This window comes from Schistocerca cancellata, chromosome 4 (genome assembly GCF_023864275.1).
Source record: "Schistocerca cancellata isolate TAMUIC-IGC-003103 chromosome 4, iqSchCanc2.1, whole genome shotgun sequence".
In the NCBI taxonomy this organism is placed as follows: domain Eukaryota; kingdom Metazoa; phylum Arthropoda; class Insecta; order Orthoptera; family Acrididae; genus Schistocerca; species Schistocerca cancellata.
In genome coordinates this window covers 558,213,709-558,281,120 of record NC_064629.1, presented here as the reverse complement: position 1 = coordinate 558,281,120, position 67,412 = coordinate 558,213,709, and the positions used below count along the sequence as shown (strand labels likewise).

Genomic DNA, 67,412 nt, shown 5'->3' with positions numbered 1-67,412 from the left:
GACTGAAAGTATTTGACAGAGTCGCCAAATACAACAGGTCGGATGCCATGATGTCCTTTTACTTGGGCAGCACAGCCTAGCAGTAGTTCAAGAACAATGAAGAGAAGTTCAGTAGCTGGGATTAATTCAAGACTATACTGAAGAAAACAAATGGTGTTTTAAGTGTACTTTTATGACTAGGACTAAAAAATAACGTGTTCATTAATGTTAACACTAATCATGTATACAAATCCTGTAAACTGATTCGTTCCACACTGTTTCGATAAAAAAAATTGTTCAAACTATCTATGGAACATGTAACTACCTAACTAACTAAATAACAATCAACAACAACTTCAACAATTACAACTTTATGACTCCCCCTTGTTTGCATACAGAATCACAGAAAATGGTAACAGAAAGAAACAAATGCCTCTATATTTCCTATTCCAATACTACGGAGCGAGCCAAAAACTATTCTAATGGCTGTTACTTTTGTAATGTCGATGTTGCTGGTTACAAGAACAAGAAGTGACAAAGAAAAAGATTCTCCCATCGTCCGCCTGCCATTCGACCAGTCGGCCGTGGATCAGATCTTCCCATTCCTAAACTGCCAAAAGATTTTGTAGAAGTTATCCTGGATATTTGTGGTGATACCCATTGTGAGTTATTTGTTTAGTTATTAGTCGCAGAAGACATGTACCGAGCTCTTCTGGTAAAGCACGTCACAAAACGGAGGGATTCATCAAGTGGTGCCAGCGTATTGAGGAAATATGACAGAAACCAGTCGGTCGAAGGAAGAATGATCGACTCCTGGATATGGTCCCTATGGCAATGGTAGAAGACCACGATGACTTGGCCCCTCTCATATGCCATGTAGTAAGAGAAGATGTTCAAATGTGTGTAAATTCCTAAGGGACCAAACTGCTGAGGTCATCGGTCCCTAGACTTACACACAACTTAATCTAACTTAAACTAACTTATGCTAAGAACAACACACACACCCATTCCCGAGGGAGGACTCGAACCTCCGGCGGGAAGGGCCGCGCAATCCGTGACATGGCGCCTCAAACCACGCGGCCACTTAGCGCAGCAGTAAGAGAAGAGATACAGCAGTTTATAGCGACCGAAAATGTCAGACCGAGCACACAAGAGATAGCAGCCACGAATGTCGAACCCATAAGTCAGGAGGTAATAGAGAATGTTGGATAAGACAACTCAGCATCCGACCAACGTAGGTACAACCAATTCCACCGCCAAATATAACGTCCTGCAGATATCCACAGATATATGCAGGACAACACACAGGTATGCGTCCACTATGAACAACCTGACGACGTTGCACGCTACAGCAGAAAAAGAAGAGTGTTCGGCGACTATTGCGCCACAATACGTTAACCATCACAACAGTCCTATTTACGGCAGCCCACTGCAAACGATCATACTCGACTTGTGAAATAAAGCCTTAACCTGGACGATGTCGCTCCCTAACACGACATAGCTGTTGCCCGTCGCCGTACAGAGGCACCGGCGGTTCGTCTAGCAACCGAATTCAGGAAAACTAAGCGAGGCAACCATTTATAGAGGTGAAACCTCGCCGGCCGAAGTGGCCGTGCGGTTCAAGGCGCTGCAGTCTGGAACCGCAAGACCGCTACGGTCGCAGGTTCGAATCCTGCCTCGGGCATGGATGTTTGTGATGTCCTTAGGTTAGTTAGGTTTAACTAGTTCTAAGTTCTAGGGGACTAATGACCTCAGCAGTTGAGTCCCATAGTGCTCAGAGCCATTTTGGTGAAACCTCAAAACATGAAAATCCTCCATGGACGACAGTTACCATTATGTCGGGAAATCTGGTCGACGTCATCATTGACGGCAAACCTGCCTGGGTCACAGTCAACTCCGGGCTTCCTTTTTTGTAATGTCGAATGCTTATCATCGCCAACTGAATAACACTGTGTTCCGTGATACAAAAGCGATTGTACTGAAGGTTAGCAGTGAGAAATATGTCCAGCTGACAGGGACGTGTGTTGCAAAACTAACTATCAAGGACAAAACACAGCCCTACGTATTCGTCGTTTTGTAGCATACCTACTCTCCTAGCCTCGATTGACGACTGTGTGAGTGTTGCAGTAATTATTAACCTTAAGTCACCTGCTCCTCTCTTATACTTTAAGATGATGGGGCAATCCTCTCAGTTACTATTTGAATTACTTGGTAACTGATGATAGCTAATTTTGGTAGGTGAAACATTTCTGGTATGCAACAGGCAATGCAGCTATTGAAATCATGCAACTACGGAAACGATAGAGAGGTAACCCTGTAATATAGGAGACTTGATTTCTTAATCTTTCACTCATGGATTTACTAGCACAACGTACGACAAGCTACTGTTAGTAGAAGGTATATACATATTGAACTTGATGGTACGCATTCGTGATGCAAATATATTGTTGGCCCACTAACACAAAGAAATTAACAGACTTTAAACTGTCTGGCAATGGAAAAAATCTTCACAAGCCAAGATCGCTAAAAAAGCATTTTATTCAACGACCGGTTTCGACAGAGCTATGCTATCATCATCTGATCTAATGCTTTAAAATTTTTACAACATATCGTCCATCAGCGTTGCAAAAAATGGTTCAAATGGCTCTAAGCACTATGGGACTTAACATCTGAAGTCAATCAGTCCCCTAGACTTAGAACTACTTATACCTAACTAACGTAAGGACATCACACACATCCATGCCCGAGGCAGGATCCGAACCTACAACCGTAGCAGCAGCGCGGTTTCGGACTGACGCGCCTAGAACCGCTCGGCCACAGCGGCCGGCCAGCGTTACAAGTGGCTTCGCATTGCATGTGCACTTCCCACTACCGTGAATATCACTACACATCGACATGTCAAATGTAAAAGTATTATGTACAAAAGTAAACATAACTATGTTGCACCGACCGCAGGGATTCGTGTTCACGACCAGCTGGCAACTGACAGACAGAGAGCGGGAAAGAGGTGGTGGACAGAGAGGGGTGGGAAGAGGAAATGGACTAATAGAAAACTGGAATAAATGAATACCCGAGCAACGCCAGGTACTCAGCTAGTTGTGAATAATTCTGCTGGCGATATGGGCCGTAATTGGGAATTACACTAACAATATGTCACATACATTCAACACATATTTGTACACACACTTCACCTGTATCTCTAGATTTCTCGTTGCAGTGTCATTTTCACGCAGCTCATTGTCTATGACGTCCTATCTCCTGAACTATGTACCGTAGAATGATATAATTCTGCAGATACACCCAGTGATATATGCGTTGCGAATAGAGTTAGTAGTAAAGAAGCGCTAAATTAAAATGTCACAGATGATGCGACAGTTTTTCACGCATCTCGGTGTTTATGACGTCGTATCTTCTGAAAATGTAGCGTACAATGATAAATGCTTGCAGGTACATTCAGTAGTATATGTGAATACTGCATGAAAAATCTATTGTGAATAGAGTTAGCTGAAAAGCAATAATAAACTAAAAGCTCATGCCTGGTGTGACGGTTTTACTGCTTTAACAGCGAAAATGTAGTAAGCGATAGATTTTCTTTTTCCTTTAGTAATCATGTAAGGCTGTGAACGAAAAAAAGTCTCGTAAAAGTTTGAAATTATGTGCAGAGTCTGTTGCAAGTCACTACGAGCTCTTATTCTCAAATCCTGCATGAATATAGTCTGGCTAATTGCGCATCCTGAGCTACGCCTTTTTTCATCCCCACCCCTCTGAAAGGATAGGTGGTTCTTACTCCCACAGTAGTTCTCTTCAGACAGCAAGTGATATGTGTGCCAAGTGTGGTTGAAATCGGTCCAGTGGTTTAGGAGGAGATGTGAAATATACATACATACAGATTACGGCTCGGGAACTTCCTAATATCAAACGCGCGGCACACAGTCGCCGTTAGTCATTCTTGGGCGGGATTGAGAAGATTAGAAATGGCAGGACCTAGAGAGGAGCGTGCGTTCGCCGTAGCAACTTACTTTTCCAATGGCCGTTCGGTCATCGCAAAACAGCATGTATTCAGGGAAAAATTTAATATCGCGCCTCAAGGTCGTGTTTCTGATAGGAACTCGAATGTTTATGTGGATGGACACGATTATGGTTACTGATAGCGTGCAAAAATAAAAGAAGCCAGGACATTCAAGAACCGCCAGGACACCAGAAAAGGTCAAGACAGTAAGACGCGATTTTTAATTCCCCCTTGCGATTTGCTCGCAATCACGCAGTTGCTCTTGAAATTACTGCTCTCACAGTGAGATGAATTCTTCATGAAGACTTCAAATTTCATCCATCCAAACTGGCAATGGTGCATACACTTAATCCACAGGACTGTTTCACAAAAAATTCATATGAAGCCATGATGGAAAACCTGCCTCATGTCGCCCATGTGTTCTTCAGCAGCGAGGCACATTTTGATTTGTCTGTATGCTTGAATAAAAAAGCATACGGTCAGTTCTGAGCGCTATATCCAAATGATGAGGAGTTTTTTCTTCCCGAACTAGAAGAAATCGATATGGGGGGATGCCTGGTTCCCACAAGACGGCGCCACGGCTCACACTGCATGAACGTCAATGATACTCTTGGGCGAACACTTCCCGACCGTCTCATCTATCAGCGGCCAACTTGCTTCCCAGATTTAGCCCCCTGCGACTTTTTCTTATGGGACTATCTTAAATTGTTGGTGTATACCAATCGTCCACGGACTCTGGGTGAGTTGCGGAACAATATTCGTGCTGCTGTTGCCATTACAGACAGACACGTGCTGGACGAATTGGACCGAAACTTCCGATTTCAACACTACAATAATTTAGGTTTTGTGAATTTTGTTAAATAAGGAAGTTCTCGCGCCACACCCTATCACACACTTTTAAAATATGTATGGATAATATGTTAAGTACGGCACATAGTGTTTTACACGTGTGGTTCATATGGCTCTGAGGACTATGGGACTTCTGTGGTCATCAGTCCCCTAGAACTTAGAACTACTTAAACCTAACTAACCTAAGGACATTACACACATCCATGCCCGAGGCAGGATTTGAACCTGCGACCGTAGCAGTCCCGCGGTTCCGGACTGCGCGCCTAGAACCGCTAGACCATCGCGGCCGGCTTACACGTGTGGTTATAGAAAACCATCGTAATGTGACATGTCTTGTATGTACCGCTATTTAGTGCATACCAAAGATGGTATTTCGTGATAATCTTATAATAATATGACTATGATTTATATATGCATATGACCCGTGGTCTAAGGAAGGGTCTACCTCAGGGAAGTCCCTTATCCGTATCACTCTTTATTTTGTTCTTCAAACCCTTGCTTCGTCGTATTGCCATGCAACTACGTGGGTGGACTATATTGGGAAAACGATTCTCGGTCTGCGCTTACGCCACTGACGTCATGGTTTTAGCACGAAATGTTGACGACATTTCAGGACCCAAGGAGATCTTGGATTCGTTTTGTCGTATTGCTGGTGCCCACATTAACGATCGCAAATGCACGTTCCTGCCATCGCGGGGCTTTAACCAAGTTATAAATCCTTGGTCGACGGTGGTCGATCGCCACAAGATTGTAGGTATCATAGTAGATCGCAACCCGACCAAAATGGCGGCACTTAACTGGCTAGAAGTTACGACTCGTGTTCAAGGTGCGATTCTTGAACACGCACGCCGTTCCCTCAGCCTCCTTCACCAAGGCCGGGTCTTAGACATCTATATTTTCAGTACAGTGTATCATATTGCACAGGTATTCCCGCTTCCCGTGATGATGGCCCGCAGACTCGAACAACTATCCGGTCGATTCTTGCGGCGACGACACATCCTTCGAGTTCAGTATGAAGTGGCGGCCAGGCCCTACAAGCTCGGAAAATTAGATCTTCCTGATATTAAAGTGAAGGAGTCCATCTTATTTGTACGACGCAGTGTCTTAACATGTACACGCCGGCTGGTGCGGCCGTGCGGTTCTAGGCGCTTCAATCTGGAACCGCATGATCGCTACGGTCGCAGGTTCAAATCCTGCCTCGGGCATGGATGTGTGTGATGTGCTTAGGTTAGTTAGGTTTAAGTAGTTCTAAGTTCTAGGGGACTGATGACCACAGATGTGGTCCCATAGTGCTCAGAGTCATTTGAACCATTTGAACATGTACACAGGAGCCGTATTAAATTACGAGGTGCATTCAAATTCTAAGGCCTCCGATTTTTTTTCTAATTAACTACTCACCCGAAATCGATGAAACTGGCGTTACTTCTCGACATAATCGCCCTGAAGACGTACACATTTTTCACAACGCTGACGCCATGATTCCATGGCAGCGGCGAAGGCTTCTTTAGGAGTCTGTTTTGACCACTGGAAAATTGCTGAGGCAATAGCAGCACGGCTGGTGAATGTGCGGCCACGGAGAGTGTCTTTCATTGTTGGAAAAAGCCAAAAGTCACTAGGAGCCAGGTCAGGTGAGTAGAGAGCATGAGGAATCATTTCAAAGTTGTTATCACGAAGAAACTGTTGCGTAACGTTAGCTCGATGTGCGGGTGCGTTGTCTTGGTGAAACAGCACATGCGCAGCCCTTCCCGGACGTTTTTGTTGCAGTGCAGCAAGGAATTTGTTCTTCAAAACATTTTCGTAGGATGCACCTGTTACCGTAGTGCCCTTTGGAACGCAATGGGTAAGGATTACGCCCTCGCTGTCCCAGAACATGGACACCATCATTTTTTCAGCACTGGCGGTTACCTGAAATTTTTTTGGTGGCGGTGAATCTGTGTGCTTCCATTGAGCTGACTGGCGCTTTGTTTCTGGATTGAAAAATGGCATCCACATCTCATCCCTTGTCACAACCGACGAAAAGAAAGTCCCATTCATGCTGTCGCTGTGTGTCAACATTGCTTGGCCACATGCCACACGGGCAGCCATGTGGTCGTCTGTCAGCATTTGTGGCACCCACCTGGATGACACTTTTCGCATTTTCAGGTCGTCATGCAGGATTGTGTGCACAGAACCCACAGAAATGCCAACTCTGGAGGCGATCTGTTCAACAGTCATTCGGCGATCCCCCAAAACAATTCTCTCCACTTTCTCGATCATGTCGTCAGACAGGCTTGTGCGAGCCCGAGGTTGTTTCGGTTTGTTGTCACACGATGTTCTGCCTTCATTAAACTGTCGCACCCACGAACGCACTTTCGACACATCCATAACTCCCATCAACACATGTCTCCTTTAACTGTCAATGAATTTCAATTGGTTTCACACCACGCAAATTCAGAAAATGAATGATTGCACGCTGTTCAAGTAAGGAAAACGTCGCCATTTTAAGTATTTAAAACAGTTCTCATTCTCGCCACTGGCGGTAAAATTCCATCTGCCGTACGGTGCTGCCATCTCTGGGATGTATTGACAATGAATGCGGCCTCATTTTAAAACAATGCGCATGTTTCTATCTCTTTCCAGTCCGGAGAAAAAAAATCGGAGGCCTTAGAACTTGAATGCACCTCGTACATCTCACTTATTTACCTGTCTCCAGCCGGTACTGACTCTTCCTGTTGGAATTGGACGGATTTACCCTAAATTGGGACATTTCCGCGAATACTTTATAATTGTCAGTTTCGTTGGTGCTGATACTCTTTCAAAGACGCACCTCACTACCGGAGACTCCTTATCCCCTGTCGAAATAACTTTGTCAACATCCTGGAAAACTGTCTGGTGCCATCTTAGTCTTTCTATATTGCCGATAGCGATTGTTTCGTCGTGGCATAGGGTCACTCATCATTTGATACCGAGTGGCGTCCGTCCTTTCCGCATAGGCCTTCACACGACTGATCAATGCGACGAATGTCGTCACACTGATACCTTACTTCACAGTCTGGTCTATTGTGGACGGTATCATTGGCTCTGGATTTTTCAAATTCTCGTTTTTCTATTCCGTGGGCTTGAATGCGGTTTTTCGGATGAATTTCTTATTCTTCTGGACGCATCCTTTTTTTCCTCTGTTGAAAACGAATACGATCGTCTGCCTCATGGATCACTACGATTACTATGTTGTTGGAGGAGGCCACGACCCTGATTCCCTGGTCTTTCACCAGTACCTGGAGACCGCGCATTGGAAGTGGCTGCGGCTCCAACGTTATCGAGCGTCTTTGGCAGATATGCTTTCTCTTGTTTTTAATCAACAAGGTGTTGGTTGAGTTCGCCTTTGGTCTTTGATTACTGCCTGTTTCTGATGGCCAATCATGCCAAGTCTTACTTTGTTCACTTTTCTTCCTTATACACATATAAAATAAAAAGACTAAAAATAAAAAAAATATTTAAAAGCAAAAAATAGTTTAAAAATAAAAAATAATTTAAAAAATTAAATAAATAAGAAAGACTATAGGTCTGGTTACTCAGCTTCTTTCTTTTGTTTTGTTACTAATAATTATTTAGTTTCTCAATTTTCAGCTAATATTACATGATGATTTTGACTATGGTTGTCTGAATGTTCATGAGCCGCGCGGGATTAGCCGAGCGGTCTAAGGCGCTGCAGTCATGGACTGTGCGGCTGGTCCCGGCAGAGGTTCGAGTCCTCCCTCGGGCATGGGTGTGTGTGTTTGTCCTTAGGATAATTTAGGTTAAGTAGTGTGTAAGCTTAGGGACTGATGACCTTAGCAGTTAAGTCCCATAAGATCTCACACACATTTGAATGTTCATGAAAGTACCAAGTCAACATGATGATAAAAAAGGGAGTAGCATCCTTGATTAATAATCAAAACGTCCTCGGTCCCGGGTTCGTACACCACTACTGCTTACACTTAGAATAAAAATCAACAGGAATGGCGGCCGAAGACTTCCAGCATAAGAGGTCACCCTCGTTCTGACAATGGCCATATGAAACTGGGCGGACGGAGGTTCGGGCACTCTCTTGCACTTGGGGCGGAAAAAAACTAAACTCTACCCAAACAGGACATGAAGGCTCAACGTTACCGACCGGCCGCCGTGTCGTCCTCAGCCCACAGGCATCACTGGATGTGAATATGGAGGGGCATGTGGTTGGCACACTGCTGACCCAGCCGTATGTCAGTTTACGAGACCAACTTGGGGTGGAAAACTGCCCATAAGAGATGGAATAATCAGGAATGATCAACAGCATGAGGAGGCAGACGAACATGGAAACTACTGCATTAGTGTGCGTGTGTGTGTGTGTGTGTGTGTGTGTGTGTGTGTGTGTGTGTGTGTGAGGAACAGGAGCTCATTCTTCTTCAAGAGACCGTTCGTCGAACTGGGGACCGCGGACCGCATGTGACCCTATTGAAGCATTCGTGCGGCCCGCAGTACTCAGCTGTATTTTATCCGTTATATACTTCTTGCTCAGAATCTATTGCCGCTCTTACAACGAGCTATCAGCTTGTAACGTATCTTTTCCGATTTTTCGTACAACAGGAGAGCTCTTAACCTCACAAGAGTGCTGTTACAGACAGGACCCGAGTTCGAATCGCCACCACGAAAATTCATTAACATTATGGGCACACATAGGGAGCAGTGCGCCAGGAAAACGCGAAGAACGGGTGCGTGTCGGCTTGCCCAGCGGCCCCGTCAACTTTGCCGTGGCAATCAGTGTCAGTCGCGCGCTAAGGCCGTGCCCTATGTGAGCGACAGAAGCGAGCGACAGCGCGCGACAGCTTCAGGCGACGAAACACAACCACAGGTGTAGTTATGGAAGTGTCCTGCGTGAGCGACATCTTTGTCGTTGCCTGTCTCCCGCTGCACCTGGCGACGTTTGTATTCAAACGTGTTTTGATCTTGTCGCTGCAGCACGCACGACACAAAGCGACAGCCACGTGTCCTCTTGGCAAAGTAGTGGAGCGGACGCGACGGCAGCTATGAATTACTTAACATCCGATTTTAAGAAAACTATTCTGTGAAAAAATTTGATTCTTACGCAACCTATAGCTTGATATCCCTAAATGATAAAGATCATAATTTATTTCGTTATTGGTCATAGTTACTGTGGTGCACGAAATTGAGTACATGGCTGCACGAATTTTTTAAAAATTTGCACAAAACCTAAATTATTGTAGAATCACATTGTGTAGACTTTCTGTATAGTTCATTTAAGGCCATACATTATTGCGTATGAAATGTAACCAATATATTTAAACTGTATTTAAAGTTGAGACCGGAATGGTATCTCTTTTCATTCTTGAGTATTGGTTGTTATATAAGCGGACGGGTCGCTCGCGTCGCGTCCGAACCTTTCCTGCTCTTCGGGAATCAAGTGGTCGTAAAAATCGTCGTCTCATAAAGGGTTCAAGATATCAAAACGATTTTTGGGAATGACAGCACGCAGAAAGGACTATTTTATCAAATGATTAACACTCCATACGTTTCTGTAAACGCATGAGCAGAGCGAAAACAAGACTCCCTATAACTTACACCATCAGGTTTTGTCCAAATTTTCATAGGCAAACAAAGGGAGAGAAACAGGTAAACGGGGTATCAAAGTGACCAGCATGAGGTCTAGTTTGGCATGAAAATATTTAACTGTTTGAAAGTAATCAGGGAAATGAACGGAAACTTAATTAATAAGCTGAGAAAAAATTGAAATATTTCACGAAAGCTGCTTTAAATGAACTGTCAAAAATGTCATCTGTTTAAGACCTAGCTATTTTTTCCAAATAAAAAGATACATTGGTGCGGTATCTAAATGTCAAAAGGGCTTTCTTCGAATCAAGTACGTCAGGAAGGCAAAGGAGGAGTCAGTAAGATCATGCTTTCTGAATGAAACTTGAAATTTAAAAAAATGGAAGAAATCACTCAAATACCTTATGAAATTATTTGTGTAAGAGAAATAAGTAGATCAGAGAAACGTTCTACGTGCCTCTGACTGATGCTCGAAATCATGAACAGAAAATGAGGTGCACCAAACGTTTCCCTTATATTTTTTATTTCATACTTTTAGACAAATCATTACACAAAACGTTTGACTTTCTTTTCAAAAATTTTGTAAGCTTTACTTTTACAGACTATTTAGAGTAAAAGTTTCGGTGTTGCTGCGTTCGTGGCGTGTAAGTGTACGTGTACTCGTTCCTGTTGCGATTATTAGAATTAACGTCACAAACAGTTACTAGGAGGAAGACAAGTGAGGAGAATAGAAGTTGCCAAGAAAAATGGGAAGAACAATTTTGTTTTGTAAGTGGACACAAGGAAGAAACTGCTATTTGCTTAGTACACTGGACAATGGTTGAACGAAGAGAGAGTTTATTTCGCCATTACATAAGGAATCATAGTTCATTTACTCTGGCTTTTCCTTTAGATTCGAGGGAAAGAAAAGATTGCGCATTTAAAACCAGTAATTTGTCGTCAATAAAACATTATGGCAGTAACAGTTAACAAAAATGAAGCTGTCACGAAAGTATCATACGACGTATGTAAAATGTAAAAATGTGCATATTATTTAGTTTTGCAAGTGATTCCAGTACAGACAGAGATTCGATGGTTCAGTTTTCATTGCCTACTTGTGCGTTACTGCACAAATGATGCGATAGTAGAAGACTTCTTAGTGGTATAACCATGACAGGTCATACGAAAGGTTGCGATTTTATGGATGCAATTATCGATTTTGTAGGAAAAAAAGGGCTTACCTGTGAGCAGCTTTAATATGAGTGTACACAGACGACTGTCTGTCAACTAAGAGCGAGACAATCATTTGGTAGCATTGATTAAAAGGGAATGGAATTTGACAAATTTATTATCCAATCACTACTTACTGCATCAAGAAAGCGTGACATGTGAAATTTAAAACAACAGATTGAACGACGCTACGGAAACCGACATAACCGTTATAAATTTTATTAGTGCACGAGTACTTAATCCCTGAAAATTTAAACAGCTGCTGTGCGAATTGCTGCCTTGTTATGGCGATGATGTCCTACATACTGCTGGGCAGATGGCTAAGCACAGGAAGAGTGTAGGAGCGGTTTGTCAATTTGAAATCTGAAATTATTTTATTCTGACAATGCAGAAGTAAAAATAATGCTGAATTTGGTAATAATGAATGATAGTCACTTACGGCTTTTTGTCCAGTATCATACAAAAATTCAATGAACGTAATTTGGAACTGCAAGAACCAAAAAAGATAATTGGGCACATGACTGACAAAATATCTGCATGTGAAGCCAACCAGCAATTTTATATAAATGAACTTAAAAAAAAGATTTGTCGGTTTTACTAACTGTTGTTACGGTCAAATCTGACTTAACTATCGCCCAAAGTATTCACCAAGACGTGGTGTCCAATTTGAAAGAATATTTGGAAGAAATAGGGGGTAAAAAAGCAAACCTGCAGACGTTACAAATATTCGGGGTTGTTTCATTCTTGCCTTTGACGTGCTGAAGATGACAATCTTAAATTATTCTATCAATTTGGTTTTCATAAAACTTATTTGACAAATGAAATAATCGAACTTCAAACCGACACACAGCTTAAAGCTCAATTTATAGAACATCGTAAAATGCAGTAGAAGGTTGAATTTTGGAGGTGAGTGCCTAACAATTATAAAAATTTATGAGACTGTGCACAGTTTATTTTAACACTATTTCCTTCAACCTGTCTTTTTGAAGCTTCGTTTTCGAAAATAAACTACTCGAAAAATAAATTTCGTACTCGGTTGTCCACTCTTTTAAAACACGCAATGAGGACTGCCTGCAGTCCAAACGATGCACATACAGACGAAATAGCCGCAATGTACAATAAGTCACAATAAATTTTTATTTTTGTACATAAGTTTATTTGGTAGTTAGGAATAAAAATCCAGTTTCAAGAACGGTAGGTTTTTTTAATAGCCTTTGGAATGTGACAGATATAGGAAGTAAAGATATTCATCGGCTTTTTGTTATTTTAAAACTTTGAGATTAATTGCAGTAGAATAAACTTTATGTGACTATTTGAATAATGTAACTTAATTTTTTAACGATACATCTGGCTGATCTTGCATAAAAATAGTTTGAACTCAACTTCACGGAAAAATACACTGATCCCAGACCCGTTTTTGACGGTGACTCAAAATAATCCAATTAATACTGAGTCCCTTCCTTTCCTGCGTCAAGCGACATGAACATATCGCGATTATGCAGGACTGGTGAAATTTATTGTCACAGGGATGAGGTAGACTGGACTCCGACAGACGCATTGAATTCTTTCTTTTAGTTCATTGAAAATTGGAAGCCAGCCGGTGTGGCCGAGCGGTTCTAGGCGCTTCAGTCTGGAACCACGCGACCGCTACGGTCGCAGGTTCGAATCCTGCCTCGGGCATGGATGTGTGTGATGTCCTTAGGTTAGTTAGGTTTAAGCAGTTCTAAGTTCTAGGGGACTAATGACCTCAGATGTTAAGTCCCATAGTGCTCAGAGCCACTTGAACCATTTTTTTTTATTTTTTTTTGAAAATTGGTCAGCAACACTTTGTCATTTTATACACTCGCATCATGGTGGCAGTCATCCTGTGAAAAAGTCAGTGTCGAATCCCCGTCGTTGTGCACGCTACCACAACGATTATTCTAGTCAGCGCCAAAGTTCAACTCCAGTGGATACGTCACTAAAAACTAATTTTTGTGAAAACGGGACGTGGCAATTTAAAATTCTTATTCCCTATATTGAACGATTTTAATATCACAAACATGGCTGATCACTGTCAGCAACAGCACAACAATTTTATTCGACGGAATGAGGCTCAGCCAATAGTTGCGAACTGTATGGTTTCTTTTTTTTTTTGTTTTTTTTTTTACCAGTTTCAAAAATATATTTCCATTTGTAACTCGTGTTAACGTTTAATTACTTCCGAATGATAACTTATATGTATACAGAACCGATAAACGATAAATACTTAGGATTTGCAATTGTTGACTGTACCTGACTCCTTCGCCGAATCAAAAATATCCTGGAGAAATCGTAGTTGGCGCGCGAGAAATGATCCGGTCACCTCAGAGGCAAAGCTGGGTGCAGGAGCGACGTAAGAGGACGTGGGGGGAATATGCTTCCTTTTTCACCTTCCAGTGCTGGTCGTGCATTCCTTGCATCCATCTGCTGCTATGGTATAAATTTCAAACGGAAATAACATGGATTCGTTAACGCGCATATAGAAACAGTCATCTTCAAATTCAGTAAATATTTCTAGCAAGAAATTGAAATTAAGGCTGTTGTAATACAACACAATTAATAGAAGAAAAATGAAAAAAAAACATTTGACAGTGATCGTGTCTCATACTGCCTAATTAATTTCAATGTAAGAGCAGTTATTGATATTAATCAACTAATTATTCGCTAATGCAGACAACACAACATTTTGTCAGGCAATAACAGTGTCACAACTTTGGAGTCGCTGAGGGTGGCAGTAATCCGAAACAGATAACAGTCGACCCGGAGTGTCCCGGATCGTGGCAACTTTTAACGATCAGTACTTGGGGGCCGGAGGTTGGGTTGTTTTGGGGGAAGAGACCAAACTGCGAGGTCATCAGTCTCATCGGTTTAGGGAAGGACGGGGAAGGAGGTCGGCCGTGCCCTTTCCAAGGAACCATCCCGGCATTTGCCTGGAGCGATTTAGAGAAATCACGGAAAACCTTTATCAGGTTGGCTGGACGCGGGATTGAACCGTCGTCCTCCCTTGGGGGCCGGAGGCCAGCTTACCGCGCACTTACTGTAGATAGTCTATTGGATACTCATAATGTACTAACTTACGTGGGTTACCAGTCAATAATCTAATAGGATCGGTACATATGCGACCCAAGGTGGCGCCTACAATGTCAATATCGGCTCTTGAGCAAAAAAGTTTCACAGCTACTGTTCTAACGCATCCCAAACCTGTTTCATTGGGTTCAGGATGGGATTCTGGACAGGGCAGTAAATCTCAAGAACATTGTCCACAAACCACTTCCCCCCCGTAAGCTCCTTTATGACAGGATACACTGTCATGCTGATAACAACCAATCATCTCCGAACTGTTCCTCGACTGTACACAGTAAACAGCGATGTAAAGTATGTTGATATACTACCGCATTTAGCGTTCCCTTAAGCGCAATAAGGGGACCACAACCTAATCACGAAGAACACCCCCAACACCCTGAAACCACCTCCTCCATACTTTCCTGTTGCCACAACACATGACGATGGATAATGTTCATCATTTGCACACCAAAACCCTACAACCCTACTGCCACAGGATATAGCGTGATTCGTCACTCCAAATCACTCGTTTCAAGTCACCTACTGTCACTTAGCACTAACGACACAAATATGCAGCTTGTGAGCAGCTGTTCGACCATTGTACCCCATTGCGTTGAATGCTTACGCATAGTCGTAATGCTAGCTGGACTACTGGCAGCACTTTAAAACTCAAGAGTGATCCCTTCTGCTGATTTCCTCCTATGTTCCCAACAATCCTCCACAATGCCTGACAGTCCCTGTCCGTCAGTTTATAAGGTCTACCTGGACTTGGTTTAGCCGTGCTTGCTTGTTTGTTTGTTTGTATTTCCACTTCACAACCCCATCACCGAAAGTCGAATAGGATGCTTTTAGAAGGATTTAAATGTCCCTGATGGATGAGTTGTTCAGGTGATGTCTAATGACCACTCCACGTTCGAAGCCACTGAACTCTTCTCCTGTTACTGCTTCTCTGCTGTCAACATAATACGCCTTGCCACCTTTTGTAGTGGCAGGTCTGCCTCTCTCGACTGCTGCTTGTCAGTTCTGCATTACATAGGGGTGTCCTGCCACTTTTGATCAGATGGTGTATGTGCAATCGGCATAAGAAATTTTTACGAGGAAATTTGTCAGTGGCATTTTCTGTACATGGAAAGTTTGTTATATACTGTAAACTATATATAATGTTACTTCTAATTTGTATTATCTCTTAACAGAACAAATAAATCAAGGATGTCAATAAATACTTGGGAAATTTTCGACGAAGTTTTTGCTCTACAGATCGGTCTATTCTATGTAAGTATGCTACGCATTACAGTAATTTTCTTTGTAGAAGCCTTATGTAATTACTTCCTTGTCTGCCTATCTTTTCTCGTACTTACATTAATGTTCAAATGTATTCATAACTGGGTATTTCGCCTTTCGTGTCTGACGAATCTTTGGGTGAACAATAACTTTCGTCTCAATTTATTGAGTCTGTAATGTTGATAAAGAATAAGACATTTTATCAAATAAAATACCCTTTAAGCAACCGTCAGTTGTAGGCGCATAACAAGTATTTGGACACACTGTGTTTAATTTTAATAGTTCCTGGTGGCCCAGTTATCGTGTTAACATTGATTGGATGTATCTGAAAATTTTGTTTGGTACGAATGAAATTTGTCGTTGAAAACTGTGTGGAGAAGAATTACTGTAACAGTATCTACACACACACACACACACACACACACACACACACACACACACACACACACAAGAATGCAAGTTATAAAGTGTGGCTTGTATTTAAGAGGATAGGCAAAGAAAAAGGCATTGCGTAGTCTTTCTTTTGAGTAAGCATTTATGGTTTTGAATACAAAGTTTAGAACAAAGCAAATCTATAGGCTTATTCAATGGAAGAGCAAATACAACTTTACGCAATGGAAAACAAAACTAGTTCCGTTAAGAATATAACTAAAAACTGGGTTTCATTCTATATAATCTCTTTTTATATGTAAACATATTTCCATATTAACTTTGAGCACATCTTCTGACTTCAACCGAAAATCTGCCCATTTAAAGCGCAATGTTACTGAGTTCAGTTGCAATGGAGCCTCTTCATTTTGCGCGTGTGGCAACAGCATTTAAGCTGCGGCTGGTCAACACACAGCTTCACTAAAGCTCTGTCTGTACAGACAGCTTTTAGCCTAACCCATAGCAACACTCTTAGGATGTAGTTATTAAACAAAATTATGTTTATTTGCATATGCTGACGGTACAGTTAGCACTTCTCGAGGTGCTTTACAAGATTCTCCAGAATCTCTAGACATTCTAGTGAGTCAAACTGCCATAGCTAGATGGAGCAGTATGGTTCAAGGAAGGGATTCGATTCCTCTTAAGATGACCGCACACGCAGACAGGTGGTATCCCACACTTCTGTTTTAAGTAATTTTCACTGCATTATATTCAATGTCGGAGTATCAAACTTTTTTTTTTTTTTTTTTTTAGAAAGAAAGCACTGAATATTATGTATTCTATTCTATCGCTTGTGTCTTATCCTGGGGTTGCACAGGGTCGGCCATGGTTATACGGATTTGGCATGTTAATTTTAAGGGGTGGCCGGATGCTCTTCCTGCCGCCACCCCATACCCCCACCCCCGGGACGGAAGTAGTATACCCCAACTGTCTGCGTCTAATGTAATCCATGGATTAGTACAAATGTTTTCAGATGTCTGCGAGCTGTGTAACAGACGGAACGTGGGGACCAGCCCAATATTCACCTAGCAGGATGTGGAAAACCGCCTAAAAACCATACACAGGCTGGCCGGCACACCGGCCCTCGTTAATCCGATGGGCGGATTTGATCTGGAGCCGGCACACCTACCCAAATCCAGGAAGCAGCATGTGAACGCTCTCGGCTATGCTGGTGGGTTAGAGAAATATGATGTATAAATGATACAAATTAAAGAAATGCTTAAGAGGCTTGTATAAGCTGGCACTCGCACGCCATGAATGGAGAAGGAAGCTGATGGTAGACGAGAAGAGATGCCCGCATTACGGATCTCACATTATTGTCCTTGCTTCTGGCCCTCCACCGTCAGGTGAGGCAAGAGCAGAACACAGCTGGAGCATGTCACAGTTGCTGACTGCACCACTGTTGAACATGTGTTACTTCCACATAGTATGTTCTTCAGTAGCTTCACTATCGAGTGGCTAATGCATATGACACTGAGTCGCACCTCAAAGTGGTTGTGTGCTGGCCATATGAAATTTTAAATACTAAACACATTATTTCTACTGTTTTTCGTTACGACACTGAGAACATCTGTCATTGAATGCCCACACAAATTTTCTTCAGTCTCCTATAAAAATCCTTATGTTTATAAAAAACTCCAGCCAATTTTACATTGATATTTTCTGTTTCCTTATCGAAGGTAGAATCATATAGGTTGGTTTGTGGGATTGAAGGGACCAGACTGCTATGGTCATCGGTATAGGGTAATAAGCAAAATTTGTGATCTAATTAAAGATTTCTTGGTAGGATGGATGAAGTATGTTATCTTGAATCAGTAGTCATCACCAGATGTAAAAGTAACTTCGAGTGTGTGCAAGGAATGTATGTAGGGACCGTTGCTTTTCATGTTTTATCTCAGTGATGTAATCGACAATATTAACAGGGCTGTCACACTTCTTGCACATGGTGGAATTACCTGTAAGGAAGAATTATGTGAACCAGCTGAATAAATACCTAATTAGATCTTGGCAAGATATCAAAGAGGTGCAAGGAATGGCAACTTGCTTTAAATGTTCAGAAATGTTAAATACTGCACTGCACTGCACAAAACTAAAAAAAAACAGTACACATATCCAACTAATACAAATACCTGGGTGTATCAGTTTGTAAGAGTATGAAATGGACTAATCCCATAGGCTCAGTCATAGGCAAAGCAAATAGACTTCAGTTCACTGCTCCCTGGGGCACTCCCGATGATACCCTTGTCTCAAACACTCATCATGGACAACATACTGGGTTCTATTATTTAAGAAATCTTTGAGCCACACACATAGCTGAACCTATTAAATATGCACAGACCTTTGTTAACAGCCTTCAATGAGGCACCATGTCAAATGCTTTCCAGAAATCTAGAAATATTGAAACTACCTGTTGCCCCTCTTCCATAGTTCTCAATGTATCAGGCGAGAAATGCGCAAACAGTTTCACACGGGCAGTGCTTTTTAAAACCAAACTGATTTGTGAACATAAGCTTCTCAGTCTCAAGAAAGTTTATTGTATTCAAACTGAGAATATGTTCTAGCATTCTGCAGCAGACAGAAGTTAGGGATATTGTCTGAGATTTTGCAGGTCCATTCTTTTACCCTTCGTATGTACTGGACTCAACTGCACTTTCTTCCAGTTGCTTGGGACTTTGTGCTGGGTGAGAGACTTGCAGTAAATAAAAGATAGCTAAGGGACCAAAGCTGCAGAGAACACTTTGTAAAATCAAATTGGGATTCCATCGAGACCTGGTGCTGTATCTGCTTTCAAATCTTTCAGTTGTTTCTCTACTCCAGGTATGCTTATTACTATATCGTCCGATGGTCAAATGACAGTATGATGTACAAGTCTCCTGTGTGAATGATTTCTTGATAGTGAAATTTAACACTTCAGCTTTTGTTTTGCTATCTTCCACCACCACACCAGACTGGTCATTGTTATGTTTCGCGCATAGATCTGGGCATGCGCACGCACACAAAAATGCTAACCTTCGCTTGTCATTTGTGCGTTCCCTTTTGAACTGAGAGTGCAGTTGAATTGTCTTTATTCTGAATGCTGTCCGACTTCCCTGGCTGCATATCGACTGGCGAGCGTTAATCAGGGCACCTCAAACTACTGCCTAGCCTAAAAACGCCACATGTGCAACCCAAAAGTACTGTGCTACCCAAGAAGCTGCTCTCTTTGTGTAGTGCGCGCCTGACCTATCAAGGGGAGCTCTACAGATCCCCACACGTTAACACAGCCAAGACCATCACAGCTTCTACGAAGCCTTTGGTTGAGACTCTCCTCTGAACTGCAAAGCAAAGGACCCCAATCAACTCTGGGAACAACGCTGCAAATTGCAAGCTCTGCTTGCAACCCACATGCAAGGCCAGCAGTCTCTACCACCTGTGCCAGTTGCCTGTAGGAACTGAGGATCCCTCAGAATCCATGAGACAGGTGTCATTCGGTGTCTACGTTAGCCACAATACGCAGATGACTGCACCCTGCACAATCAATAGCCACAGGCAAGGTCACGTCCACATCTCAAATGGGGCCCCCGGCAGACATACTGAATGCACTTTTTGAACACTATCTGCCTGACGGGCTCACATAATGCACCCCCCCCCCCCCCCCATGATGTTCCTGCTTGGACCCCACTAAAGAAATGGTCAGGTTTCCACTCACATGGTGAATGGATGAGGCCAGGCGGCCAGTCTCCATATGGCCGTCCACCTCAAGCAATGCAAACACATTACCACCAGCCACTCACACTGCTGTGTGGGCAGCGTCGAGTGCACTAGGTGGTGCCTCGGAAGCAGAGCCCATGGGCAAAACAAGCGACATCTGTGTTCCATGTGACGTGCCAGATTCTCCACCACAGCTGCAGCCTGAGGCAGCAGTGTGAAGGTGACTTGACCATAGCCCGAAGCACGTCAGCTGTTCACGAACTGCGGCCAGCTGCTCCTGTGTCTGCACACATCCTAGCCATCCTATCAAGACCTTACTTATGAATTTTTACTTTTATTTAAGTAATGAAAGTACAAACATAGTATAGCCTCATATGTACTGCTCTGGAACGCATGCATTAAATGCATCATGAGGTATAAAATATAAACAACACACTGTGATCTTAGCTGGTACGAGGATTTACACCTGGTTTGAGATTTTACACCACAACCGTTTGTACAGCCCTGGTTATTGACATGAGACGAGTTGCACCCTTTGCTCTGTCTCCACTGATACTGTCCTTCCTATAGGGTGGGTCGGTGACAAAACAGTAGCTATAGTTATTTGTAAATTGAAGAGGAGAAGTAATGGTTTGTTGGCTTTTTGTGTGCTATGCGCGTTAGTTCGTACAGGAGCTTGCACTTTTTCATTCAATGCTTTGGCACCTCTGCACAACACCACATCCTCTGCTACCCTAATAGCCACTTCATGCATGTAGTGCACCCCTGATTTTCTAAGGGGCTCCTAAAGTTTCTCCATCCGATATCAGAGGTAGAAAAATAAACATCAAATATCACAGAATTGTCCTAAGCACCTGGTTTAAGCCTTCGACTCTGCTCTAAATCAGAGGACTGCGATCGGTTATGGGACCAATGTTACAAAATGATAGCTCTACTTCCACCCTGGGACTGAGGCTAGATGTCTTCAAGTCCGTCAGCTGCCTGTAAGAACTGAGGACAGCTTCTGACTCATGCAGCGTCATTCATGCCGACTGGAGCCACGATTTGCAGCCAGGTGCACCAAGTATTGCTCAATCGCAGCCAGTAGAGCCTCCACATCTTTTAAGAGTACCCCCACCTTCCCCTTCTTAGCAAGCAGAGTGGATGCTTATCTGCTATCCTACCAGCCTGCAATATCCTTGGGAGACTTATCACCTGTTTAACATTGGAGCTTCCAATGACATAGTCTCACCCTCTGATTGTCCACATCACCCAGGAACATCAACCAGTCACAAAAGATGAGGCATCCCATGCTGTCCCACATGTAATTTTAGAAGTGAGCATGTGTCAGATCTCACAACCAGTACCCCTTTTCCCCTTCTACACAGAGATTCACGATCCTGGCACTGTTTGCCAACTGCCGACAGTTAACTGTCAACCAGCTAGGACTTAATAATCTGTAGGCGCAATGGCATCGGGGATCAGGGCTCACATTTGCTATTAGGGTAGAGGTGTGTGTGTGTGTGTGTGTGTGTGTGTGTGTGTGTGTGTGTGTGTGTGTGTGTTTCTTGGCCTAGAGAAATCCATCCACAGGCTAAATATGATGGCTTCCGAGTCCAGACAGAGTAGCATTTTTCATAGGAGACTGGAGAAAGAGAACGTTAATGTAGTATTTGTTAACTGCAGGAAAGATTCCAGAACAAATCTCATTTATTAACAGTAACAATGCCCTCATACTATTAGGGACAGAAAGCTGGCTGAAGCCAGAGGATAATAAGAATGAAATTTTAAGCTCTGACAGGAATATTTATTGCAAAGATAGGTTGAACATTAGTGGTGGAGGCATGTTTATAACAAAAAAACATACGATAATATCTAGTGAGATTAGTACAGATTCAGAATGAAAAATAATTTGGGCAAATTGTTGAAGGTGGATCAAACATTGACATCATATGCTTTTATAGACCCCTCCCTCAGTAGCAGGAGTGCCAGAACAGTTGAGGGGAAACATGGAGAATATTTCATATAAATTTTCTGGTCGTGTTATAGTGCTATAGAGCAAAGTGTTCCTAATGATAGGAGAGGGAAAAAAAAGCGCTGGACATTCCTGTTTTCAAAAAGTCATTGGACATATGCATAAAACTATGCTTTCATCTCTGACGTAAGTCTGTTGCAGATTTTTTGAACATATTTTGAACAATATATCTAAAAATAGCCTCTATATGAACCAACATGTGTTCCAAGAACAGTGACTGTGAAACCCAGCTCACTCTGTTCATCCACAAGACCCAGAAAGCACTAGATACAGATATCCAGATAGATGCCATCTTCCTTGACTTCTGGAAATTATTCAACACAATCTTGCACTGAAACCTAATTAACGAAACAAGCATATGGAGTGTCGGACAAACTGTGAGATTGGGTGGAAGAGTTTCCAAACAGAGCACATCATTTCACTCTGGGCTGGGAGAAGTCTTCAGATGTAAAAGTAACTTAGGGGGCATGCCCTGAGGAATGTTATAGGACCATTACTTTTTACAAAATTATGACCTGGTAGATAATGTTGAAGTTGCATGGGGCTTTTTGCAGATGAGTTTTTATAAAGAGAAGACAACAGAAGACCTGCAGAGGATTGACGCTTAGTGAAAACAGAGAGAAAGCCCATTTATTTACTGTATAGTTATATAATTGCAGAACAATCAGTGGAAGCAGTTACCTCCATAAAATATCTAAGAGTATGTGTATGGAGTGATTTGAAGTGGAACAACAGCATAAAAGTAATGGCAAGTAAGGAAGATGCCAGACAGATTCACTGAAAGAATCCTCAGGAAATTGGTCCAACACAGGAAGTAGCTTACAGAACACTTGCTCACTGATATGGAATCTATACGAGATAGGACTGATTACCGTATTTACTCGAATCTAAGCCGCACTTTTTTTCCGGTTTTTGTAATCCAAAAAACCGCCTGCGGCTTAGAATCGAGTGCAAAGCAAGCGGAAGTTCTGAAAAATGTTGATAGGTGCCGCCACAACTAATTTCTGCTGTCTAATATATGTAGCACTACACAGGCATCCTTTGTAGGCACGAAGATAAATCCTGGCACCAAAACCTCTGCGTCAGTAAATAAAATAAAAACAAAAATAAAAAATATTGGAAGACGAGCTTTTTTCTCTGCCCGAGTTTCGACCACTGCATTTTCATACATTATCCAACGAAGTAAATACAAATTCCGTATTGTCCATCTTCGAATATCAATGTACTACGAAAATCCGACTGGTAATACTGGGGTTTTTGTCAGTATGGCCAACTCTACGTTCTGAATTTTTTCCTACCTGTGAGAAGAGACGGTTGCTAATAGGAACCTGATGAAATGTGAATCACATGCAGTATTCTCTTCACCATAAGAATAATACGAATATAAACATTTTGTCATGTATTCTTTCGTGTTTGCTTCTATCTCATTTAAACCCTGTCTGCCAAATAAACTACAAAACTAGAGTGAGACAACAGCAAACACGGAAGAATATACGTATCGTGTCATGTTTATATTCGTATTACTCTTATGCCTAATAGTGATGCAGTCAGAAATGAAGCACGTCAACTGACTAGATTTTTAAATCTAAGATGACTAATTTCTGTGCAGAATTTGATGTACTAAAGAAGCGGCCGCAAAGATTTTCAAACGGAGAAAAACTTTCGCCAAACTCTCGTTCAGAACATGTTCTATCATACGCAGTCTATTATTTGGTTCTTGTTGATTATTATCAAAGAAAGCAACAGTGTAAGTAACAACAAATAGCAGTCTCTTGTCACTGTTTCACTAACGAGACGATTCCTCCCTTTTTTTAATTGTAGGTTGTGGTAGCGCGCACAAAAGCAAGCCATGCCGCGAGCAGCGACAGGCCGTAAACACGCACTATCAGAATGCGACGAACAATGCATGACACAGTATAGTAATGCATTTTCAGCATAGAGTGACTGACGTAAACACCTATAACATAGAAAACGGCACTTATCAGATCAAAGCAAAATAAGCAATCGATTCAAACCAGACGAAGCACGTGAAAGAGGAAGGGTATCCGTATAAATACGGACCGAGCGCCTGACGCATAGCAATGGCTACCTGGTAAAGCTTAACTGCTAAGCTTGCGACTCGAACCAAACTACTGTAGCTGTATCGTCATTCATTCGACCTAAATTGTGTCTCATATTACAATGGACCAACTTTGTTTCGATTTGGAGATGCGGCCTAAAACTTTTCTCTCCCCTTGAATTTCGAGTCTCAAATTTCAGGTGCGGCTTAGATCTGGGAATTTTTTTTCCTTTATTTCGAGTCTCATTTTTCAGGTGCGGCTTAGATTCGAGTGCGGCTTAGATTCGAGTAAATACGGTAGATAAAATAGAGAAGATCAAGAAGAGCAGTGTGTTTCATTACACGTTCATTTTAATTAAGTGCGAAAGCGTCATGGAGATGCTCAACCAACTCCAGTGTCAGTTTCTGCAAAAGAGGCATTCTGCATCACAGTATAGTCTACTGTTGAGGTTCCGAGAATGTACGTTCCTAGAAGTGTCAACCAAACAAAGTACCCTCTGCCACATACTCTAAAGTGGCTTGTGAAGTATAGATGTAGGTTGACGACTAAGTGCATAGCATCCTGGGATCTTCAGAATATTTTCCCTTATTAATGATTTATCCAGAATACGATGCAGAGAAAGGAAATTCACCTCAAAAATACTCCTACCACAAAAATGTTAGATTTGTTGTAGAGAGTAAGGAAGCAAAACCATTCACCAGGGCTTGTTGCAATATTCAATATTCAGTCTTGTTTCATATGTTTTTTTGTATGTAATAGAAGTGTACAAAGAAGCTATTGTGCCTCCTAATACTCTGAAACATTCACTACTGGGAACTTTTTTTTGCACTGCATACCACAATGTACTCTGATCTCAAGTGAACTTTCAATATTACTTTAAGTTTAATACTACACACAACATTACATATGTAAGCTTCTGGTTTCAATGATGCTTCTAGTTATGTACAACAGGTTTATTTGAGTGAAGCATACAGGTGAACAATTTTCCATGATACACGTACAAGTTCCATTTTTATTCTGACGAAGAAAAAACTGTTAGAATCGGATACTTCCCAAAAATAATTTTTCATGGTTAAAAATAAAGCAACAAAATAAAAAGTATAAACAATCTTTTTTTCAAATTGAGAATGATATAATGCAGCACCATGTATAAGGCAAACAATTAGCCAAAGTTAATGATCTGCAGCCTTAATTTTCATTCCAGAGACTAAAATAATTATCAAACAACAATTAACTTCATTGTTAACATACAATTTTAGAGGATGTTTTCATATACAGTACATGAATATTACCCATCATACACAATTTATTTTCTCATTATTCACCTTATGTTAAAACTCAAATTCAATATACATATGTGATTTGTCTGACACTACAACCATAATATCCTGGTCTATAATGTAACTATACCTGCTCTCTCAGGCATAAATTTATAAATTACCAAAAAGGAATTTACATTAATGCAGAACATAGTTCTGATGTTTTTAATACCAACAATGCATACTTATTTTCCTGTAAGCACCTACTGTCGCACAGACAATGCTTTAAGATCTGCAATGCACTTCCTTAAAGATTGCTTCTCCTGTTCAGGTGTTATTGATTTAAGGACATTGCTGACAATCCAGCTGACCATATGACGCTGGGCAATCCTCCGGTCTACTGCATCTTTTTCCACCTGGTAGTCCAGCCGTCTCTTCACCTAGTAAAAAAAGATCATGAAATGATAAGTAATTACGGATGCAGTGATATTTAACACATGAAGTGAACACTGTGTGAATAATAGAACAGGTATACTAGGAACCTAAGCTGGCAGCAGCAAACATTTTTTTTGTTTCTGTATGCTGGTGCATAGTGAGTAACTTCTGACAGCACTATAGGAAACATGTGAATAAGTAGTAGATGACAATGTAAAACCATAGTCAACAAAGCTGACTCAACAGAACAGCCTACTACTGTAGGATTACCATTCTTTCTTTTGTCACTTCCAGTCTCTTTCTAGTCTGCACATTTAGTAAGTGATATGGTTTTAACCCCAATGTTTTACCTTTTCTGTCAACACTTACTAATTTATTCCCTTACTTTTAACATCTTTGGCATTGTGGAATATTTCTCCCCATATGATCCTCCTCTGTTTCTTCAATCTGTTTCTGCTTATTTGCTTAAAATCTTGTCAACAAAAATTGCCTTCTCTTTTAAAACACATTTTACTGACACCACTAATTGGATACATTTTAATAGTTTCATCACAGCTGTCTAGTTGCTTACAGTAACTCCACAACAATTTATTTCCCTGAAACTTATTCAAAAATTAATAATGTATTCATTTTCAATTGTCTCAATATAACGGGACACACAATTCTAACAAGACATTAGAGTCAGTTGACAAGATAGACTGTTTAATCCATGTTTGCTTTCCAACTGACAGCACAGTGCAATGCCATAAGTACAAAAACATGTGCTCTATTCAAGGTCATTCAAACTTCAGCTCTTTAAGAAAAACAGTTGTTTAAATGTAGTACAAGTTCTTGCAGAATGTAAATAATGCAGTGGAAGATCTGAGTCCTCGACAGACTTTTTTAAAAAAAGAGGAAGAAGAATAATTTCAAATGCAACCACATAGGCCGAAAACTGCAACACTGACTATTCACTTACAACTTCTCAATATGATCATCCATTTCCACAATTTTGGTCTGCCTTTTAACAACTGCATGTGTTCCAGTGTGGTAAAAAGCACAGTTCTGCTTCTGAAGCCATTGACACACGGATTTTTAAAGACCTTCGGATCTTCAAAGTGAATCCTGTGATGAGCTGTTTGTAGTGGTCCAAACAGATGGAAGTCTGATAGTGTTAGGTCAGGACTCTATGGAGGATTATGTAGTACTTTCTATCCAATTTCCATAATCTTTTCAAGTGGTGTGACAGTTGGCATGAGGCCTTACACTATCAAGCAGAAGAATAGGAGTGAACTTGCTGAAGAGGCAATCTAAGCTGTTTAAAGGTTCTAATGTATTTGATAATTTATTGTCCATTCCTGCTCCAAAAAATTAACCATAATCACACCCTCTGCAGCCCAGAATACCATAGCAATAACTTCTTCAGTGAGTTTCTGTGATGCCATTTCACTGATTGCCTCGTTTCAGTTCAAAATGTGAACACACATTTCTTCTCTGGTCCCAATTATTATTATTATTATTATTATTATTATTATTATTATTATTATTTCTTTCTTTTCTCAGACGTTATGTCTGGTCAAAAATGGAAAGTGACGCGGACCTTGATCAAGCGTGACTTCCTTTTAATGTACGGTATATGTTATATTGCATTTAGGAACGTTCGGGTAATTGAACAGGTATCAATAATTATGGATTTCTGTAGTTGTATATATATGTTTGGATGTAGCTGTATTGCATTGATGTACTGGTGGATATTGTGTGGTATGACTCCTGTAGTTTACAGTATAATGTCAACTTTATCCTGATGCCACATGTCCTTGACTTCCTCAGCCAGTTGGATGTATTTTTCAATTTTTTCTCCTGTTTTCTTTTGTATATTTGTTGTATTGGGTATGGATATTTCGATTAGTTGTGTTGATTTCTTCTTTTTATTGGTGAGTATGATGTCAGGTTTGTTATGTGGTGTTGTTTTATCTGTTATAATGGTTCTGTTCCAGTATAATTTGTATTCATCATTCTCCAGTACATTTTGTGGTGCATACTTGTATGTGGGAATGTGTTGTTTTATAAGTTTATGTTGTAAGGCAAGCTGTTGATGTATTATTTTTGCTACATTGTCATGTCTTCTGGGGTATTCTGTATTTGCTAGTATTGTACATCCGCTTGTAATGTGATCTACTGTTTCTATTTGTTGTTTGCAAAGTCTGCATTTATCTGTTGTGGTATTGGGATCTTTAATAATATGCTTGCTGTAATATCTGGTGTTTATTGTTTGATCCTGTATTGCAATCGTGAATCCTTCCATCTGACTGTATATATTGCCTTTTCTTAGCCATGTGTTGGATGCGTCTTGATCGATGTGTGGCTGTGTTAGATGATACGGGTGCTTGCCATGTAGTGTTTTCTTTTTCCAATTTACTTTCTTCATATCTGTTGATGTTATGTGATCTTAAGGGTTGTAGAAGTGGTTATGAAATTGCAGTGGTGTAGCCGATGTATTTATATGAGTGATTGCTTTGTGTATTTTGCTAGTTTCTGCTCGTTCTAGAAAGAATTTTCTTAAATTGTCTACCTATCCATAATGTAGGTTTTTTTATATCAATAAATCCTCTTCCTCCTTCCTTTCTGCTTAATGTGAATCTTTCTGTTGCTGAATGTATGTGATGTATTCTATATTTGTGGCACTGTGATCGTGTAAGTGTATTGAGTGCTTCTAGGTCTGTGTTACTCCATTTCACTACTCCAAATGAGTAGGTCAATATTGGTATAGCATAAGTATTTATAGCTTTTGTCTTGTTTCTTGCTGTCAATTCTGTTTTCAGTATTTTTGTTAGTCTTTGTCTATATTGTTCTTTTAGTTGTTCTTTAATATTTGTATTATCTATTCCTATTTTTTGTCTGTATCTCATATTTATAGGCATCTGTTTCTTCCATCGCTTCTATGCAGTCACTGTGGTTATCCAATATGTAATCTTCTTGTTTAGTGTGTTTTCCCTTGACTATGTTATTTTTCTTACATTTGTCTGTTCCAAAAGCCATATTTATATCATTGCTGAATACTTCTGTTATCTTTAGTAATTGGTTGAGTTGTTGATTTGTTGCTGCCAGTAGTTTTAGATCATCCATGTATACCAAATGTGTGATTTTGTGTGGGTATGTTCCAGTAATATTGTACCCATAATTTGTATTATTTAGCATGTTGGATAGTGGGTTCAGAGCAAGGCAGAACCAGAAAGGACTTAATGAGTCTCCTTGGTATATTCCACACTTAATCTGTATTGGCTGTGACGTGATATTATTTGAATTTGTTTGGATATTAAGTGCGGTTTTCCAATTTTTCATTACTATGTTTAGGAACTGTATCAATTTAGGATCTACTTTGTAGATTTCCAATATCTGTAGTAACCATGAGTGGGGTACACTATCAAAAGCTTTTTGGTAATCAATGTATGCGTAGTGTAGCGACCTTTGTTTTGTTTTAGCTTGATATGTCACCTCTGCATCTATTATCAGTTGCTCTTTACATCCTCGTGCTCCTTTGCAACAGCCTTTTTGTTCTTCATTTATAATTTTGTTCTGTGTTGTATGTGTCATTAATTTCTGTGTAATGACTGAAGTTAATATTTTGTATATTGTTGGTTGGCATGTTATGGGGCGATATTTAGCTGGGTGTGCTTGATCTTAAGGTTTCAGATAAGTTATTCCATGCGTAAGTGTATCAGGGAATGTGTATGGGTCTGCAATGTAACTGCTAAATAATTTAGTTAGATGTGAATGTGTTGAGGTGAACTTCTTTAGCCAGAAATTTGCTATTTTATCTTTTCCAGGGGCTTTCCAATTGTGAGTAGAATTAATTGCTTGTGTGACTTCATGTTGCAAAATTATCACTTCAGGCATTTGTGGTATCATCTTGTATGTGTGTGTTTCTGCTTGTATCCCCCGTGCATGCCTGTTGTTGTACCTGGTTTGACCATATGTTGCTCCGGAAGTGTTCCATGTCTTATGTTTGGTGGATTGTCTATTTTAATGTGTGTGTTATCTATTGTCTGGTAAAATCTCTTTTGGTTTGTGTTGAATGTTTGGTTTCGTTTCCTTCTATTTTCACTTTTTTGTATCTTCGAAGTCGTTTGGCCAATGCTTGTAATTTCTGCTTCTTTTCATCTAATTGCTCTATCACTTCTTGTTGTGAGATTTTACCTAACCTTTTTCTTGTTTTTCTGACATTTCATTTCTTATAAATTGTGTTAGCTGTCCGATGACTTTTCTCAGTTTTTCTATTCTGATCTGTAGCCTGTGTTGCCATGCTGGTTTTGTGGGTTTCTTCTGTGTGTTGGTTGGTTCTGATCTCTGCCTAGTGTGTATATTTAGTGTAGTGAGTGCTCCTATATAAACAAGTAGTTGTAACTCTTCCATAGTTGTGTATGATTGTGTTATTTTTTATTGTTGTTTTGACTTGTGGGTTATTTGGCGGTCTATGCAAGAATGGTCTAATGTCTGTACTTGTGTCTTTGTATTCTATATATGTCAGCTGAAATTTTTCTTCTATATCTAACATGTGTGTCACTTCGTGTTCTATTTGTGCTTGTTCTGGTGGCTGTCTTAAGATTTCGTTTTCCTCTGATTGTTTAATTGATGTGTGTTGTTCTTTGTTTGTTTGCTCTGGGATGTTTAAGTCCATTACTGTATCTTCTTCTTCTTCTTCTTCTTCTTCTTCTGATTGCACATTATTTTGTTCCAATATTTGTTGTACTTGTTTGATGTTTTCTAATTCTGACTGGGGTATCCTGTTATTTTTTGATTATTACACGGATCTGATCAGCTAGTCGTTCTGTTAAAAATTTTAATTCTGGGTATCTGGTAATAAATGTTGTGTATACTTGTGATCTGTATCCAGTTGTGTTGGTTCCTAGGTTTGTTGCTTGGTAATAACAGAACATGAGGTGTCGGTTAACTTCATCTGACCATCTCATCCTCTGTCTGTTTTCCTTCTAGGGTGGTTGCAGGAAGCATATCCTGCAAAACACCTCTATTTGGATTTAAATCATTTTCCAGTTGGCTAGCAGTGTCGTTACCATTGTGGGCGGGCATCATCATCATCATCATCATCTTCCCCCCTCTCTCCCAGTATCCCCCCCCCCCCCCCCCCCAAAATGAAAACACTACAAGACCTGGAAGGCAATTGCTTTTCTTAGTCTCTCTATTCTGGTTGATTAACATTCTTGGTATGCAAGTTGAACAAACCTTTCATATGCAAGTTGTGGAATGATCACCACACTGCCTTTACTTGGGTAGGTAATCTGACACAAATTATCTGCAGCCACCCGGTGGTCACCACGAATGACATCATTGACTGAATGTTGTGTGGAGTCACTACAGACACCAGTCTGCTGTTCCACATTTCATCAGCCCATGCTGTTTGCTCTCTTAAGCTTTGTTACGATAGGCCTGTTGTCTAACAGTGCTAATATCCACTGTTGCATCCCAACACATTTTTCAGTCTATCTTGAATGCGAAAGGGTGCTTCACCTTCTGCAATCAAGTACTCAATCACAGAATGCAATATAATATAAACAGCAATGTGGACCACTTTGCAAGCAACTGCAGTACTGGCATCTGAAGCAATTGCAGTACTGGCATCTGTTAACACAAAGTTACTACTTCAGTGGATTGGAGAACGAGCTTTGCGGAATAGTGCCAAATTCAAATTTTTCACTTAAACTTCATTATTTACAAAGAAATTGGAGACCTTACTTTTTGTCTCACTTTTGTACATATGAATGGCTGCATATTGCCTCACAAAAGTTGCTCCACTTAGAAGAACTCTCTCATTCTTAGTTTTATCTGAGCTGTTCTTTTTAGATATCCTTATCTTCACCACACTTCTCCTTCCATAAAACAAAAATACATTTCAAAGCTAAGGTTTTACAATTCTATCAACAGCAAATACTTTAATTTCATAAACTACCTATGCTCAAATTGCCACCATGTTGAAAGGCAATTCCAAAATGTGAATCTATAATCTGCTAAAAAACCTCAAGCCATCAGCACACAGAACGAGTCAGCTAATGTTGACATGGCACCCTGCGAGTTTTCTGATGCGTCTTACTGGTATTTCTTGTTGAGCAGCCATTTCATCACGTGAAACACACAATAAGTTCTGTGATATTTTGGCAACATGCAAGGTAAAGTAGAACAAAAGGATGCGAGAACGCTCTCTACGTCACAAGCACAAAGCAAGATGACATACCTTATTTGTCATGTTCAGAAGAAGCACATTTTCTGTGGGTTTTGTTATACATTAAATGCTATGAATATGTGCTGTTTCTAAGCACCAGCACATGGAATGTCCTGAGAACGAATCACTACTCGTATGATTTGTTGTAATAAAATGATGGAAAACATCATATTAGTATCTCGATTTTCGTATTTAGTTACAGTCATGTTATAATTCAAGTGTTATGAGAGAGAGCCGTTTTAAGGCAACAGCACATTTAAGTAAGTTTCATGAGAATGAAATTCTTACTAGCATTTGTTATAATTGAATATCAATACCATTTTGGCAATTGAAGCTTTTGGAACAGTCTAATATAAGATCTGTGAAGATACGTGTCGTTAGTGCAGCGTAGCTGGGTGAAGCACCATGATCTGGAACAGATGTCTGGAATAGTAGAAAATTCATGTTTTCTGAAATATTGTGGGAGTTTCCTACGAAACTGACAGAATCAATTTCTCTAATATTTGATGTTATGAAAATTTAAGTGTGCTCTCTGTCAGGGGTTAGTTTGATCAGGTGAACTTTTTTAAGGTGATAATCTTCCTGAGTGGTCACATATCTTTCATATTTGTCACATTACATGTTCCGTGATGTTTGAAGTTTATATTTATGTATACCACAGACAGAACAACACAACTAGCATATGGTCAAGAAAGGAAAGGTGTGTTTTAATAGAGCTAACATAGAAACTGTACAGTTTGTGAGCCAAATAAACCCAACATCTGCAGCTGGATAGTGATAAATCACATTAAGCAACTCGTGGTGTGTGCCGACAGGGCCATGTGTCGTGACATAGGATATGTAGTCTGTGTACACATCAATGTGTGCGGACGGCTTTATGGGGGCCAAACCACCAGACCCACTTGCTACATGAAGTAATGGAGGCAAAGATAAGAAGATACGAATTAGAGAATGGAGATGTATGATAGTCCATAGTAAGTAATAACTAGCCACTTTTAGTTCAAATATGATCGATAGGATGGAAGTAAAGCTGAATTAGAAATAGAAGGAGGAAGGTTGTGCATACAAGGATACAGTAAATGTGTAGAAACTACTACAAAATTCTAACACTATATAAGAAATAGAGGTAGGGCTAGTGTGACAGATTAGGACATGAAAATATGTTTGAAAGAAAGATCTCATCCACAAAGCTCAAGGCACTAGCGTTAAGTGGGAGGATCTAAATGATCTCTGTGCTATAGCAGGCATTAAGGTCTTAAGTTATGTTACAGATAATACTGAAGCAATTTAAAGCTGACATTTCTTGTGCGTCCATTAACAGATCACACTATTTCAGTTATACTCCTCCATATACTGAAAGTCATGTAATGAAAGCATCAGCTAATACACATGAGTATTTTCACAAGTTGCTCTGCCTCTAATCATGTACAACCTATGAGTGATGGGGCTGGAGAAGGTGGTGCTGTGTGGTTGCATAGGGTAGGTTTTATAGTGGGTGTAGATGTAGAGCAGCAACCCTGAGGTAACATTTGTGATCTGAGAAATGTGGTATGGTCTGACAATTTTGTGAAGGTTAGAAGGCTGTCTTAAGAAAGCTGGTAACGTGGTGGAGCAATCTCTTGAGACATTAAAGACATGGGCAATGAGAGGGTGGTGTTGATTAATTAGAAACTATGCTAGTTGGAATGACGAAGGAGGAGACTGCCAAGCAGATCCATTTGTGGGAAATGTTCCAAGATAGTTTGATTAGGTGCAAGGGTTTTAGTGCACAAGTTTAGCAGTTTTGTGCAGTACCAGATATATTTACCTTGCAAAGAAAATGAAAATCCCTCACACTTATAGTAACAGCCACTTACACTCTCCTCTTCTGTAACTGCCTCACTAACCTCGTCCACAAACAAATTTTCTGTTCAGTCTCCTCTCTCCCTCTGACCAACATAGTGCCTACTTCCAAATCAGATGCAGTTCATAATTACTTAGCACCACCCAGGTCTTAAATGAATAAACAGATCTCAAGGTAGAACTATCAAGCCATGAAATAAGATCTTCCTCATAGGCATACCAAACCTTTTATTGTTTCCTTCAACCACCCTTCTCAGCTTCACAATGTCCCTGTCAATCTACATGATATTCTCTTAGACCACCATTCCTACTCCAAGGCTGTAACCCCCTGCAACCATCCTCACTGTAAAACCAGCACCATGCACTCATCCTCTGTCATCTAGTCCAGCCCCACCAATGGCAAATCATGAAACACAAAGTGGGGTAACAAACTACTACTGCTTCTTAACAGGAATGTGGTCATGGCACAGCTTTCTATATAAGGATGAACATAACCAAAATTGTGTAAAACATGAATCAACGAAGAACTGTACCTCAGGGATGTGCAGTATCCTAGTGAATGAACACACTTTGAAATGAGACATATACCTCCTACACCCAATACATAATTTTGAGCTTCTCACCTGGCACTAATTTCCCTGGACTCCAGAATTGGGAACTTTCGTTTGAACACTGTCACCCCACCACCCTCCTCAACACAAGCTTCAACTACCCCATTCCTTTTCTTACATAATGCTTCTTAAAATTTTATTAGTTGTGTATCACACCCTCTTCATATTCTTTCATTACACTAGTATCGCCATTTTTCATTTTCTATTCCTGTAATTCATCTACAGTTCTCAGTCTGTGCCTTCTATTATAACTCTACTGAGCTAACAAGTGTTTATTAACTCTGATGTGGTATTCTCTTGAAAGCCTTTTCCATAATCTTTGACCCCTCTCTTCCTTGTAACAAGTGGGTTATTCTTACCATAGGGTCAATGAATTGCACCCATTTTCAAACTTCACCAGTTCCTCTTTACTCTCTGAAAAAGGAAGCTATTGAATGCTATGAATGCTGTCTTCAGTTTTAATGTCTCCACTGGCAGTACTAGGAAGAATACTTCCTGTAGGCAAGTCTTGACCAGCCTTTGAATTTAATCTGCATTTATACATCCACAAATTTGTTAGATGAAAATTTGAACATTAATTCTACCCACTCACTGTCAAATTCAACTAACAAATAACTGCTACAAATTGGAGGAAAAGCATCTATATACAGTGATTAGTGACATGGGAAGCATATTATGGACTATGTAAGATTGCTGTCGTTAAAAAATCATGGGACATCACTTTTGCAAATGTGTGTGACAGCACCAACAATGCTAAAACTAAAGGGAATGACCATATGAAGCTGGGATACTTTGTTAGGAATTTATGTAACTGGGGAAACAAAGCCCTTACGTAGTGTTATAGGAATCCTACAGATGAATGACGATGACGAGTTTAAAATGACTATGAATGGATGAAGAATGATAATAATTAAATGTTATGGCTTCTTATAATTCTCAAGGGTAAAGTAATACCTCCTGAATCTAGAATGCAGCGACTGAGGTGCTTACTGGATTGTAATATGCTGGCCACACCAGTCAACCTCTCATTCCAGGCTTTCATACTGAGTTAGTGAAGGCAACACTAAATTACTGGGCAATATAGAATACTTCCTGCGATTTGGAAAGAGATTGCCAACATCTCAAGTTGTGAAAGTTACCAGGCAGCCACATTTGATTATAAAAATGTAGAACCATTTTTCTCTTTGTATATTTTACAAACTATAATATGCTGTACCAGTTTGGGCGTTTCCAGTGACATTTTCAAGAGGCAAATTCAGCACCTCATGGTGAAAATTTAACTACAGTACAGCCCCAATTTTACATTTTAAACTTCTGAAAAAATGTTTGTGGAGAAAAAAAATCCGACAAAATGACTGTTGGCCATCAAGTTATGTTTACAAACATTACATAGTTAACTTCTTAACACCAGGGTGCTCTGCTAAGAGGATGTGGTGCAGTAAACGTGTAAAGTTTACACAATTCGTGCCATATCTCCTGCCGCTACCAAGCTCTGTAAACCAATTTCCCAATATCGCTTCTGGGTGGTCGAGGTTTGCTACAATAAAGATATCAAGACCAATCACAACCATTTACAAATTGTCTCTACTGTGCACGTGCTGTTTCATGATTGTTGTGATTGTCCATCACACCTTTGTCTAATCATATTTAGTGTGTTTTGTCATTTGGTCACTTTAAACACTAATTGACACCTTAACTCACTCTGCGTTGCTCATATGTTTCTGGTTTAAATACAGAACCACAGTGAGAGTTTGTGTGTTGTGAGACTTATGTACATAACTGAGGCGGCACACTACCTGATAACCTCAAAAAGACAAATACAGTGCAAGAGATGCAGAACAACACACGCAAACGCCACACAAAATACTTATGTAAATACACACATTGGACAACGAGAAAAAGTTCTTGAAACACGTCAAGCTAAGCACGGAAAAAATACGTAACTGGTACAGTGTTTCATCATTTAAATAATAACCACTGCAGGCTTGCCAAAAACATCGATTATGAAATTGTGTCACACTTTTCTACTTCCCAATGGTTTTCAGTTCCATTCCACCGGTGGTTTTTATTAGATAATAAATCTTTATCAGATAATAAGCAAGTCACTAACAAGTATTTTGATGCCTATCGTGTACATATACACACAGTACAAAAATGCAAAGGGGTATCCTATACGTAACTTTTACAGTTTAAAATGTTACTTCCCACATTTCACACTTTTCCGCATTTTACACCATTCTTTGAAGTCCCTTGAAAAGTGTAAAAGTGGGGCTTCACTGTATACAGAATTGATGAAACTGTAGTCCCAATTGCCCCTCACTAACACTCCAACCTGTGGTCGATAGCTGTATTCTGATTTGTGGTGGTCATAACAGGAAAAGGAAAATTACGACATCTCCAGATGGTACAAAATATGTTTGATTTACTACAGCACTTACCAGTGACCTGCAGCATCTACCAGAAATAATCCTGACTATCTCATGTATCTAGTTAAACATATTCATCCAGTCCAAAAATACTTATCACAACTTCATTCTGCTATGGTTCTTTGTTGGTTGGTTGGCTGGCTGATAGGGTCAGGAGGGGAGGGGGGAGAGGTGCAATACTGGACCAAACAACAAAGTCATCAAGTCCCTCAATCCAAGAGTAATGTATCCTGAAGTAGGCAGGTAAGTCCAGCAAAAACCTTTTCTCATCAAGCTTGATCCTATAAGGGAACAGTTGTGCCCAACAACTGTATTCATTTCAAACAGTAAAGGGTACAGCAATCTGACATTTATTGCATATCTACATTTTGGTCACTTTGGGACCATTTTCAGAGTTAAAAAATATGGGAAGAACCACTAACAATAAGTAAACATGTGTGTTTTATTAAATGTACAGTTGTGTAAGCTTTAAATGTGATCATAAAATACATACCAGCAAATTTAAGTTAAAGGATTAAAAAAACATTTTCACACAGTCCCAACGGGACTATTCAGATCAGAGGCTGAGTTCAGACTGTGGCCACTTTATAGTCACAACACATTTAAAAAATTGTGTTCAGTTATAAAATATGCAGCAGTAACTGACAAAAGCTAGTTCACACAGTTACCAGCATGTATAACTATAAAACATTTGTCACTACTTTTCGTTACAACCACCTCATTTGTTTTATGTACCCACATTTACAGAAGTATAAAATAAAGTAAATACACGCTGCCAAAGTATCATGCATGTAAGGATGGCACTTTAGAATGGTATGATGTACACTAAAGCCAGCTGTGTTGCAATTGTGAACAGTGGCCTAAGTGTGGACTCAACCTCTGACATGAATAGCCCATTTGGGACTATGTGCATATACAAATACTTTTAAACACTGGAAACTGCAGGTAGGATGATCAACAGTGTGGGAATAGATAGAGTGCTGCTTACCTTGAAGGTGACACATTAAGTAGCATACATGCACAATCAAAAGACACTTACACAAAGCTTTCAGCCACAACCTCCTTCAGAAGAAAGATAAACACACCATTCATTCACACGAGCAAGCACACCACACACACACACACACACACACACACACACACACACACACACACACACACACACACACACACACACACACATGACCGCTAACTCTGGCAGCTTGGACCAGAATGCATCTATCGTGTGTGAGGTAGAAGCAGCAATCTGGAGGGGGGAGGGAAGGGCTAGCAGTGTACAGACAGATGGACAAGGGGGGGGGGGGGGGGGGGGGGAGGGGGGGGAGCAGTGTCTGGTTGAGTGTGCAGGGACTAGAATTCCAACAGGCACAGCATCAGAAGGTTGTGAGACAGGGTGGTGGGAAAAACAGAGCAAAAAAGGAGAGGAGGGGGTAAAACGGACATGGGCATTGGCAGAGGGCAGCAAACAAAGATGGTGGGAGATGAGAATGGTGAGGTGGTGATAGAACAGAGGGTGGAAACTGCTGGATGGAGATGTGTGAACAGTGTGTTACCATAGGCTGAGTTTGGGGTAATTATGGGAGTGGAGAATGTGTTGTTCAGATGCTCCCATCTGCACAGTCCAGGAAAGCTGGTGGTGGAGGGGATGATCCAGATGGCTCAGGTAGGGAGGCAGCCACTGAAATCAGACATGTTATGTTCAGCTGCATGTTATGGCACAGAGTGGTCTGCTTTGCTCTTTGTCACAGTCTGGTGGTGACTGTTCATACTGGTGGATAGCTGGTTGGTAATGATACCAACATAAAAAGTTGTGTGGCCCTCCCCCTGATGGGATATGATAAACCTGTGACAGGACTGGAATAGAAAGTGCTGGGTGGATTGGGCTGCAATCACTAAACAACTTTTTATATTGGTATCACTACTAACTAGCCATCTACCAGGATGAACAGCCACCACCAAACTGTGGCCAAGAGCGAAGTAGAACACCCTGTGCCGTAACATGCAGCTGAACATAAAATGCTCGATTTCAATGGCTGCTGCTGTACCTGAGCCATCTGGGCCCTCCCCCCCACCACCAGCTTAACTGTGCAGATGGGAGTCATCCTTGCAACACATTCTCCACTCCCATAACTATCCCAACCTCAACCTACAGTTACATACACTCCAACTGGCAGCTTCCACCATCTATCTTATCACCACCTCACCATTTTCATCTCCCACCCTCTTGTTTACTGTCCTTTGACAACACACCTGCCAATCTTTCCCCACTCCTCCCCTTTTTCACTCTGTTTTTCCCACCACACTACCCCACAGCCTCCTGATGTCACACTTGTTGGCATCCTAGTCCTTCACACTGCCAGACAGCACTCCTCTCTCCTCCCACACATATACTATCTCTTCCCCTTCCCCACCTCCTCCAAATTGCTGCTTCCATCCCGCACGATAAATGAATTCTCACATGATAAATGCATTCCGACCAATTCCGGAGATAGCTATAGTGCGTGTGCGCACGCACTTGCACTTGCTCATGTGAATGAATGGTGTGTGTTTCTCTTTTTCTGACAAAGGCTGTGGCTGAAAGCGTTGTGTAAGCATAGTAACTGTGCCTTTCCGCAACCTAATATGTAATCTTTATGGTAAGTAGCAAGCTGTCTTTTCTTAAGTTTTTTTTAACTTACATTTACTGGCATGTATTTTATGACCGACTCTAATCTAATGCCTATGCACCTATAAATTTAATATGAGATGATGATGCCGTATTTTAATCGGTTCTTCCCACTTTTTTTTTTTTTTTTTTTTGCAGTGAAGATGGCCACACAGTTACAAAATGTAGATATGCAATAAACATTATTGTGTCTTATGTACCCTTTACTACTTGAAATTTCTCATCTAGTCAGGAGATTCATAACAGTAACAGTAATAAAGCTAAAAACATGAAGGACATCTTTTCCATCGTGAATAATAAAAGCAAGATGAAGGAAATAGGGAATTCAGCAGAAGGGCGTCCCCAGGGCTCTGCATGTGACAGGCGATATGCCACTCACAGCAGTCCCACGCCCTGATCCATTACAGTCACAAGTGTCCGCTGTTCAAAAGAGTGAAACGCCAAGTGTAGTGAATTGAGTTCAACAAGGAGGAGGGAAACTGAATCAAAAATGGCTGAACAGAGTAAAAGAGGGATGAAAGAGTAGCCACGTCAAAGAACTGGGGTCAGGAGCCCCCAGACCTAGTGATAGTGAGAGAGACCCCATCCCCAACCACCCTGCTCCGGCTCCTTTTCTGGAGGCTGGCTGAAACAGTCTTGGCTACAAAACAGGCTTTATTATTTTATATTTTGCCAATAACACTTTTCACCTTGTTTAAGGCATCTTCAGATTGGGTGACAACAGCTGCAGAACACATAAGCTGCCATCCACAGGTGTCTTAGTAGGCGAACACCATTGCCAATATATTAAAATAACTGTGGCACATGTACAACAGCATTTCTTACATGTTTACTTTTTGTGAAACATTTCTGTAGGCCTGATTCCATTTTTGGTATTCTTTGGACTATGCTATATGCTCTACAAGGCCACTGCACAAAGTCTCAAAACTCAACGGAAGGCCTCTCCAATTTGTCTGATGAACCGGTTTCAGGCTCTGTCTCCGGCTGATACTGATCTTCGGCCAGACATGGCTGCTTGTCCTGTTCCAGAGGTTGCCCCTCAGTCTGCAACATCCGGGCGGTCGCAGAGGGTGGGCTTACTGGTAGTTGGGAGCTCCAACGTCAGGTGCGTAATGGGGTCCCTTAGGGATATGGCAGCAAGAGAGGGGCAGGAAACCAACGTGCACTCCATGTGCATACCAGGAGGAGTCATTCCAGATGTGGAAAGGGTCCTTCCGGATGCCATGAAGGGTACAGGGTGCACCCATCAGCAGGTGGTCGCTCATGTCGGCACCAATGATGTGTGTCACTATGGATCGGAGGAAATCCTCTCTGGCTTCCAGCGGCTATATGATTTGGTGAAGACTGCCAGTCTCACTAGCAGGATGCAAGCAGAGCTCACCATCTGCAGCATCGTCGACAGGACTGACTGCGGACCTTTGGTACAGAGCCGAGTGGAGAGCCTGAATCAGAGGCTGAGACGGTTCTGCAACTGTGTGGGCTGCAGATTCCTCGACTTGCGCCATAGGTGGTGGGGTTTCGGGTTCCGCTGGATAGGTCAGGAATCCACTACACACAGCATGCAGCTACACGGGTAGCAGGGGTTGTGTGGCGTGCACTAGGCGGTTTTTTTAGGTTAGATGGCCTCGGGCAAGTACAGGAAGGGCAACAGCCTCAAAGGGTGTGGGGCAAAGTCAGGACATGCGAGGACCAAGCAGCAATCAGTATCTTAATTGTAAACTGTCGAAGCTGCATTGGTGAAGTACCAGAACTTCAAGAGCTGATAGAAAGCACCGAAGCTGAAATCATTATAGGTACAGAAGCTGGCTGAAGCCAGAGAGAAATTCTGCTGAAATTTTTACAAAGGCACAGACGGTGTTTAGAAAGGATACAGTGCATGCAATCGGTGGTGGTGTGTTTGTCGCTGTCAGTAGTGGTTGATCCTGTAGTGAAGTAGAAGTGGATAGTTCATGTGAATTATTATGGGTGGAGGTTACACTCAACAACCGAGCTAGGTTAATAATTGGCTCCTTTTACCAACCTCCCAACTCAGCAGCATTAGTGGCAGAACAACAGATGAAATCTGGAATACATTTCACATAAATTTCCTCAGCTGGTTGTAGTCTTAGGTGGAGATTTCAATTTACCAGATATAGACTGGGACACTCAGATGTTTAGGACAGGTGGTAGGGACAGAGCATCGAGACACACTATACTGAGTGCACTATCCGAAAATTACCTCGAGCAATTAAACAGAGAACCGACTCATGGAGATAACATCTTGGACCTACTGATAACAAACAGACCCAAACTTTTCAACTCTGTATGTGCACAACAGGGAATCAGTGACCATAAGGCCGTTTTAGCATCCCTGAATATGGAAGTAAATAGGAATACAAAAAAAAGGGAGGAAGGTTTATCTGTTTAGGAAGATTAATAGAAGGCAGATTTCAGACTACCTAAAAGATCAAAATGAAAATTTCTGTTCCGACACTGACAATGTTAAGTGTTTATGGAAAAGTTCAAGGCAATCGTAAAATGCATTTTAGACAGGTACATGCCGAGTAAGACCGTGAGGGACGGGAAAAACCCACCGTGGTTCAACAACAAAGTTAGGAAACTACTGCGAAAGCAAAGAGAGCTTCCCTGCAAGTTTAAACACAGCCAAAACCTTTCAGACAAACAGGAGCTAAACGATGTCAAAGTTAGCTTAAGGAGGGCTATGCGTGAAGCATTCAGTGAATTCGAAAGTAAAATTCTATGTACCGACTTGACAGAAAATCCTAGGAAGTTCTGGTCTTACGTTAAATCAGTAAGTGGCTCGAAACAGCATATCCAGACACTCCGGGATGATGATGGCATTGAAACAGAGGATGACAAGTGTAAAGCTGAAATACTAAACACCTTTTTCCAAAGCTGTTTCACAGAGGAAGACCGCACTGCAGTTCCTTCTCTAAATCCTCGCACAAACGAAAAAATGGCTGACATCGAAATAAATGTCCAAGGAATAGAAAAGCAACTGGAATCACTCAACAGAGGAAAGTCCACTGGACCTGACGGGATACCAATTCGATTCTACACAGAGTACGCGAAAGAACTTGCCCCCCTTCTAACAGCCGTGTACCGCAAGTCTCTAGAGGAACGGAAGGTTCCAAATGATTGGAAAAGAGCACAGGTAGTCCCAGTCTTCAAGAAGGGTCGTCGAGCAGATGCGCAAAACTATAGACCTATATCTCTGACGTCGATCTGTTGTAGAATTTTAGAACATGTTTTTTGCTCAAATATCATGTCGTTTTTGGAAACTCAGAATGTACTATGTAGGAATCAACATGGATTCCGGAAACAGCGATGGTGTGAGACCCAACTCGCTTTATTTGTTCATGAGACCCAGAAAATATTAGATACAGGCTCCCAGGTAGATGCTATTTTCCTTGACTTCCGGAAGGCGTTAGATACAATTCCGCACTGTCGCCTGATAAAGTAAGTGCCTACTGAATATCAGACCAACTGTGTGGCTGGATTGAAGAGTTTTTGCTAACAGAACACAGCACGTTGTTCTCAATGGAGAGACTTCTACAGACAAAGTAACCTCTGGCATGCCACAGGGGAGTGTTATGGGACCATTGCTTTTCACAATATATATAAATGACCTAGTAGATAGTGTCTGAAGTTCCATGCGGCTTTTCGCGGATGATGCTGTAGTATACAGAGAAGTTGCAGCATTAGAAAATTGTAGCGAAATGCAGGAAGATCTGCAGCGGATAGGCACTTGGTGCAGGGAGTGGCAACTGACCCTTAACATAGACAAATGTAATGTATTGCGAATACGTAGAAAGAAGGATCCTTTATTTTATGATTATATGATAGCAGAACAAACACTGGTAGCAATTACATCTGTAAAATATCTGGGAGTACGCGTAAGGAACAATCTGAAGTGGAATGATCATATAAAATTAATTGTTGGTAAGGCGGGTACCAGGTTAAGATTCATTGGGAGAGTCCTTAGAAAATGTAGTCCATCAACAAAGGAGGTGGCTTACAAAACACTCATTCGACCTATACTAGAGTATTGCTCATCAGTGTGGGATCCATACCAGATTGGGTTCATGGAGGAGATAGAGAAGATCCAAAGACGAGCGGCACGTCTCATCACAGGTTTATTGGGTAAGCGTGATGGCGTTACGGAGATCTTTAGCAAACTCCAGTGGCAGACTCTGCAAGAGAGGCGCTCTGCATCGCAGTGTAGCTTGCTGTCCAGGTTTCGAGAGGGTGCGTTTCTGGATGAGGTATCAAATATATTGCTTCCCCCTAGTTATACCTCCCGAGTAGATCACGAATGTAAAATTTATAAGATTTGAACGCGCACGGAGGCTTTCTGGCAGGCGTTCTTCCCGCGAACCATACGCGACTGGAACAGGAAAGGCAGGTAATGACAGTGGCACATAAAGTGCCCTCTGCCACACACCATTGGGTGGCTTGTGGAGTATAAATGTAGATGTAGAACAAGGGCAACTGTCTACTGAGGTATTATATGTATTTTAAACATGAATTCTCATGTGCCCTCAATATTTTATCTCAGAACACCACACAATGATCTTAAAATACTGACAATGGTGTTTGCCTGCTAAGACATTTGCACTGATGGCGATTTGTGGGTTTAACACCTATCGTGCCAGTCAATCTGAAGATGCCTTAACCAAGGTGAAACACGTTATTGGAAATATAAAATAAGTGTGTGTTTTGCAGCCGAGACTATCTCTCTAAAACAAATATCACTAATTGCTGTATCATCCAACCACGAATTGGAGAAAGTAGATTAAAACATGCCAACTCAGAATAAAAACCACATTCAAGGAAAACTATGAAGCAGGTCACCAACTATGAATCGTTCACCACTATTGGAGGCAATGAGCCCAGAAAGCCTTACTTAGCATCAAGGACCAAAAGGAGAGGGCATTCTACTAAGATATGAGCCACTGTCTGTAAGGCTCCACAACCAAAATGGGGAGGGGGGCGGCTCATTATACAAAACAGAACAATGGGTTAAACTGGTGTGACTGATGTAGCGATGACATAGGACTATAGATTCCTTCTGGGAGCAGTTGAAGGAAGAGCACAATGCAGCAGTGCTCTCCTTAATTGTGCAGTGATTATCAGATGAGCCAGTAAGCCACCAAATAATGATCTATTTATGAGTAAGCAGAGATCTCATGTGCACCTGCAAATCCACAGCTGGGAGCAAGTAGAAGCTCCTCTAGCCAGTCTGCTAGTTCATTCCTCAGGATATCCACACAACTTGGGACCCAGAGAAAGACAACTCAGCAGGCAACAGAACAAAGATCAGCAAGGTGGTCATGAATAGCTAAGACCACAGGCCTGTGGTTTTTCTTCACATCTTCACAATGTCATCTGAGAGAGTAGAACATTATCTGTAGATACTCGACATTTGAATGATTTCAGTGCTGTATGCCTGACCCAATAGGAGAACTGTGCTCGTTAGTATGAATCAATCTAAATCAAATTACACCACTAGTGTTGCAGGTAAAATAGCTTTCCTGCATGATGTTCCAGTCTTTGCTTTGATTATGATAAATTGTTCGAACAGTGCTTTCATCCACTGGTTTTTGCATTCAACAAATTTGTACGAATCACCATCTTGTGGTTACATTCCACTAATATCCCAATGTGTCAATAGCCATGTTCAGATGAATCTCCTGGCAGAAGTATGACTAATAAGCTGAAGAGAGTACTGTCCAGTGTAGGGCACCGGCAAATTAAAGTGACTAAGTTTAGCATAGAGGTATGGATGAACCATGCTTGCTTGACAATGCACTATGTATGAAGTACCAGGTGTGTTGCACAGTGTTTGAATCTGTGAAATAGCACTGAGAGCTATGTCCAAACTTGGAGGGCAATTACATTGAGACACACCGATTTGTGGTTATGTCACGATACATTTTGCACTATATATTGCACATGTTTAATAAATTTGTGTTTCCACAGAAGGTGCACACGCTGTTCACCCTGTATACATGTTTATCATCTGAAATGGCTTCACAAGCATTCATTACTTCACATTCATTCAGAAATAAGAACAGATTTCACTGAACACTTCACTGTAATTATTCAATTTACTTTTTTCGTAGCTTATTTCTCAATTCCTCAGTACAAATTTGGTTTCCTCTCCTTTCCCTTAATGAATGCTAATTTCACCAGGAGTGGACCACACACACACACACACACACACACACACACACACACACACACACACACACACACACACACACACTATGCAAAATCCTATGGCCATGGAAAAATAATCATCTAGTCTTTCAAGAATAATATTGTTAATAACCTTTCCGTTCCTTGGTTACTAAAATCTCAACAAAGTGATTGCCCACTAGATAATTTGTACACTTATATTTAGAATTGCTAGATCTGACTGGCTGATAAAATCTTCAATTTCTGTGTGTTTGTGCCATCCAAATCTGTCAAAGTTGGCAAGTCCAATATCACCCACTTATATTTATATGAAGACAATGTGTTCAACAGCCAGCAGAATTGAACATGCATCTCATTACTCCATTTAATGCACTTTTTTCATCAAATTATACCATATGTGCGCCATCAGTCTTGTTCCTTTTGTTTTGAAATTTATCTTTGTATTGAATGCCAGTGGGTATAATATGAAGTACTCAAATGAGTATTTCCATCACTTGCATGCTTGCAAAAGTGTGGGAATGTAACTTCAAGAGGAACAGGCCATGAAATAAGTCTTATGAAACTAGATTAATTTTTCTGTGGGCAAAGGAGAGGCGAGTTATCCAGTGGTGTACATCTGCAAAATCAAAATATACTGCTGAGAAACATTTACTACCATGTTGCTGCAATCTGTAATTTGTAACATGCTTTGATATCTCTTAGCATGCTCTGCATAACATCACAACAATGGATGGATTTTCATACTTATCACACCGTCTAATAGAAGTACTCATCAGATCATCCAGTGTGAAGCCTTCTTGCAACAATTCACTGCAAATTTCAACTTATCTCAAGCATGCTCATTTGGGTTCATGTTAGATTCCACAAGCCATTACATTTTATGCATTCCTGCCTCCTGGAGGCAGCTAGTCTTAAGTTGGTCAAGTTGCACTTGAGCAGTGTCATTTTTAAAGACAATGTCATCACCAAAATGTTTACTGAAGGGCTGAGTATCTTGTCCCTAAACTTACATCCCCAAATAGTGATGAGATACGCCCAAAGCCCCATGAATGATACCAGCACAAACCATGACAGACCCACCTCCACGCTGCGAACATTTGGAACTACATGCCTGAGATACACTCATCTCACAGCTTCTACAGTCTTCTGCAATCATCATATTACAAAAATATTGCAGTCATTTGAGGAAAAACCTACACTATGGACTTTTTCATTCCAGGTGTCCCTGTTCGTCTACTGCACATACCACAGTACTGGGGGCTTTGTTTTGAGTCTGTAACACATCGAGGCCACAATTACTTGTGAGGCAGTTGCAGTAAACCCTTCTTCCCATTAAGTGACACTGCACATGCTGTTTAAGCTTGACATGACCTTCAAGGCATGTTAATCTGAAATGTGTAGATAATCTGCACTGCTCTGTTCACAATTGAAAAGACAGTACACTCTACTGAACTGCACCGACAATGTACATTTACTTTTACCTCTATTGCAGGCATGGCTGTAAGTAGCAATGTCTTGTGATCCAGGAAGAACTGAAAATGAATTTTCATGTCCAGAAGTAGCAATTGTGCAAGTCATTGACGGGGCAGCTCAATTTTAACAGTTATCAGGACAGATTATTGCACAACATTCGTGTACCATTACTTTACATTGACACGAACACCACATAAAATTTACCCAAGCAATTTCTAAATGAAACCTCTTCTCAAGGTTAAATCTGCTGATCAAACTCCCCAATCACATAGTTCAAAATGAACACCTAATTACAATTTCTACGAAATATTGTGCACTAATTTAAGTGCTTTCTCTGCATCCTGGCACTCAACTTATGGCAGTATGTAGTTCTTAATGGTGACAGCTAAAACAAATATAAATTTACCTCATTGTAGACCATCATTTGTCGTTCTCTGAAAGCAGCCTCCAACTGCAAAGCAACATTGTCTTTCTTTGCCTGCATAAGAAGTGTCTGCCCCTCTGCACGCCATTGAGCCTTCTTTTCCTCTTCAACTGCTTCTTCATATGTTCTTATACCAGAATTTCTTGCTTCCTTCCATTCTGCTTCTTCTTTCTGGAAAAAACGCAAGTAAAATTAACAAGAGATGACTTGGGAAAGAACTTATCAAATGCTACCCTAGTGTTGAAATCACAGTGCATTGGGAAAATAATCCATTCTAATAAGCACCGTAATCATCTATCCACCTTTTAGATAAAAAGTGTTGATAATCTTTTGCAACAGAAACATTTAGTTGCAGAAGATTAAAGGCACTAAGAGCATAGTTTAATGTCCTGTTCACAAACTTATTAGAGATTTAGTGCCAACTCTTTTGGGGAAGGAAATGGAGGGAACACTAGGATTTGGTAACATTATGAAAATAAAACTGGATGACCAAATGAGGATTTACACAAGTTTCTGAACATAGAAGTACCTGAGAACCTAATTACATATTAAGAGAATATTTATGCAACAGACTTTCTTCTACAAGTTAAATTCACATTTCAGAATCATGATTTTCACATAAAATACTTGGCAGAAAAAAGAAAACTGGAATTCCTCTTTAGTAAACCTCATTACTCAAAGACAGAAGAACACTGTTCTGTAATTGTGACACCCTACCTATAAAATGTTTACAGCTGTCGGTAAACCAGTATTCCACACCACCACATTCAACGTGAAAACTATCAAAGATCAAAGGATCACCATTCACCCACATCATCACGTCAGATCCAGAAAACCCATGCAGTCAAACAACCAGCCTATTTTCCACGTATATTGGCAGTTGGACTACCATTGTTTCATGCTAACACATGATGAAATGAAAACTGTAACAACCTTGTGAAGAACAACGAAGTAATGCCAAGTAACATTCGATAATGTTACCTGCATATTCTGGATTCTGAGTTACGGTATATTCCAGAATAAACAAACATTAAAAATGAGTTTTTTGCATGACTCACAATTAGTTTAGTCACATTATCATTGTTCTTACACATTATGAAGTTCATACTACACTATTGCCTGGGACCAAGGAACACTTTCCTTGAGCTAAAGAATAAGCTGTTTTATTTCCTTGAATGTGAAAGAAGCATTACTACAGAAAAATAAAAATTTCAGGCATAAGTTTAAATTACAAGTAATCCTAAGAATATGAACAGGATTTACAATCTAATACATTGACTGAGAACCTGAAGATTTATTACAATCTTGTCGGAAAATGCCTCTCTACGGAGTATAATTTTTTTTGTTCTAGTCCTTAGCAGCTTAAAGCACACAACAGTAAGTTGTATAATTAGGGACAAGTAATCATTTTTTATGGGTAATTTCGTGATTTTTATAGCATTTTATTGTTATTCCAAGGCAATTTTGGTGTTATTCCTTGGCAGTTTGCTAAACTCAGTACAACTTTGTGCCAAATTTGTTGCTACTTTTCAACCTCTTAGATTTAATGATACTCTTTTTGTCACATCCAGAGTTAAATTTTTCCAGATTTGGTCTTTATCTGCTGGCATCAGTGTCTCTTTGCCAAATTTGTTCTTTCCAATGTCACTGCTTTTTTTGTAAATTTCAGTTTGTTCCTTACCAAATTTGATATGTTTATTATCAAATTCTTGTTCTCCAATTTCGGTGCTATTTTTGACACGTAGTTTGTTATGCAGGAAAAACAATCATTGTAAGATTGTACACAAATCTCTGCCTTCGTGAAGAAAAAGGCACGATGAAATTTCACGATTCAATAACAATTACGAATATTAGTAAACTCACCCTGAGAGTTACATTTTTTTTATACAGGAAAAGTATGAATTTTGTAAAAATCACACATTTCTTTTTTTGGGGGGGTGGGGGTGGGGGTGGGGGCAGTGAACAGTATTCCAATACATGAACTCTAAAATCTGGAGATAACTTATTTGTCACACACTTCACAATATAATTGCAAACTACTTTTGCATCATCGTTTAATATTTAGTTTGTTTGTTACTAAAAATTTGGGTTATTAATTTTCTCTACAATGAGTGACAGAATGATTTATCAATAATTTGCTCCCTGCCGCCGTTGGATAAGCAGCTGCAGCAGCAAGTCGTATACTCCTAGCACACTCATTTGTTACATAGTTTAATTCTTAGTTTATTTGCGTGTTTTTGGTACTTGCATTGTTAAATTCATAAATTTCGGGCGTATTATAGTATTTGAGAGTTGTAGCATCGCGTTTTAGTACCTGAATAGTGTAAATTCGCGTAGTCTCCTTCCGCCGCCGAGCAGTGTGTCAGCAGTGCACAAGTTACTGCATTTACTAGGCAATCTCGTATTTTAATAACCGTTTAAATTTTGTGTCGATTTGTTTGCGCTCTGTGTAGATTAGTTCAGACGTTCTTTGCACAAGTTTTTAGCATGGATAGGGACTGCAACTGCTGTGTTCGGATGCAGGCTGAGTTGGCATCCCTTCGCTCCCAGCTTCAGGCAGTGTTGACTTCGGTCACACAGCTTGAGGCTGTTGCCAATGGGCATCACTGTGGGGGTCCGGATGGGAGTTTGTCGGGGACGGCCAGCTCGTCCCACACATCCCCCGATCGGGCTACGACTGTGGTTGCCCGGGATACTGCCCGCATTGAGGCTGATCCCTTACCTGTGGTAGAGTGGGAGGTCGTCTCAAGGTGTGGCAGGGGGCAAAAGACATTCCGGAGGGCTGAACGGAAGGCCTCTCCAGTTTGTCTGACGAACCGGTTTCAGGCTCTGTCTCTGGCTGATACTCAGGCTGATACTGATCTTCGGCCTGACATGGCTGCCTGTCCTGTTCCAGAGGTCGCCCCTCAGTCTGCAAGATCCGGGCGGTCGCAGAGGGTGGGCTTACTGGTAGTTGGGAGCTCCAACGTCAGGCGCGTAATGGGGCCCCTTAGGGATATGGCAGCAAGGGAGGGGAAGAAGACCAAAGTGCACTCCGTGTGCATACCGGGGGGAGTCATTCCAGATGTGGAAAGGGTCCTTCCGGATGCCATGAAGGGTACAGGGTGCACCCATCTGCAGGTGGTCGCTCATGTCGGCACCAATGATGTGTGTCGCTATGGATCGGAGGAAATCCTCTCTGGCTTCCGGCGGCTATCTGATTTGGTGAAGACTGCCAGTCTCGCTAGCGGGATGAAAGCAGAGCTCACCATCTGCAGCATCGTCGACAGGACTGACTGCGGACCTTTGGTACAGAGCCGAGTGGAGGGTCTGAATCAGAGGCTGAGACGGTTCTGCGACCTTGTGGGCTGCAGATTCCTCGACTTGCGCCATAGGGTGGTGGGGTTTCGGGTTCCGCTGGATAGGTCAGGAGTCCACTACACGCAACAAGCGGCTACACGGGTAGCAGGGGTTGTGTGGCGTGGGCTGGGCGGTTTTTTAGGTTAGATGGCCTCGGGCAAGTACAGAAAGGGCAACAGCCTCAACGGGTGCGGGGCAAAGTCAGAACATGCGGGGACCAAGCAGCAATCGGTATTGTAGTTGTAAACTGTCGAAGCTGCGTTGGTAAAGTACCGGAACTTCAAGCGCTGATAGAAAGCACTGAAGCTGAAATCGTTATAGGTACAGAAAGCTGGCTGAAGCCAGAGATAAATTCTGCCGAAATTTTTACAAAGGTACAGACGGTGTTTAGAAAGGATAGATTGCATGCAACCGGTGGTGGAGTGTTCGTCGCTGTTAGTAGTAGTTTATCCTGTAGTGAAGTAGAAGTGGATAGTTCCTGTGAATTATTATGGGTGGAGGTTACACTCAACAACCGAGCTAGGTTAATAATTGGCTCCTTTTACCGACCCCCCGACTCAGCAGCATTAGTGGCAGAACAACTGAGAGAAAATTTGGAATACATTTCACATAAATTTTCTCAGCATGTTATGGTCTTAGGTGGAGATTTCAATTTACCAGATATAGACTGGGACACTCAGATGTTTAGGACGGGTGGTAGGGACAGAGCATCGAGTGACATTATACTGAGTGCACTATCCGAAAATTACCTCGAGCAATTAAACAGAGAACCGACTCGTGGAGATAACATCTTGGACCTACTGGTAACAAACAGACCCGAACTTTTCGACTCTGTAAGTGCAGAACAGGGAATCAGTGATCATAAGGCCGTTGCAGCATCCCTGAATTTGGAAGTTAATAGGAATATAAAAAAAGGGCGGAAGGTTTATCTGTTTAGCAAGAGTAATAGAAGGCAGATTTCAGACTACCTAACAGATCAAAACGAAAATTTCTGTTCCGACACTGACAATGTTGAGTGTTTATGGAAAAAGTTCAAGGCAATCGTAAAATGCGTTTTAGACAGGTACGTGCCGAGTAAAACTGTGAGGGACGGGAAAAACCCACCGTGGTACAACAACAAAGTTAGGAAACTACTGCGAAAGCAAAGAGAGCTTCACTGCAAGTTTAAACGCAGCCAAAACCTCTCAGACAAACAGAAGCTAAACGATGTCAAAGTTAGCGTAAGGAGGGCTATGCGTGAAGCGTTTGGTGAATTCGAAAGCAAAATTCTATGTACCGACTTGACAGAAAATCCTAGGAAGTTCTGGTCTTACGTTAAATCAGTAAGTGGCTCGAAACAGCATATCCAGACACTCCGGGATGATGATGGCATTGAAACAGAGGATGACAAGCGTAAAGCTGAAATACTAAACACCTTTTTCCAAAGCTGTTTCACAGAGGAAGACCGCACTGCAGTTCCTTCTCTAAATCCTCGCACAAACGAAAAAATGGCTGACATCGAAATAAATGTCCAAGGAATAGAAAAGCAACTGGAATCACTCAACAGAGGAAAGTCCACTGGACCTGACGGGATACCAATTCGATTCTACACAGAGTACGCGAAAGAACTTGCCCCCCTTCTAACAGCCGTGTACCGCAAGTCTCTAGAGGAACGGAAGGTTCCTAATGATTGGAAAAGAGCACAGGTAGTCCCAGTCTTCAAGAAGGGTCGTCGAGCAGATGCGCAAAACTATAGACCTATATCTCTGACGTCGATCTGTTGTAGAATTTTAGAACATGTTTTTTGCTCAAATATCATGTCGTTTTTGGAAACTCAGAATGTACTATGTAGGAATCAACATGGATTCCGGAAACAGCGATGGTGTGAGACCCAACTCGCTTTATTTGTTCATGAGACCCAGAAAATATTAGATACAGGCTCCCAGGTAGATGCTATTTTCCTTGACTTCCGGAAGGCGTTAGATACAATTCCGCACTGTCGCCTGATAAAGTAAGTGCCTACTGAATATCAGACCAACTGTGTGGCTGGATTGAAGAGTTTTTGCTAACAGAACACAGCACGTTGTTCTCAATGGAGAGACTTCTACAGACAAAGTAACCTCTGGCATGCCACAGGGGAGTGTTATGGGACCATTGCTTTTCACAATATATATAAATGACCTAGTAGATAGTGTCTGAAGTTCCATGCGGCTTTTCGCGGATGATGCTGTAGTATACAGAGAAGTTGCAGCATTAGAAAATTGTAGCGAAATGCAGGAAGATCTGCAGCGGATAGGCACTTGGTGCAGGGAGTGGCAACTGACCCTTAACATAGACAAATGTAATGTATTGCGAATACATAGAAAGAAGGATCCTTTATTGTATGATTATATGATAGCGGAACAAACACTGGTAGCAGTTACTTCTGTAAAATATCTGGGAGTATGCGTGCGGAACGATTTGAAGTGGAATGATCATATAAAATTAATTGTTGGTAAGGCGGGTACCAGGTTGAGATTCATTGGGAGAGTCCTTAGAAAATGTAGTCCATCAACAAAGGAGGTGGCTTACAAAACACTCGTTCGACCTATACTTGAGTATTGCTCATCAGTGTGGGATCCGTACCAGATCGGGTTGACGGAGGAGATAGAGAAGATTCAAAGAAGAGCGGCGCGTTTCGTCACAGGGTTATTTGGTAACCGTGATAGCGTTACGGAGATGTTTAACAAACTCAAGTGGCGGACTCTGCAAGAGAGGCGCTCTGCTTCGCGGTGTAGCTTGCTCGCCAGGTTTCGAGAGGGTGCGTTTCTGGATGAGGTATCGAATATATTGCTTCCCCCTACTTATACCTCCCGAGGAGATCACGAATGTAAAATTAGAGAGATTAGAGCGCGCACAGAGGCTTTCAGACAGTCGTTCTTCCCGCGAACCATACGCGACTGGAACAGGAAAGGGAGGTAATGACAGTGGCACGTAAAGTGCCCTCCGCCACACACCGTTGGGTGGCTTGCGGAGTAGAAATGTAGATGTAGATGTAGATGTAATTTAACAGTTGTAATCTTAAGGAAATACTGAATGTGATCACTCAGTGGCATGCTCTCCACTTCAATTCTTTAAGTGTTGCAGCTAAAGTAATGGAGAAACACTACACATCACTTGTCACAATCTGATTTTGTATCATTTTCTTCTGCACCACTAGAGCAATCACAGCAGCCTCTTAGATATGTACTTACATTTCTTTTTGCTGCCAAGGAGACAGATGACATTTCTAGTTGGTGTGATGTAGGAAAATGTGAGTTGATCAGTAGGAAAAACAAACCCCCTTAATGTTAGGTGACAGCATTAGTAGTGCCCCAATTGATACAGTCACATCGTTCAAATATCTGGCCATAATGATACAGTGATATGTAATGAAACAAGCATGTAAAGATTGTCGGAGGGAGGTGAATGGTCAACTTAGTTTATTGAGAGAATTTTGGGAACGTGTTGTTCATCTGTAAGGGATACTGCATATAGGACACTAATGCATCCTATTCAAAGTACTGCTCGGGTGTTTGGGATCCGTACCAGGTCAGAATAAAGGAAGACATCGAACCAATTCGGAGGTGGGCTGCCAGATTTGTTACTAGTAGATTTGAACACCTCTCAGGTATTACAGTGATGCTTTGGGAGCTCTAAAGGGGAATTCCTGGAGGTAAGGCAACATTAGCAGCTGACTGCAGAATGATTCTACTGCAACCAACATACATTTCGTTTAAGGACCACAAAGGTAAGATATGAGAAATCAGGGCTCATACAGACACACATAAACACTCACTTCGTCGCTCTACTTGCAAGTGGAACAGGAAAGGAAATGACCAGCAGAGGTACAGGGTACACCCTGCCACACACAGTATAGTGGCTTGCGGAGTACGTATGAAGATGTAGATCTGTTGATTAATTTTCTTTCCTTGTTGCCAAAGTTGCTTTCTTATGAACAGGTGAATAATACGAGGCATTATCCAAAACAATGAAGGCTTTGTCATATTTGTAGTAAATGACTTTACAAATTATTTCTCAATAACTATCCTATCCATCTCTTCACAGTACCGAAACCCTGTTTGGCATGAAGCCATCCAATGCTCTTATGTGTAAAAGAATTTGCCCTCTTTCTTACAGACCCTTGCACTGAACTTCCTGGGGTTTACATCACTCCACCCTCGATGTAATTAATGACTGGCATTAATCCAGGTTTCACCTAGCCACACAATACTTTCAAATGTCACACCTTTGTGTTCTTCATGGGACTCTGCACCATGATCCAACATCTGTCCTTTCCATTACCAATCAAGTAATGGAAGGCTACATCTTTTAGAACTGTTCAAACATTTGCTGCCTTCAGAAACGTAGCCTTTTTGAAGTGGTTAGCAATTTCAATAACATGGGATGTTGCCTTTCCTGGAATAGTGTTTTTCTGGAAGTCATCCTAAGCTGTTACTTGCTTCACCCGCTACCACTTTTTTCCTGGTGTTTGCAGTCCTGTTGCGCCAGTCTCACCACAATTTATATTGTACTGGTATTTCCTAATTACTACAACACTGTCCTTTGCTTACTTTCAAAGTTGTCGCACTCCTCTTTACAAACTGAGCAACAGGAAATAATGGCTCACTTTTTGCCCTCTTCTTTCCCAAAGAAGTTCCTCAGTGAATACCAAATTCATGGGCTTTGTTATGTTATGCTTTTCTTCCTCTATCACATTTTACACTTTTGGCTCCCTTGAAACATTCCACTGCACATGGTTTCAAATGAAATAAAAATGAATTAATAAAAAAGTGAAATAACAGCACCAGTTACATGCTGGGAACTGTTACATTTCACACATTATTTTCTAATTGTGGAATCGTGGCTTGTGCAGTCCTTAATCGGCTGGCTTCCAGCCATCACTAGGTAACAAAAGAAATAGGTAATGAATGAAAAAAACACTACTGAGTTGCCAATACCAAAGACTGATCTCCCTTACTATGACAGTCACTTTATTTCATATAATGGACTTACTGCTGTCACTGAGTGGCAGTCACACATTACCTCTACTTGTTGCTGGAAACAAGGTGAAGTGCTATTCAGTGAATGACTCACCATTTTTTAAATTATATTACACACATATTGCTTACCAATTTTAGGTAACAATCAGGAGGGAAGGAGGTTGTTGGGGGTCACGATAACATGAATGCCAGCTTGGAACACTTAACAGGAAAGGAAACCAGCCATGGCCTCTAAGGAACCATTGTGGTATCTGCCTGAAGGCATTATTTATGTATACAGGAAATAACAGAAAACAAATGAATATGGCAGCTGATATTTGAAACCCACTTCTTTAACATAACTCTACTGCCTTAATTTTTTTAATGGACTGCAACAGTATAGTGTAGTTCAACAACCAGTAATATAACATTTTCACCATTTTGAAACTATAAATTTCTCATTGTTTCATTGTTCAAACAGCAGCCCATAGAGGAAATTCTCTACTTCACCAGCAAATTAACAGCAGCCATCAAAAAGAAGTACTTACATCAACTTCTGCATCTGCATATGCAGCAATTTTTGGACCCAACTTCTTCACAGCAAAAATAATGAGTATGGCAAATGACAAACCATTGTAATACTCATGTTCCATGATGTATATCTCTTTGCTGCACAAATAGGTTGTTAAACCCAAGCCAAAGACATATGGGCCTGAAATTTTTAGCATACAAATTAGTTATACCCATGCCATGTAATAAATTTTTTTTATTTTAAACTAATTATGATTAAAGCACACGACTTAAGCAGTTTCACCACAACAAATTCTTGCCCAACCTCAGGCACAAAATCACATCCATTTCCAGAGAGCACAAGTAAACATCTTTCTTGCTCTGCCTGTCCACTGACCAATGCAAACTATACTCATTGCATTTCTTACATATAATGTTTTACCTTACTGCATTGAACAGTCTACGCTTATTTGATGATTTAAAATTTGATCCTCAGCTGGATGATTATTTTTCTTAGAATTTAGTTAACTGCATCTACAACTGTTCAAAACAAGAACAAATTCACATTATCTGGATTCACATTTGCATTCCCTGTTTAACTGATTGGTTAAATCCACCTAAGTTGGAGGAGACAGTAATTTTCAGTAACCCTACATAACCAAATATTATGATAAACATGGAAATACGGAAGCGTCCGATCCCGCCCATCTCCTTTGACCCATGACGTCACAAATATGGCGGAAACAAAAACAAACACACACACTTTCCACAAGAAGCCTAATGACACTAACGGGACAAACACAGGAAATGGGGTGTTTTGGGTGGGGGGGGGGGGGGGCAAACTAAATATAAACAAATTTAGACGCCTTGCGTAGCTACAACGTGTAAGTGAAGACAGCCATGCATGAATACCCACCCACCTCCCCAGGTGTCATAACCCCTGCAACCCATAGAAGATAAAGATGCTTCAGTAGCTGATTAGTGTTTTTTGTCTTTAAAAAGAAATCTCACGGGATAGAACGAACAGATCAGAAAAGTAAACAAAACAAGATCAAACAGAACTGGAGACAGCCACACTCAAACCAAACCCCGCGCCGTCATGACGTCACACACGACAACACCCTTACGTCACGGGTCAAAGCCGACGCATGGGATCGGACGCTTCTGTCGACCCGATAAACATTTAGGTTCACATCTTGTTTGGCCCTCCTTTTCACATTTATTCTCCCCAAAAACTTTTTGGTATAATGCCTGCAAAAATAAATACATTTAAAAGCTCATCTTTATAACTGGTCTAGGAGAAGTAATTTAATTGCAAATATGCATGGTAACTTTCCTCATTTTTCCTTTATGTAGTAATATAACAACTTACCAGGTCAACAAGTATAATGATATGCCTGATTTTATATTAACAAAATAAAAATACCATTTATTCAGCATGTTTATTTTCAGTTTTAATTTTTTTCTGAATTAAATCATATATACTTAGACAGCAATACTAATTATTTTCATATCAATACAGTTTAAATTTTTTATAAACCACTAAGAATATGTGTCCCACTGGATCATGGTACACAATTTAAATATACTCATTCAATGCTGAAACAGGTGATCTAGTCTCAAGTGAAAGTTTACATAGTTTACAAAACTTGCACACTTCACATTGATCTCTTTCACAATCTGATTAAAATATGGCAGCTAAGACATCTCTTATTGCAAATCAGAACGCTCCTTTGGAGAAACGAATTCAAAGATTCCAAGTGTACAAAATCCAAGCAACACGGAATATACCGATATCACAATAATTCTGAACAGAGACTATCTGTAGCTGGGTACTATTTATCGAGTTTTGTTATAAATTAAGATTTTTGAAATCTGGTTGTGGAAGTAGAGAAACTTTAGGCCCTATCTTCCTTGCACTTTCTGTGCGAAGCCATTTTTCCACAAAATTTATATTCTGAATTATTGAAAGAGAGGAAGTTCACTGAAATTATTGCAATAAAAGCAGCACTGCTGTGAACTGAACACTCAAATGCTTCCAAAGGTGAGCCTATAATCTATTTTGCCTGTTGAGCACAATATCTTTCAGGCAACAAACATTAACACAAAACAAATATTTTAGAAACTGCACAGTGACAATCAGATCTGTATTCACAGTCCATACACTGCTATCCCTAACATTGTAAAGCATAAAGCAATAGTAAAATACCAAAGGCAACATGGTAAAGTCATTTTTCCATTGTTCCTTTTACACAGCAAAGAGTAAATAAACATTTTCTTAAATACAGTGATAAGAAAGAAGCCCTTCTAATGTTCTTTAAATATGACAATTTTATTTTTGACTTATCTTTCCTGCATATGAGAAAAGACTCACTTGGGATATTTGTTTTTTTGGCCGCACTGCAGCACATTTCAAACTTCTACAATTGTTGTGCCTTTCCAAATATACAACAACTGTGCACAATTTAAGAAAATGTACTGAGCAATCTGAAATTTACTTTCCTTAAAACCGAATAAAACCAAAATTTCATATGAGGTGCCAATGCATTGTGTCACTTCATAAATTCTCTCAAGTTACAACTCGACAAAATTGTAAAAACTGTCGAAGTTGCATAGAAGTTTGTCTTTATTAACTGAAGACTAGGTTTGGATGATGTTTTACTTGTGCAGATGGTTTGAAAAAGAACTGCAAAGGTCCGAAATTAGTCCTCAGTTAATGAAGATTAAATTCTATGCAACTTCAATAATTTTGCCGAATCATTTCAAGTTGCTGCCTTGTTTCCATCCAGCATGCTGGAAGTAAATAGTTTCTGTACATCACCCCCCAAGCTTAGAATTAGCTTTCCTCAAAATTCAATACATCCAGATAATTACAAGAACACTATTTTAAAATCCCAGAGATATTTAAAAGCAATTTTTTAAAGAAGGTTGATTATTTTACTATGAATTTAGCAACCATAATATCCTACTTTAAACAATTCAAAGAGAGAAAGACTCTTGCTAGTTGCAAACATGCTTTGGTCACTGACAACCTTACAGACTGAGGACAACACCTTTGGTAAAGGTTGCAAAAATTCGCTGTGTTATATTTGGATAGTTCTTGTAATAAATGAAACTGTTCCTGTTCAACAGATATTATGTGACTCCTTGGAAAAGGAAGTTCAGGATGAGGGTATAGGATGATGGTATATGCTATGTGCAAAGCACATAGCCTGGGTATAGTGGCTGTTGGGCGAAACTACCATGCTCTCTCTCTGTACTGCTGCTCTCATTATATCAGTCTTTCACGCAGGCCTGGTCTTGCTTTCTCTGCTTCCAGTATCCCCTTCTATAAATTACAAAGAAACTTAATAGCAAATACCTTAACTGTTCAATCACAGTTTAAATGATAGTACATTCTACAGCAAATCCAACACCTAATGCCATCCAAATGTCACTGAGCACTTCACTAACATCAAATCAGTGTAACCGTGAATATGCAAAAACTAACAGTTCTTTCAACCAACAGTAACAAAACTTACTTCAGATACTACATAATTCATGTACTGTGGCTTTGTGGCTATGTCAGTATGACAAATACTCAGAACAGAGTTAAGTACTGTGACATTTCCATGGTTTTTTATTTGCTTATTTCACCTCTTGCAACTATTTGCAGGCATGAAAAATGCAAAATTATGTTGTAATTTGATGTGCGTGTTAAACTGTACAATGAGCGTTACACAGTGCAAAGGCCCTGTACTTTCGCTAATTTATCTATAATGTGCGTGCATAATATGCAATAAAATACTCAGACAATTATATGAAAAGGACAGCTGCTACTGACCATACAATGGAGATAGTGAGTCACAGATACACGCAATGAAAAGACTGTCAGAAAGTGAGCTTTCGGCCAACAAGGCCTTCATCAAAATTAGACAACACAACCATGCATGCAACTCTCACAGACATGACCACAGTTTCGGGCAGCTGTGCGTTAGAGAGAGAGAGAGAGAGAGAGAGAGAGAGAGAGATTTCGACGAAGGCCTTGTTAGCCAAAAGCTCACTTTCTCTGATATTCTTTTCGTTGTGACTATCTGCGACTCAGCCTCTCCAGCTCTGCTACGTGGTGAGTAGCAACTATCCTGTTCATAATATTGTTACATCCCATCCCGGATTTTCCATTGTTTGAAAATGCTCTGAGAAGATTACATACAACAGATTTTCATGCAGCTATGCAAGTTTCAAATCTAACCTACATTATTTCTCCTGGGTCACTATGCCATAGACCTCCCGCTAAAACCTATCATTCTGCCAGAACAATCAAAATACTGAGGGCACTATCACTCTACCTGTAGGTCATAAAATAATCAGCTGAGTGGAGTCATTCAAAGAGAAAGATGATACAGTACAACAGCACAATATCTATACAAATACCACAGCATTCAAACATGCACTCAGTCAACACAATTAGTGTTAAATCAGGAAACACCTTAACCAGCCACAATCACTTAACATTTTCCAACCAGTAATGAACACAGAGGAATTTAACCTCTTACCTGTGACTCCAGTCTTTTTGTAGAAGAAAGTGAACCATTCCTCTGGGATGAATCCCAAACGGACTTTGCCTGGAAATTCAGCCCTCACTGGTCGAGGAAAATTTTTTAGGTCTCTCTCTGGGTAATCATCTCTTGCTTCAGGTAAAAGTCCAGAGGCTTTCTGTACACATCTCACATTAGCTAATAATGGTACATGAGACTTCTGGCCTGTAAAATAAATTATATACAAAGTAACAACATGTTATTGCTTTGCGTTCAAAGCAATCCAAACATGCAAAATACTTATTTCGGGAACGACTTTTGTCAATATAATTAACTACCTTTTCCCCTTTGTGTCTAGCATTACACATTTTATTTCTAATGCAAAAGGTGGGTTACTTACTTATGTGCATAACAAATTTAACAGCTAACAGACTTGGCTGATTTAAAAACTTAGGTTGAGAATGTAACTAGGTATTTCCCATGAGAGAAAACTGAATATCTGAACCATCACAAGTGGAATGTTATTCTTTCTCCAAATACAAAATAAATATTGCAGCCGAGGAAAATTACCACCCCTTTGAAAACACGGCGTCCAACTGAACTGAGACATACAATTTACTCAGTTGAGTAAATGTGAGAACTCAAACTCCGAATTCATCAAGTTTTGGAAAGGAGTTCCGCACATCAATTACATTACATAAAATGTACAACTTAGTCGTTTCCTCCCACGAACTGCCGACCACCCTCCCCCCTTTCTCAGAACGATTTAATACCACAGTGGAAGTTGTCAATCTTCTGTCTCACGGAGGCCGAGGGGACGGGGGGCGGTTGCATCATTATTGAAACACATTGGGGGGTTTACCTTGTTCAAACAGTATACTTAGGCTAAATCTATTCATGTCGCTCAATTGGGAATATTACTCACTGCTCACGGCATTAAACGAATCGTGTAAATTATGATTTTATTAAACAATACTGAAAGATTGATATTTTATTATACAACTATATACATTCCCTCCACCTTAACGTTATTCATGAAAATTTTCTACTCGACCATTCAACCTCGGTTAGAGCAAGGGACTGCAGAACTCGATAATATTGCATATGCCATAAGCGAATAAATCTTATAACAACTGAAAACCTGGGCTTCAAATATAAAGGATTAGACGAAATACACGATACTTACACAGAACTGAAGAAAGCCTCTGAAACATTGACATTTTCCCAGGTTTGACCTCCTCGCCCCTTTCGTTCACGGCCTGGCCAACATAGGATAGGACACCTACGTAGTAAAATTACACTTGAAAGATACTCCACTACCCCCACAAAAATATCGGTCTGTTTTTTTTAATTGCTCTTAATATATACTTTTTATTTCGGGACTAGCTAAAAATATTTAATTTCAGATTAAGCTTTCCTCGTCCTAAATTTTTCGGATAACGGAACTTATTATTTGTCAAAATACAGTAAGAAATTTAGCTACGTATTATCGTGATGTCAGAAATTGTAAATGTCGTGTGACTAAAGCCATTTGTTTAAAAAGTGTAAAATGTTTTTCAGAGGCCGCAACTACTGATAAAATTTGTTGATATTCAAATTATTTAATGAAGCAATACCTCGAGACTTGTTACTTAATTAAGTAATTTGAATGTCAACCAGTTTTATGACTGGTAGCGGTTTCTGAAAAACCTTTTCATACGTAGTCATGTGTTTCTTTCGTGTTGTGCGCAAATAAGTAATTATGTGGGTAAGAACAGAACTGTTCGTATAATAAATATAAAACATGTTCACATTAGTATCGATACCAGTTCAGCATATACAGATTTCTTGTCTTTTTTCGGGTTTTCATTACGTGAACGAATGCAACTATACCTGTTCATGTTAACAGTTTTCCATATTCAAGGTATTCCGTAATAAATAAGAAAACACCACCAGGACCAAACAGTCTAAAATAGCATAACAAAACACAGTGGATCCACGTTTGCGAATCCACAGGCGATGATTTGAACGCCTTGGAAGAGCAGATACATCTTACGAACTACAGCAACCATCACTGGAATGACGTAAAACTGAAAAGTAAGAAAGCACTCCGTCGTCAGGCCACAAGTGGCCCATCGGGCCCATCGACCGCCGTGTCATCCTCAGCTGAGGAAGCGGATAGGAGGGGTGTGAGGTCAGCACACCGCTCTCCCGGTCGTTATGATGGTTTTCTGTGATCAGAGCCGCTATTATTCGCTCGAGCAGCTCCTCAATTGGCATCACGAAGCTGAGTGCACTCCGAAAAACGGCAACAGGGCATGGCGGCCCGGACGGTCACCCATCCAAGTACAGGCCACACCCAACAGCGCTTAAGTTCAGTGATCTGACGGGAACCGGTGTATCAACTGCGGCAAGGCAGCTGCCAAAACTGAAAAGTAATACATCAGAATTAAAACTTCGTGACAAATATGTCGTATTTAACAGACATAACGTTGTCTTGGAGAAATTTGACCATCCAATACCATAAAGTTCATGAACATGTACGGAAATTCGACAAAGCCACTTGTTGTGTTATTTACGTTTAGAAAGGGGAATATATTTATCAGGTAAGAGTCGTGGAAAATGTCATTTGACGATCTCATAAAAGAAGACAAATTCAATTACTTTTAAAGGAAAACATCATGTATGTGCGAAATTGTGACTGACAATAGAACATGTAACACATTTTAACTATTTAGGTTGTGACATCACATATGACTGCAGCCAATGCCTACAAGATTGTTAATGCCAGCTTTCCCACCCTTGCCATTTCTCATAGCTAAAGTTCTGCCGACAGATGTCATGTTCAATCCCTGTTGTTTAGAGCTGTGAGTATACAATTCTTCTCTATATTGCAAATCTTATGAGTGATATTTTCCTGGTACCGTAGTTGTTTAATTTTCTTCTTGAAAAGACAACAGGATTATTGTTAAGTAAATACTTGCATAATAATTGGTTACAGAATGTCCAACAGATTTTTTATATGAATTACCATTACTGCCATCGCAAAACGCATATGAGGCCAAACACACGTTTTTCTGACAAAAACCGAGCATTAAACATTTTAAGTATACATTAGATGCATTACGCAAATAGTGAGGCAAGGTGCAGACTACAGAATGCGAAAAAGCGTTCTAGCTGCAATTTGCCGCCAGATACTTGAATATACAACAGTTTCTGTCAAGAATCTAATCTTTAACATTTCCAACTGGAGTACGTTACTGTTATTGTTTCATTGGAAAGAAATTTGTAAGGAATTATTTCCTTAAGAGGGTATGGAACTTGTTCAATGCAGAATGTAAACGACCATGTACTTAAGAAAATATATTTTTTGTTATTAAAATACCATGTTATACTGTGACATTACACAAGTTAATATACTGCTTTTCTTTTTCTTGTTGTGTCAATTTCGGCTGCTTCCTCTTCAGGACATCTAACTGGTACAGTAACACTAGTCGTTGCAGGTCAGCATTAGACAAAGTCATCGTCTCATCCATTTCCATGCTTAACCTGTGACCTATCGGCACTCACCCAGGCCATGAACTCTTGTTAAACAAATAATCCAGAAAAGCTAAAGAAAATATTTGTACGCCTATAAGGAGAAAGAAGGACATACAATTCTGTTAAGGAGTTTCAGTTTCAAATACAGGAAAAGAGGGTTGAGGGGAAATCTGATACTATGTAAAAATCACTTTTGAATGAAAATCTTACTTCTAGTCAGTCTTCACATAGAGTATGTTACGAGCAGACAATAACAGATGGTGGCTGGGATTCCTCACACTGGCAAGTGAGTCCACTTTACTGTAGATAATGAAGTAATTCTAAGGAATGAGACAAATTTTTCTCATATTCAGGGTATTCACTATTCACTTGTTAGTTTGGGTACAGTTGTTGTCGTCAGTGTGACTTGCTGATCAACTGGTAGTGATGTGGTTTGATATTTCATTTAAGCACAGCTGCATACCACTTAACTTTCTCAATTAATTTGTACCCTTCAATAAGTGGTAATAATATTTGAATTTATTTTCCATAAAATGCTAATAGTATTTTTGGCCACAGCAACATCATTGCAGTCAATAACACTTCCAGTGATTTGTTGCAGCTCTGTTTCACATTACATATTAAATGTGCCACATTCTATGTATGTAGAATACAAACAACTAATATTAGTTAACAGTTGCTTTCTGTTTTATCACAGATGTAAGTTATGTGATTTGGAGCCACTGTCATTAATCAAAATTCACTTAACTTTTGTAATAATGAAGGTTGAGTGTTTCTCAGTGACACAAACCATGTCATTTTTAAAAAAATGACCATTATATGGATTACTAACTCTAGGACTTACTTTTTTAGATAAGTATGCTTTATTAATTTTTTAACAGTGAAATGGTGATCCTAAAAATACTAGCTGAGGATATGCCAAACAAGTGGAATAATACAACTTGTAATAAGTCACTGCAAATACCTTTTTAATCTATCGACAATATTTCTTTCCTCAGTAGATTAGTTAATAGAGTTACTATTTTATCTGATTGGAATTCCTGTCATTCCAGAAGAGATTGAATTTGTCTAAATGCCGACCTGGACAAAATGTATAATGGAGTCTATAAAGAATGCTTCAGTTTTTACTATAGAAACTACATTCTCTCTCTTCTGACACTGTCTGCTGTGTCAACTATAACATCCACTATCAGAGGCAAAAGTCTGGCCATGCATGATAATAGAAAAATGCCAGCAGTCGCGTTGGGTCAGGTAAACAATAATGCCAGTTTGCCGGAGACAATAATACCAACAATGACTCCGCTTACACTGTTCCTTACATGTAGACAATTAAAGAAAATATACTGTTTTGTGTACACGCTATTGTAGCTGTAAAATTCGTGCATGCAAAGGGATCAGGCAACGTCCATAACCTCTATAGTTGCGCGCTCTCTGTCATGAGTGTCAGCAGTGAAACGACGAAACAAAAAACGTTTTGTGACCCCTGTGGAGTCGGTACGTGGTGCGAACAGCACCCCCAGTGCCAGCCTTACTGCGCCACTGCATCTATGCTATCAACAACATTCTCGTCTTGTGTAGAACAAGACTGATGCTCTAATGTATACTGATATGTCCATTAACCAGCCATTTCCCATTCCCATTTCAGCATGAACGATAAAGTACTCTGGCTGATGGTCTTAGCCATCATCTACCGTTACCTTACAAACAGCCAGTCAAGGAACTAAAATTAGGGGGAAAACCGTATATTCGCATCTTTTTGTACATTGGTGTCATGAAGTGTTGCAAGCAACATACTAAAAATCACCAACCTATGGGATGTGTGTGTGGGGACTGGAGGGGACAGGCATTTAACAGTCACTTTTTTGGGGTATATAGGGAGACAGGGACGAATATGGACAGCAGTTCATGAAAAAGTTTTATTTGTCACTAACTCAGTTTCAAATTATGTGACTGCAATGAAATCTGGTGTCAAAACCACCATATGAGTTTCTTTCTCTGACATGGTTGGTTATTATCATCTCTGAGTCATTTCAGAAGCTGGCAGCCATGTTAAAACTCATCAGCTGTTTTTGTTGTATTTATTTTGGCTTGAATACTGTTGCTGTTTTTGTGACATACATTTGCGGAATCATTTCAAAAGTCTCCAGGTAAATATAATTACTATATGTAAGACACATTCTCAGAGATTTACACTACAATTGCGTTTCTTGTGGAAACTATAAAATATCCACTTATGCTGTAACTTTTTTTACATCCAGGGGTGAATAGGGGCAGCATGGTTAGGAAGTATCAGTCTGATCCCAGAGGCCATCAGTGGTGGGACAAAGTTCGTTCTAAGGTGTTTTGCTAGTGCAGGTTAGCAACATTCAGGGGTAAGTATACATTCAGGGATGAACCTGTTGTTCTCTTTTCATTGATAGGTTCTTAACCTATTGTTCTGTGAAGTGGATTATAGTCCCCTAGGGATAATCTGTTCATCTGAGAAACCTCCCCCTTCCCTCCACCTCCTCCTCCCAATCACTCTAGAAATCTCCAACCTTTCCCCCTCCCCCTTGTTGATATAGGTACGCTTTCAGACCTGAGTTATTCGAATAACCCCTTCCCACTCTCTGCATTTGATTGACTACTTAATTAAATTTATCAATTAATTAACCCTTCCCCCTCTGGTAAATCCCCCAACCTTCCCCACTACCTTTGGAAGTTGGTGGCTCAGTGCAGGAGAGGAAAAATCTCATGACAGGATATTCAATGATATAGCAGAGGGTATACCATTTATTTATATATTAAAAAAATCAATTTTCAGGTGTTGGATCTCTCTTGCTCATCATT

General features: G+C 40.5%; 1 protein-coding gene across 1 annotated transcript; it reads right to left on the bottom strand.

The window, feature by feature from the left end:
• Nucleotides 1–25,310: 25,310 nt before the first annotated feature.
• Nucleotides 25,311–62,401, bottom strand: LOC126183864 (ATP synthase subunit b, mitochondrial-like). The gene is made up of 5 exons (XM_049926157.1): nt 62,251–62,401; nt 61,083–61,289; nt 56,586–56,749; nt 47,702–47,890; nt 25,311–25,868 (listed from the first exon to the last, which is right to left on the bottom strand). The coding sequence occupies exons 1-5, from the start codon at nt 62,282–62,284 to the stop codon at nt 25,692–25,694; spliced, it is 771 nt and encodes a 256-aa protein (XP_049782114.1). The 5' UTR covers nt 62,285–62,401; the 3' UTR covers nt 25,311–25,691.
• Between the last annotated feature and the right edge of the window lie 5,011 nt (nt 62,402–67,412).

Excerpts from the sequence above, each read along its gene's own strand:
- LOC126183864 (XM_049926157.1), bottom strand. The coding sequence starts at position 62,284 with ATGTCAATGTTTCAGAGGCTTTCTTCAGTTCTGT. Across the intron at positions 56,750-61,082 it reads CAAAAAGACTGGAGTCACAG|GCCCATATGTCTTTGGCTTG; the intron begins GTAAGAGGTTAA and ends TAAAAATTTCAG. Across the intron at positions 47,891-56,585 it reads ATGCAGATGCAGAAGTTGAT|AAAGAAGAAGCAGAATGGAA; the intron begins GTAAGTACTTCT and ends CGTTTTTTCCAG.